Raw genomic sequence first — 70,871 nt, forward strand, 5'->3', positions numbered from 1 at the left:
CTGCGTTAAGCTAATGATGCAGTTATGTTTCCACAGTAGACAATCAAAGCTTCATTGGTTCACAGAGCTGCACTCACTTGGTAGGAGAATTGAAATAACATAGCACAACCCGGAGTTGGTGACTGGTCAAGACTGAGAACCTTTGATGATAAAGAACAATGTACACATTTTGAATATGTATTTTGAATATCGTAGTGAGAACTGCCCACAGAATAGGGGTAAAGTGACCAGAAAGTGCTAAACGAATCTCGCAAATAAGTAATTATGAGAGAAAAAATGCTTTTCTGCTGACAGGCAAGTGGAGCTCTTCAGGCATGATCTGGCATTGCTCTGTGCCTTTGTTTCTCTCGTTCTTCATCTGGCCTAGTTGGCTCCACGCTCTCTGGGGCAGTGGTGTCCCCCCCTGGTGTGTTTGTTCAGTGCTCACTGCAGTGGATCCCAGGCTTCATTTCAGGCTTAGGGGGTTACTGTTATTAGAACTAGTCATCATCTTGGGCTTCGAGTTAATAGTTTTCTAGTTTATCTCTCAGTTAATAATTGTAAGCTAAAGAAAGTTTCATATTTGCATTCATTTCTGCATACATAGCAGTGAAGTTAAATTTAGTCCTGCTTTTTAAAAAAAAGGCAGAAAATCCTATGTAAGCATACAAATCAGGCTGTTTTTTGAAGCTCAGTAAACATAAAGGAAGCAGCATTTTAATCAAAATGAAGAACTGCATCCTAATCACATCTCAGCACATGTATTTTTCATAAGTACATTTTCTGCAAAGCAAATACCGTATAAGGGATTGCTGTTACACAGTTTCTGGTCTCCTTAGCTTTTTCATCACAAACTAGACTATTGCTGCATAAACTAATGATAATGTGATCTGTATTTTTTTTAAATTTATGTGGAAAATAGTCTAGTAAAATAGAACATTTTGCATTTTTGGTATTATTTTCCCTTGTCATTTTTCAACAGATCTTTTCTGTTCAGCTTAGTGGTGTGCCTTTGGAACAAGTCCTGGTTTGTACCTTTAGTTACTAAAACCATGCTGATTTCTGAGGATGAGCTAGCGCTATGTGACAGATAAAAGGAGAAAGGAGAGAAAACAAAGCTTTTTATCTCTGGTGCTGCACAGGGTAATTAGGGAAGGTAAGTCGTGCTTTGACATAGACTCTCTCCATCGAACTAGGCAGTAGCCATGTGTGAGCAGAGGGCAGGACTGATCTAAAGCTTCCATTTGACATGCTGTGGTGGGAAACCTTAAAAGGCAAAAAGGGACAATTGTCAGAGACGTTCTAAAAACCTCTGGGAAAGCCTGGCCAGTAAATGCATTCACACCATGGAATACAGGCTGTCCTGCCTTACATGGTGTGCTGGCAGGCCATGACATGACCTCCTACAGCTTCTGATCTTTTAGAAATGGGTAATAGTCTTGACATCTGTTCTTTCCAATTTTCCTTGCATCCTAAAAAGAAATGGGAATAGGCTGTAATGCCTGTTTTTAAGGTATGTCTTTGAGAAAATCTGCAGTTCCCTTCATGCACAGGCTTGTTTGAAATACACACACCTCAGGTGATTTTACTTCCAAGGAACATCTTACAGGCAGCAGCCAATTTTCTTAGCAGCGCTAAGAAATGGATGTTCTTGCTACCAGTCTCTTAACATTTCTGCTGTTTGTCTGCTTTTTCCAACTGAAAATTAGCCATCAGTATTTGTTTCTGCCTGAAGCCTTCTTAAAACATTTGCTATGAGTAGATGCTTACTGGTATTGAAAAGAAGAGAAATGAAATATTTTTCATCTGTTTTGTTGTCAGGTGAGAACACACCAGATACAGGGCTACTACAACATTTCAAGAAACTGTAAGAGATCCTGAGGGAGACAGCGTGTATTTGCTTGAGGTCTAATGCTCATTACTTAGCGGCTGGGTAGATTTTTGAGAGAATAATAAACTTCCTAAAAATGAGGCTGGGCCCTCTCAGGTTAGCGAAGTCAGGTCAGAGTCACTGGGCAGTTCAGGTACAAAATAGTTGCAAGCTAGGAAGTGGGGGTTAAAGAGTAGCTCTCTCTGTTGGAGGAGTGGTGCTTTTCCACAGGGGCTGGCAGTTGGGGCACTGAGGAGGTGGCAGAGGGTGTTCCTGTGCTCTTCTGGGGCTGCTGGACGGGACACGAGGCTGCATCTTTCGGCACTGGGCTGTGGTGCGCCTTCAGCTGCGGGTCGCTGCCCGGCCGTGTCCTTGGAGTGGTTCTGCTTTGTGTGGCACAGATCCACCCCGAGGCGAAGACAGAGGATTGCTTTACAGCCCCGTGATTCCTTTCAGTATTTGCGGGCAGGGACTCTTGTAGAATCAGCTTTGGGAGAATTTGTGGTCTACATTATAATCTGTGCTGTGGCTCTGCTGGCGGGACCCCTGGAAGATACCAGACTACTGTAAAAGTTACAACTGGACTTAAAAATGGAAAAGAGAAGTAAGGAGTTACTAATGATACATGTAGAAAGTCAGTATTCATTTACCTAATTGCCCTTTGTCATAACAATTATTATCTGGTAAAATAGATCCCATGCTACCCTGTGTAGCTGAATTTTATCCTTTAAATTAAGTATATGGGGAACCTGTCAAGCATATTTGGAGTAGCTGAAAAATGAACTGATTCTGATTTAGTTGTTGTTTTCCCAAGTTATTTTTAAAACTCCATTTCTTATTCACTGAGTGTCTGATAACATTTCTTCGCATGCAAAAGGCAACGCTGTATACTGTTCTTGGTGTCCTGAAATCTGCAGTTACAAGTTCAGTTACCTTGGAATATTATTGCATTCAAAATTAGCTATCAGACCAGAAGATGTCCACTTCCCACCCACTCAATAAGACTAGCTGGGTGGACTACAAAACACTGTAAAAACAATAGTGATCTTGCATTTATTGACTCTTTCCTACATTACTTTAGTTGTTTTTAGTAAGTGGCTGTTAAGTTGATCACCTGTTTATGTATTAAGGAGTCTGAAGTAGTATGTGATGAATGAGGGCAACTTGAAATGGGGCAAATCAAGTACCTCTATAATTGAACCGACACAAGGCCAAACCGCCCAATTTACTAGACTAGAGAAATCCTGGGTTTTCTACCAAGCTACTAGAAGGAGCTTTGGCTGCCGTTTTGATTGCTGAATAGAGAAGCTGAGAGAGAAATAAGCAGTGCTAAGTGTGTGGCTGGCAGTCACACATCAGCCAAGTCCTTGTGCTGGCATTGACTAGCCCTCAGAATACCTGACTTTGCATTTTGACTCCAACAAATTAAATTACCTTAATAGGATTCTGCCACTTTTTCTGAAAAAAAAAAAACAACCAACCAACCAACAAACCAAAACCAAACCCAAAACCCAAACAAACCAACCCAAAATCCCCAAAAAGCTTTCAGGAAGTAAGTCCTTGAAATTGCCAGCTCTGAGTTACCAAAAGGCTGGGTATGGATTGAAACGTGAAATCCGGTGCTCTAAGAGATTCATTAAACTTTTCAGCACGCTGCAGTGTCTTACATTAGGCAGATGATCTAGTGCTTTCTCAGTGTCTTAAATCTCACTAGGTTGTATTATAATAAATTAAAAAACTAAAAAGCGTGACCAGAACACTAGAGTGAAACCAGAAGAAGTTACAGTAATTAACTGTTTTTCCTCATTGTAATGCAGTTGTGTGATTCTTTGCTCTCATCTTGTGTTGCTCTCTTGCTGAGGTTTTCGTTCTCTTTCTTATGTGAATGGATTTGTCCAAAACTTTCTTTATAAACTTTTACTTTACAGACTTTTTACCTGTAGGTAACACGCTGTTTCATTCTTAAAACAGTCTGAGACGTAACCCCATCGCTGCACAAAGAAAGAAATTTCCGACATAGGGCATGACGTAGCAGTGAAGGTACCTGCTTACAGAACACCGTGTCAGGAACCTGAAACGTGCCATACTCGCCTGAGAAAGATAGTCACTGTGGGTGCTTTCATCTTCCTCTACTTGTTCAAAGCTTTCAGCCTTGTTTCTTGCTTCAGCAGTGAATGGCTGATTGCAGTTGTGTTTCTCTCCTCTGCCCTCAAATGTTTTTCCTTGAAAGTATTCTTCCAGTTGTCACTCACATTGCCGACAGAATTTGTTCCTCTTTGGACACCTCATGGATGAACAAGTATTTTCAGTTTGATAAAAAATTGAAAGCTCTAAATTCCAGCTAACACTTTTGTTGTTGCTTCACATTCCTTTGATTTTTTTGTTGATGTCATGTTGACTGCAATTAAAGAGTATTTCCCCCTCTTTTACCTTTCTCACAAAAAAATTACTGCCTGGTGTAGATGAGAGGACTGTAATATTTCAAAGCTTTCAGCGGATACACCTACCTCCTCGTGTGAAACACAGTGAAGCTGTCTGAGGCTGGGAACTGTGTGTGGCTCCAGCCTTTGCCCAATGGAAGAAGAATTTAGAAAAGGCGCTTAGGTCTTGGGGTACGCTGCATTACACAGGTGGACCCTCTAGTTATTCCTGGGCTTTTAAAGACAACTCCTGTCATTTTTGTTTCAAGTTCTGCATTAATGCATTGCAATTAAATAAGACTACCAAAATTTTCTGGAGTTTAACTAATGATGGATTAATGTCCTTTTGCCAATTTGGCATCAAAATAACACTGTAAATCAGAGAAATATCTGAGTAAGCTTCCAATCTGCAGTCATAAGTCTCTGCAATAAGCTTGGTCTTATCCTCTTAACTCAATCATGCTTCTATGAAACCTGACTATCTTGAATATTTTTCTTGTTTATCCACGTTAGAAAATCATGTTTACAAATATAAATCTTGTATCTTTTCTTGAAGTTTCTTTAAGTATGAGGATTAGGAAAACCTGGTTCCTTTTTGTGGAATAGCTAATTTTTGATATGGTTGTCATAGAGTTTAATTTCATCAGTAGGAGAGAACTGTATTCCTCATCCCTGATGCACATATGCGAAAGGTAGTCTCAACCCTGCAATCTGTACTGAAATTACTAACCTGGTTTATTTAGAAAAAAGAATTCAATAGGGATAACAGCATGGTCCCTGAATCCAGGGTTGTAGAATAAGGCTATAAATAATTTTACCCAATTTCTTTCTAGAATTTTATGTAGTGCATTATGTTGGATTGTAGTATTGTAATATTTTGCTATGTTGATCTAATTGAAGGGGAATGCTGCCATTTACTGACCAAAGGTAACTGCGGGGTCTCTGTGCAGTGAGTGTGTTTAAATTATGGTAACGTTGTTCAGTGCTATGAAATATAGGTTGTGGTGAATTGGAATATAGGTTGTGGTGAATTGGAATGTGGCAAACAGGGAAAGAGAAGGGAAGGTAAACAGAATACAGAGAGGCAGAGAAAGAACAGAAAAAAAGTAACAGGAAATAAAAAACAAAAGCAAATAAGAGAATGAGATGTGTGGGAAAATGAAATGGAGGAGTGAGACCAAAAGTCATTCAGAAGTGAGTAACGGAAAATCTATGAGAAAACCGCTGTAAAAAGATGAAAGTAAGAAAGTGGAAAGAAACAGGATTTTTTCTTCTTCCTGTTTCCCTTTGCTGTTACCATCCCTATCTTCTAAAGGTTCCTCTTACTACGTTATGCTGTTTTCTGTTTATTTTTTCTCTATCGTCCTTCTATATTGTCTTCTAAGAATGCTCAAAGCCATGTTTGATCAAGGCAGATAGCTGACAGCAGCTTTTTCACTGCACAGTTGAGCTGGGAGAACAGCTGATATTTAGGCCTTTTTTATTCTTGTTCAAAGACTGTTTATATTCATAACAGAAATAGAAAAAGCTAGCATTGTCTGTCAGTCAAATCATGAAGAAATAGAATCCTCAGTCTTTCACTGGAAAAAAAAAAGTTAATGCAGATTTTATTCCTTATGTTGCCAACTTTGATGTAAAACAGAAAGGGGTTTAGTTGCAAGTATGTGTAGGAGAATTGGTACTGCCTGGTCTGTTTCCTTGGGCAGTGTAGTGCTTGCATTCAGCTCTTACCAATCCCAGCCACTACCTGTATGATGTTAGAAACCAGACTGGAGCAGCGAGATCCCCTCTGGTGCCTTCTAGACCAGAAGAATCCTGTGAAAGCAGGGAATGAGCTATCTGACTTAGGGAAAAGACCTCTAGTTTTGAGGCTTGAAAGAAAAACAAAACAAAACAAAACAAACCTCAAAAAAGGGCATCCTTGTTTTCTGACTGTCACACGTTTCCTGGGCTGCATCAGGAGTGTCACAGCAGGTTGAGGGAAGGGATCCTTCCCCTCTGGTCCCCAGTACCAGAGACATGGACATACTGGGGACAGTCCAGTGGAGGGCTGCTGCAGAGAGCTGGGACTGTTCAGCCTGGAACAGAGAAGGCTCGGGGGGATCTTACCAGTGCGTATAAACCCTGGCAGGAGGGTGCATCAGGGATGGAGCCAGGCTCTCCCCAGCGGTGCCCAGGGATGGGACGAGAGGTGATGGGCACACACTGACACAGGAGGGTCCCGCTGAACATCAGGAACACTTTGTCACTGACAGCGTGACCATATGTTGGCTCAGGTTGCCCAGGGAGGTGGTGGAGTCTCCCTCTCGGAGATACTCAGAAGCCATGAGGGGATGGTGCAGGGCATCAGGCTCTGGGTGGCTGTTGTGGTTTATACCCACTGGCAGCCCAACACCACGCAGCCACTCGATCACCCTCCCCTGCCCAGGGATGGGAAGAGAACTGGGCAGGTAAAGGTAACCTACAAGTCGTAGGTTGAGAGAAAAACTATTTAATAATTGAAATAAAATAAAAATAATAGTAATAATAGAACATACAAACGAGTAATGCTTAATGTGGTTGCTCCCAACCTGCCAACTGATGCCCAGCCTGTTCCCAGCTCGTGATCCCAGAGAAGGGAAAATCCCAAAACCTCAGTCCTGGAAGTGAAAGAATGGGCTTCCCATCCCGCCCTCATCTGCACCCAGAGCACAGCGCTGTATGATCTGGAATATTCCCCGGGCCAACTTGGGTCCGGTGCTCTGGCCATGCTCCCTCCCAGCTTCTTGTGCACTTGCACACGGGCAGGACACAGGGAGTTGAAGAGTCTCAGCAACAACTAAAAACATTCTTCTCATACCAAATCCCATACTGAATCCGAACCGCAGCGCTATTGTGGCCACTAAGAAGAAAAATTAGCTCTGTCCCAGGACAGTGACCCTGCTTGAGCAGGGGGCTTGGACCAGATGGAGCCCAGAGATCCCCTCCAGCCTCAACCAGCCTGTGATGCCAGGGGATGGATATGGCATCTGCTGTGGCTTTAGGTAAAGGTGTTAAATATCTTACTGATCATTCACATTAAAACTTAATTAAGAAACAGATGATGAGCCTAACCTTGAGTCAGTTCTCATGTTAATTGCAGTGTATTTTGTTTCTGTTTCAGTCCAAAAAACCTTGTTGTGTTCTTACTGAAGAGGCAGGCACAGATGAGCAGACAGTGAAAGCCATTGTTTTTCCTGGTTAGAGCTGGGTGAGTGTTTGCATATAGGCAATTGAATTTTTTGTTGTTCCTTCAGAATTATTTTAGCAAACCAAAATTAACAGTGAAATGGATATGAAGAAAGCAAACTGCTGTCAATATGTAAGAGGAGTCTTTAAGCAATTTCTCACATGGCACTAACCCTCAGGCTGGGATATTTATAATATATCAACCAAACCTCAACATTTAAGGCATAATTGACTGGAAATCAATCTGTGGGAAACTGCGTGGCTCAAGGGACTTTTTAGATGGATATATCCCTTTTAAATTCTGTGTACTCACATGAGAGTTTTCCCAGGTTGCCTTACAGTCAATATTATGACTTTATCTTGAATGTTTTCTTACTTTAAGGAAATTAATTAGAGCAACCTAAATTTAATGTATTCTGAATAAATAATTGTATTGAAGTGACTATGGTTTTGAACAAATACTTTTTTCCCTGTTATTACTGTTTTTAAATATTTGTACTCATCTAATTGTTAGGCTTCTGGTAAATGACTTCACCAAAGATGGGGTATGTAAAATAATTCTTGGAAAAAATCTTGGTATTAATTAAGCATTGAAGTATTACGATAATGCTGTGCTGAATCTATGATGGTATGATACTGTGCTATATATTTACAAACAGGTAGGAAAAATACACCATTTGATTTCTTTCATCTCAAAAATGTGAGTTATGTTATAAAGTAGGCTAACGGCAACAAACCACAGACTGTACAGCCGTAAGAACTTGACTGCTTAGAGCTTATGAACCAATACTGGATTTTCAGTAGTATCAGATTAAGTGCCTGGTGGTGTTGAAAAGAATAATCTTTCTGCCTACAGTCTGAAAAAATCTGTGATTTATTCTAAGCAAAATAGAGTACTCAAATATGTAGAAGGTATGGGTTTATGGATTGGTGTTTAATAATTATTTTTCTCATGGTGGTTAAAACACTTTTTAAAATGACTAATGGACATGCTATCTATACTGCATGGAGGCTTACTGCTTGTCTTGGCAGGATCTTCTGTCTTAATACCTTCAGGTAAAAAGGTAGCAAAGGTCTAGTGGTGAGAAATAAAGAACCGTTCCCAGAAAGACTGTTGGCAGGTGCCTTTCTGGGATTTGCAGGGCACAAGCCCTTGGCCCCTCTTTGCCAACCAGATAATGCTCACATGAGACCACACTGGGCATTGAGCGTACCTGGAGGAATAGGTGTTCTCTCTCTCACACCTGGAGATAATATGCAAGAATCTTACTGCATTTTGTGTCACATATGAAAAGAAAAACCAGAATCTTTAGGTACATAAATAATACATACAGTCCAGAAACATACTGAAGTTGAGACATCTGCCATAAACTGGGATGTTAATCTGAGAATTCGTGACATGACAGAGAACATGAGTGAACAAGAGATGAGATTTCTTTAAAAAGAAATGGACAGCTCTCCAGAGATTAGATTTGATATCTGAAAACTCTTGATAATCATTTAACACCAGGGAAGAAATGAGAGACTGTAACAGCTTAGGTCGCCAAATGTATAAAAAAACCTATTTCTGTAATACGAGGTAATGTAAGTGTTTATGGCATGATTGAGTGAAAATCAATCTTGTGAGTCTAGGTGGTTCGAGGGTCTTTTTGAGTTGAAAGTGATGCTGATTAGTCCTGATGATACAGATGGTCACAGTTATCTTCTGGTGCATGTTCATTTATTACCTATATAAAATGAGTAGGAAATGAAAGACCCAGCTCAATACCTGGTAGAGAGCTTGATATCTCTGTTCTGAAAAGCACTGTCAGTCCCGATGGTGCCTTCGGGAGGAAGAGCAAAGATGTGACTAAATGCTGATGCTAACTATCTCTCCACCTGCTCTCAGGTGCGGACCCTCAACGGTCCCCTCTCCTGATCTCAGCAGTGGTGAGATCTGTCACTGGGGAGGGTCGGGAAAGGGAAGGTTAAAAGTCAAGGTTTCTTCTGCCGTTGGCAGAATAGCAAACTAGGATGTTTTCCATAGCACACTAATTGTGTTGGGAACGACAGAAAATCAGGTGCTGTTATTGCAGGCAACTGCCACCCTTGGACACCCTCGCAATGCTGGAAGAGCCTCTGCTCGGCTGCCCTTGGGGTCGCAGGAGAGAAACCTGGGCTTCAGGGCCTTTGGGCTGGTGGAGCTTAGTACCAGCTGGGCTGGGAGTGATACCTGCTGGCCTCCTGCATTCCTGTAGTCTTGAAGTATCAGCCTTATGCTAATGACTCTGCTCTGGTTTTTAGTGGTCGCATACCCTCAGCGATGTGTAGATGCTTATCGGCTTCTCTAGTGCCTCAGGGCAAGGACTTTCTGTAGGACACCAGGAATGGACCCAAATCATTGAGCACTTCTGAGATGAAAAGTAGTATTCACCAAAAAAGGTTCTATTGCACACCTTGAAGTGCTTTGCATCCCTATTAATTTCCTATTTTCTTTCATAGTAATAGGAAGAGTTGTAGTGCTTTTTCTCCTCCCAATGTATCTAGACATTCTTGCAGAAATTGAATTTGATGGAGTTACCAGAATGTAAGAACCTGATCCATGCTTTCTGTGATATGTTTTTTACTATAGAGTGATAAATAAAATCAGTTATTTTATGGACTTTACTGAGCAAATCTCCCATGTTTCACTGAGACGTACACCATTTGTGTTCATGTGTAAATTGAAACACACAGAGGAATGTAGAGCATAGCAGAGAGAAGTACTTTTAGCTTGTAATTGCAATCATGAATGTGTTTAATTGTTCTATTAAAATTATCCACTGATAGTTTAAAAATTTCTGTGAATGCAAGACTGAGTGTGGAGGGAATTGAGGTGATTTATTCCTGTGTTGTTATTAAATAAATCAACCAGGAATCTGCTCACTTTACACCTGATGAATGTGCTGTGCACTGTGCTGTGGGCTTAGCTAACCGCACCTGTTTTCACTGGGAGAGGATGACTCATTTATACTGAGATTTGACTTTTCCAAGCTAATCGCAAATGTCTGTTCACTCAAAAAATACATGGGTCTTGCATTTTTAGTCGGTGTTCCCTGGCTCTTTTGAGTGTCGTACGGTACAAAAAGTGTTGGTGCTAGCTGAAAGCTCGAGGCACTGCTGTGTACTCCGGTGCCCGGGCACCAAGGCAAAGCCATCAGGATTGGGAGTGTCTAAATGAGAGGCCATCACTTAAACTCCTGTGGAGGCCAGTTGCGTGGGTCATGCACAGGGGTCTTGAGAATTTGGTCACCTCTGGTGTCTAAATGCCTCTTTTAGCCCCTTGTGCCTGGTGCTTCCCCAGTGAGCCAGGGAAACGGAACACAGTGCCCAGCTTTTGCAGGAACTTAATGGGAGGTATTTCAGACTTCTGCCGCATTCAGAACAGCCCCGCTGGGACTTCTGGGCTTGGGTTATGTCTGTCCTCTCCAGCATAGTTCAGGGAATCGAGCTGGCATCAGCTCAGCCTGCTGCAGTGTTTTCCCTCCTATTGCCAGATCAGTTGCACCAAAACACACTGGGCTGACTGCAAGCCAGGGCAGGGGCAGTGTCGTTTTCCCAGCTGTGGTGGGCAAACCGGGAGCAATAGTAAGGAAAACTCAGCCTTGCACTGTGAATATGTAGTTAAGTTTTTCATCTGCCCCAGAGATAAGATAAACATATGAATTGAAAAGATGCGGTGTTCAAAAATAATCTAACATTCTTCTCAAGCATTTTTTCTTTTCTCTGCATTTCTCTTGATTTCTGAGAGGAGTGATGCATGGTTTCCATCTAACCTGAGGAAGTAAGATTTTGATGGCAAGGCTCTCCGTAGTATCTTAGCATCTTGCTGACACACTATGTCCAGTTTATGCTGGCACTAAGCCTGGATTCTGCAGTCACTTTATCACAATCCGAGTCTCAAAAACTGCAGATCAGGGAGGCTGGACCTGCTGCTGTGTTTGAAAGGCTGTTTTCCAAGTGCAATTTTATCCTCTTTGGGAGGTTTTTGTTCACAGTCTCGTTAAAGTATTCATGAGTTCTCTCTCTTGACTGGAGTCTTCAAGAAAATGCTTGATGCCCAGTGGCGTAGCTCTGCACTTCCCTTCTTGCTGAATCTTTTATTATTCCACGTTTCTAATCTGATAATTTTTTATTTCTGTAAATTAGCAGTTTTAATTACCGTTACTGGGAAAGATCAAACTGCAGTATCAAAGAAGAAAGCTTTATTATGTGTGCTGAAAATTCTGGGAAATATTTATACCTTTGCTGTCTTGTTTTTCTTGGAATTACAATATCTGTAATTTGGTAGTAAACATGGAGTCTTAAAAGCCTGCTGGGCTTTCCTGGCTCATATTTCACCAGAGTTGATAAACAAAACCTCCCTGCTTCAGCGTGTGCAGAACTGAGCCAAAAAAGGAATTACGACAAAGAAGGTGGAATTTCCAAAACTAAGATTTAATTTGTTTTCATTTATTCGCTTTCTAACTTGTATAAACAAAAGTATTTTACTTTGAGCAAGACAGAGAAATGAGAGCAGCTCCTCACTAATGCCATCTTCTGGAGGATACTGCAGAAGTGTGCTGTTGTGTATTCTGGATGGTGTGGTTTAGCTACACAAGTAAGTTGTACATTTGAGTAAGGAGGTGGTCTCTTACCTGAGACTGCACTGAAAATCCTCACGATGAACCTTCCAAGACTTGTGTGCACATACTCTGCAGCATGGAATAGAACCAGGAGTTGTTAGGATTTCTCATATGTGAGATGTAACATGTGCCTAGGGCTTATTGTAACTGGGGCTGACCTTTGTGCTGGACTGAAACATTTGTCAGAAAACTTGCTTAATTACTGCCAGTTTACACTTAGGAAAACAGTTTGCAGAATCAGCCTATAACTTGGAACATGCATTTGGAAATATCTGCTCCTCCTTTTACAATGCAAAAGGTTATTTAATAAGTATATGGATTTGGGGTATAGTTTTATTGCCTGTATGATGTCGTTGTCTTTGCCAAACTGAATTCTATATAGACTGTTAAAATTTGCTTCAGTTATTGAAAATGTAAATTACTAAAATAGATTTCAAGGCTGAATGAAAACATCCATGTAACCTGTAGTTTTGTGAACTGGTGAAATGATCCTGTAGTTTAGTCAGACTAAAGCTTCTGAAGCTCCTTCAGTGTTCTTTATCTTGTACCCATTATTCCGTAGTGATACCCAGGACTTCACAATTTGTTTATGGTGCTATCATTCATCATTTGGGTCTATTGCTGTGTTACAAACTTTAATCTAAGGTGTACTGTTCCCAAAACTACATAAGAGATGCAGGATCCTCTTACCTTTTTTCCTGTATTTTTTGTAGAACTTTATTTTAAAGTCACTCAGATACCGTTTAAAATACCACATTGGCTATGAAAGCTACCTAATAGTTCTTCGGTGTCATCTCCTACTAAGTTTGTTAATGGTCATACTGAAGTAGGCTGAGTAGATGAGCTTCATTCACGTGTTCACATTGTTTCAGCTAGTGGAGTCTGGTGAAGACAGCAGGATTACTGTGCTAAAGTAAGTAAGTTGCTTGTGGCCTTACAAATGAAGAGGATCTCAAGAAATGTATTTGTGCCTCAGAGATAAGAATGTGAATTTTTGCACATTTGAAAACTCTGAACTGTTAGGCAGTTCTCCCTGCCTCGTTCATTGCAAGTATTGTGAGCAACAAGACTAACACGGTCTGACTGGTGGTGCCTACTGTCAGTGTCTTTTGCAAAAGAAGAAGGATCTGTTGGGATTTTGTAGATACCTCTGCTGTCATGAATTTTCACGAGGATTCGTGAATGCCATTTAGCATATTCTCTCATGGCCCACACTTTCTGCAGGTAGTGTGGGATTTTAAATGACCCCCTTGTTTCATACATTTGGAGGATGCTTTATGTGTGCTATACATTGATTTGGTGAATACACTGGTGGCCTTGATTTCCTGTGTCACTGGGATTATGAGCTTCCAGGGAAGCAAGGAGAGTGGCTGCTTGTCTTGTATTCCCTCCTTTCATTTCCAATGGGACACAGTCGTGCTTGCCACCTACAAGTGAGCTCTGCGAGTAGGGCCCCATGCTGGCACCAACGCGTCAGGTCTTGCAGCGGGAAGGGCTCTTAGAGCTGGGCCACGCGAGGGTTGGAAGTGTCAGAGCAGGTAACTGTCTTGTCCCTCACTGCTCTTGGGTTCCTGCGCATGGCTTGCTTACTTAAACATCTTCTTAAATCATTACCCAGGCCACTGAAGTACTCCTTGTAGCTATTAATTGCCCTCCTGCATTCCACAGAGAGTCTCTCAATCCCCGTGGGAGCTCAAAGGCTTTGAAAATCCCTGTAAAAACATGAAATATCAAAACAAGGGGTTCTGTTTGCTCACTTGGATGGGCATTTTCAGGAACCCAGGTGTCACGAGGAGTTTGGTTTGATTTTGTCCTGCTTTAGGGAGCTGGGGAGCCTGTCTTTGCTCCTCATGAGTAACCTGGTGGAGATACTTGAAAATTCCTACATGAGCAGCAAGAGCATGTTTTGCCTTATGGTTCTGTGTTCACACTGTGTCTCTGAGAACCCTGTCTCATTCATTAACAGCCATCTATACCCTGTGGGGTTTGTGCCTTCAACTTGCTATACCAACAGGTCCAAAGAGCTTTTTCCCCATGTTTTATTAACAAAGGGAGGAAAACAAATAGGGAAAGAGAAAACTAATACCTAACAAAAATTTAGTTTTATTGACTGCTAGAGAAAATGTGGCATATTTGGCAAATAATATGTTTCAACAGGCAACAAGCATAAGTATTTGTCACCTACCCTGTCAGGCTGAGGTGTATATACATATATAGCATTCCGTGTTAGAACATACAAGCCCGAGTCAGTAGTTAATGCCAGTCTTTTTTAAAATTCTCAGGATGAATTGGGGAGTAAGTGAGACCTTTCTTGCCTTGCTGACTGAGGCAGGGAAAAGTCACTTTCTGTACGATGGGCAGGGTCTAGCGAAAATGGACCCTTGCCCTAGTAGCTACAGAATTCAAATTAGTAAAAAGAGGAAATTCATGACATCATGGCTCCATGTGCTCTGTTGTGGTTCAAAACTTTGCCTTAATTAATTATCAGAAAAGGAGGAGGAAGGAGATGGTGAAGAGTAGAGGAGAGGAGGAGATGGAGCAGGGTGTGTTCCAGGCTAGTCCAGGTTGTGGTCATCAGAGCACTTTCCTGACAGGTGCATAGCCCAGGTTCTGCCTTTTTCATACATTTTATTATTATTGTGTAGGAAAATAGTATAAAGCAACTTGTGGGATAGCTATTAACAGGTATCCAGTGAATACTTCGGTAATAATATAAATATAAATTTAATCTTGGTTACTAAAGAAACATGTTTTATATGTATGTGAAAAATACCTCAACACCCTGCTTTTATTATAAGGTGCTAGATGTCACATCTTCCCTGTTACTTACCTAACCATAAAAGTTAATGAGTAAATGTGTAAACTGTAAGTAGGGCTTTGCAGGTGTGTGACAAATTTTGGATATTAGTCCATATTTGTTTAGATACACAAATGAGGACTTCAGATTTTACATTTACTTGAAAACATTTGTGAGTGTGTTTGGTGTTTATTCAGTTAAATTGGGAAAGTTAAAGGCTTACCCCTTTTTAATTCTACAGTTCAACATTTGAATAGTTTTGTATGTGAAATTTGAAATGATCTCTTTAATTTCACTGAGATATTGTGGCCCGTCTGCAGGGCTGTTTCACTGGCTTGGGCTGTTTGTACCTGATAATGACAAGTCACTTTGCCACTTAGACACCATTCAATTAGTGCAATTAAAGTAAAAGTAACTTTCTCAGAACACTGTTCGGAGTCTCCACTATGAATTTGCCAACTGATACAGCCTATTGAGTTGGAAAGGACAGAGGAGTATTTAAGTCTTCTTTAATCACATCATTTTACCTAGCTAAGTAGAGATAATGAACTTCTTATCCTTGGTCTCTCTGCCTTACATCTCTCCTTAAAGCAAAACTTATATTAACAAGTTTCTGCAAGCTGGAAGGACTTAAACTGTGCTGTTAAATTAGGAGGTAAAGGTGATGATGTAGGAGGAAATCTGGGGTGATGTGATTTTGTGGAGGATTTAATTCTCAGGGAAACATTGGCCCTTTTAAAATGTCTATCATACACCTGAGAAATTGAAAAGGTTAGTAATTTAATGACTTAGTGTTTTTCCAACATCAAGAGAAATTAATTATCAGCTGAGAAGTTCAAAAGACTAACCCTGAACTCCTTTGCTGCTGATGTCAATAGAAAATGGCAAAACCTTCCCTTCCTTGCATCCAGAGATAGTGTAACGGAGGCTGCATTCATCCCTTGTGACTACTTTCACCTCTAGGTAGCTCCAAAGTAAAATAGCTCACTGACAATCACACTAGAGTTTTCTCCGGGCATATTTTGCTTTTTTAGACATCCCTATAAACTTACTTTTTCATAAGCAGGTCCATTGTTGAAAATTCTGTAGGAAAGGCTGGCTTGAAGAGTGGACACCATTGTTAAAGCATCGATAGAAAGTTTTCAAAAAGATTATGAAAAGCAATTTAATTGCTTTGAAAAATGTGGTATGAGAGAAAGTTCTCTGTCTTTCTGCAAACTCTAGCTGCAGGAAGATGTCTGACAGACCTTCACCCAAAGCTGACTGAAATCAGTGGGAATCTAAGAGGCTTTGGCCTCATTCTCCTGTTGGCATGAATTGGTACACAAGTCCAAATTCATTTCTGACTTTTTATAAATGTGACTGGAGCTATCATAGATAACTATTTCAGTCTGTATTTTAGTGTTGTCACTTAAAACAGTTTGCAAGAAAGAAAAGGGGAATATTTGTGTTACACTGAGCTAGTTTTTTTAAGTCATGCTATATAAACAACATCACAAAATATAAAAACAAAAACAGTAAAGAGGAGGAAATACAAGTTATATCCATAGCAATGGAAGTAGCTTCAGGTGGAACTTGCAATAACTTCTCAGTGAGGAGAAATCATCTCTGAATACAAGGACACGCACAACTTGCACTGGCTCCAGTGGGGCAAGGAACAAGCTTTGAGCCCGTCTCTGCTTGTCACTTACAACTTCTGTCAGACTGACTAAACGTTTCCATGAGCTCAGGTCTGCTGCTGACTCACTCTGCTGTAACTGTTACGTGTCACTGGAAGCAGCACAGATCATCTGGGAATCCGTGCTGACAACTCTTGTTTTGAAAGTTGCATCTGGTTTGCATAATAGATTTAGTTTCTTTGCTGGTGATCAGTTCATTTAAATTATTCAGTATTACTGCTTTTAAAATGAAACATGAGTTTGTTTGTCAAAAAGGTATGGAGGTATTCCGTGACTGCTTCTACCAAAATCACAACCTCAGCCAGAATATTTTTTTCAAGCATACAGCTTAGGTCACTTAAAGTCCAGTTCAGTGGGGCAGGGCACAGCGGGGCGGAGAGCTTTGCCTTGTGCTCGTAGGTGCTTCTGTTCTGGAATCGAGAGCGCCGTCGATTGTCTGGCCCATGGCGAGACACCGTGCCAGCCCTTTCCAGAGCAGGCGTGCAGCTGGCTCCCGAACGCTGTGCATCTGCAGCACCAATCCATTGTGATTTTTGATACTCTTCAGCAACACCCCCAGTGGGGTGAAGGTTGCCCATCAAAGCCGTGTGACCAAGGGCCTTTAAAGGCAGTTGTAGTTCTGGGTTTTGCTTTCTAGGCCTGCAGAAAGCTGACTGTATAAAGCACGTGAGCCTATATCTGTCCTTTGTCAGTATTGTGTTAAATTTGTCATAATCCTCTTCGAAATTATTTTGAGGTTCATGAAGATTTGATTTTTTTTTCCCTTCTGAAATGCAATATTCATATTGAGGTAAAAAAAGAAGACGATTTTTCTTACTCTGTTCCAAGACTGAACACAGAAAGTATCAGACATCTGACAATAGAGATGATTTTATGGCAGCTCTGGCATGATTTTTCAGCTCCCGTGTATTAATATAGCTTGATCTAACTTTAAATAACTAATGGAGTTATGCATAGGGTGAAACAGTTCTGAATGACCTTCTACTTCTCATTGTCTTTATGCAGAAGGCACCTCTGAAACTGGGGGGGGAAATTCCCACTATCTCAAAATTGGGCATCTTCTCCTTTTCTATACATTTATTTTCTCTGATTCCACTATGCCAAAACATATTCTTCCTTGATTTTACAAAATGACACCTTTAGGTGTTCTTTTAGGTCACACTACAGAAGCTTTCTGCACCTGTGTTGGAAACTCATCCTCTGGTTAGAAATGACCTCAGCAGCTCAGCAGCAGTTGGCAAAAATAAGAGTTTGTTATGATAACTAGGTAATGATTAATGTATTTACAGAAGACCAATGTGTTTGTTTGTCTTCTTGTCAGTGTAACATAGGCTGTTACACTACTAATTCAGCCCTTACTTGTATGAAAAATAACATTATTGAGAACCACTAGGTCCCCATTACATAAATTATATTGAACCAACTGGAGAGGGAGATGTGGTTTGGGAGGAACGTATGGTTTTTTGTTAAATAATGCATTTTCTTAAGCTCAGCTAGTAAAGGTTTGTTATCAGTGTGCATCTTCGTTTATTTAGTTTGTGCAAATATATGAGATGATACCAAACATCAGATTATACTGCATGGTTTAAAAGGGGACATCTTCTGTGTGACTGGAATTTTGAGCTAATAGTTACAGGTAAAGGCACTCAGGCAATTCCCAGCACCTCCAAAGCAAACTGTTGATGCTGTTGCTGCCCTGGGGATAGGTTCAGCCAAATGTTGGAATATTAAAATTGGTGGTAGTTTTGATGGTCTTAAGGGAATATTCCTGAGGAGTGAAAGTAACACAACATAGCTTTGGGGTTTAAGCACAAATCCAGGCTGGGTGAGGAGTGGATTGAGAGCAGCCCTTGAGGAGAAGGACTTGGGGGGCTTGAGGGATGGAAAACTGCCTGTGAGGCAGCAACGTGCACTCGCAGCCCAGCAAGGCCCCGTGTGCTGGGCTGCACCCCGAGCAGGGTGGGCACAGGGCCAGGGGGGGATTCTCCCCTCTGCTCCGCTCTGGGAGACCCCCCTGCAGGGCTGGGTCCAGCTCGGGGGCACCAACAGCAGAAGGACACGGACCTGCTGGAGCGGGGCCAGAGGAGGCCACGGAGATGCTGGGGGGGCTGGAGCCCCCCTGTGAGGACAGGCTGGGAGAGTTGGGGGGTTCAGCTGGAGGAGCTGTGGCTGCCCCCTCCCTGGAAGGGTTCAAGGGCAGGTTGGACGGGGCTTTGGGCAACCTGGGCTGGTGGAAGGTGGCCCTGCCCGGGGCAGGGGCGTGGCACTGGATGGGCTCTAAGTCCCTTCCCACCCAAACCATCCTGTGATTCTGTGATCAACTGTTTGCATTTTAGCAAAGGTTTTGTACAACTCATGGGGGAAGAACAATAGTGTCTATTACCCAGAGTATTGGTGCTGTGCAGAAACACTGGAGCTAGAGCTGGGTAACCAGCAGAGCAAGGTGTAACTGTCTCGGCAGAGTGCGGAATAGTGTTGCTGCCTTGCTTCATGTACCTGAGGGAGCTGACAGAGAGAAAGCCCAAACATCTCTTCACGCTGCATTGCCTCATGATCTGGTGAACTTTGGTCTTGCGCAATGTTTTTTATAAATACTTTGCAGACAAAAATCCAATTACTGAAAAGTGAAGTTTGTTTAGAAGAATCTGAAACTAAAAAGCATTATAATCTGAAGTAAACATTTTCTTTCTCAAACATGTACCCACCTAGTGAGAGATATTTGGAAAGCACAGGTGATTTATTTTGTAATCTGCAGTATTCCTTCCTTGCTCTTCTTCAGATTTGATGAAAACACTGTCCTTTTGATGAGGTCATTAAAAAAGAATTCTTCTATAAGAAGAAAGATTTCATTTTGTATTCCAGTATCCTCTTTCACTACCTTTTTCACCCTTCCCAACACAAACCCAGTCATCCTTTACATCAGCAAAGCTAATAGACCTTTTTACTGTCACTCAAAATTAATTAGCAGCCCTTTCTTTATTCAGTACTCTAAAAACACATGCACATTTGGTTACCCTTTGGGGAAGAAGTTAGAGGATGTGGCTACGTTATGAAGTGTGATTTTTAGGGACTCCAGAACACAGCTATCGCAGAAAGCAGTGGCTGGAGCCAGCACGTGTATTCTCAGCCCATATGACTTTTCATATCTTCTCAACTTTATTAAAGCCTTGGAAAAGAAACATTTATTGGGTTTTTTTAAGCTGTCTTGTAGAATATCTGAAATCCACTGATTTACTTTATCTCCTGTATTTCTTTTATAGAGTCAGTTGTAGGTTTTTTCAGCTTTACCCCAGACTCTTTTTTTTCCCTATTTTTCCAAACTTTCCCAACACTTCAAGTCAGAATAGAAGTCTTCCTAAGGAAGCCCTGGGAAAATCATTAAGCCCATAGCAGCCTTCCCTAACTGGTGAGCAAAAGAAACCTCTTCGTTCTCCTTGCGGCTGGCGAATGGCTGGTGTCTTCCTGCAGAGCGGCTCCTCCTCTGGGCAGGAGCAGCACGTTTCTGCTGCTCTGCTTATTTGGAGAAGAACTACTAGTGAGCTGCACAAAAATCATCTCTTCCCTTAAAGTAAAGTTACATAGTCTTTGTAACATGTTCAGAATAGACAGGATTGCCTTTTTTTGTAGAAGAAAAGATGTTTTCTTTGTTTTTACATGCAGTAAGCTCTGCCCTATGTGTTGTCCACATTCCTTGGCTATCATTTATGTAGCATTTATATTTGACGTTTCAGGGTAAAGCAACATTTAAAACACTGGCCTCCTTGCAAAAATATTTGGTGAATAATAGTATATTTTCAAGAAACAGGTCAGTGCTAGAAAGCTGATAGTTCTGGCAGTATAGGTAAAAGCAATGATAACTGGCAGATAAAAGTTCCGAGTCCTCTAGAGGCAGAGTTTGGTTCCAGAGCTTTCAATCTTTGCTCATTAAAACTTGATTTCATCCTAACTCCTGGAGCTGATTTTCCTGATCTGCTCATTCTGCCTTCTGTGAAGGTGAGGGGGAAAGAAGATGATGAGGAAGTAACGATGGAAAGAGAAATGAAGGACTAAGACAACCACTGCGGAGCTCTTCAGACTGTGCAGCAGGCAGAGAAATGTGCAAACACTATTACAAATGGCTCTTGCAGTCATTAATTTTATTACTATTGGAGAAAGTTCTATGTATACAGCTGATTTTCCTGCTGCTTCCAGATGGGGTCATAGCTGGGTCACTCAAAGGCATATGCCGCCTTCTTTTTTTAAAAATTTCCTTCAGAAAGGGGTAGTTGTTTCTGCCCAGCTGTTTGGATTCCCAGTTAACTGTCAGTGCAGTTCTCCACAGCCATGGGGCATTACTGCTGCCCAGCTCCTGCTAGACCACACAACGTTTGCTTTTTCTCCAAGACGCTCCATACATTTTGCAGTGTCTAAAATAGGAGTGATTACCGAGCACAATGTTACATTTACTGGATTTATTCAGTGATTAGGTATGATTGCGCTAATACAGCTGCATTACGGGTGTTCTCCTGCTAGTAGAGCTGCGCAGAAAAATTAAAAGCATTCATATCATGCTGTTCCATGAATTATATTCATAGCCTGCTGTGCTCTCTATTAGAAAGCAAACAGTTACTGTGAGGAGCTGTACTGAAGAATTGCCTCCCTGCTAGCTGTCTGTCTCCTCCTATCAATTTGGTGAGCCAGTGGCTGCTCAATAAAAGTGACATTGTGAAGTGTCTTGTCTCGAGAGAGCAATTACGCCACACCTAGCAGAATGTCTTACTCTCCATGCTGTCTAGAATTGAGCTTCTCTCCACTTTGGTAGCTGCGCATTTTGCTCCCATCTCTGCCTTGCCATCCACTAGAGAAACAGCACCTTCCTGACGAGAAGCGTCCCCTTCTCCTCCTTGAATACACTGCCTACTTAATAGCTCTTCCCTTTCAGCATTGCCATCCTGGAATGATTATTTTATAATTGCTTGTTTCTCTTCTAGTTGGTCCCACTTTGGGCATTTCCCAAATAACAGCACATAATGGTCTCTGGTAGTGTGTGCACAGTGCAGCCCGCACGGATTCATTCTCATCTCAGCCATTTTGTTTCCTGCCAGCCTCACCGAGGCGCCGGCACTGTTTCCCTTCCCCACTGGTGTGGGGTCTGCAGGCTCCTGAAAGTCCTGGGGAGAGATGCACACCGTGATCAGACCTCACCCAGGGAACACTTTGGGGCTTACTCATTTCTACTTCCATTTGTCTCTTGCTAATTCTGCAATTCTCCAAAAATGTTCAGTTCATTGAAGTCTCAATTTACTGTCTGTGTTTACAGCACAGAAGCAAAACCCTAAAGTTGGGGAGCTCTGGCAGCAGGCACTGCGTGGGACTGGCCTGGCTGCACAGAGAGGTGCTACCTTGTGGAGGGATGGGATGGGACTGGGACGGGACGTGCCGTGCCACCACGAGTAACGATAACCCAGGGGTTTTGAAAGGAGCATCTGCACAGCAGGGTTCTCTTTGGCTTGAGTTAGAGCTGGGGCAGTCTAGCCCATAATGAGCACATAAGTTAAATCATATCTTTAGGTTTAATGGAATTACTCCTGATTTACATTGCTCCGGTTGCTCCAGAGCAGTAAGCACCCTTTTCCTACAGCACAGCAATACAGCTGCGGCAGAAGTGGATTAAGTATAAGAGTAACTGTCTTTTATTAGAAGCCATCATTGATTTAATTCATCTGAGGCAAATAACTAGATGAAATAATTAGCTGCAGTTTAACCATCTTGTATCTGAATGTGATGTCTGACTCCAGTAGACCAAAAATGATCATTTAGTTTGGTATCTCCTAAAAATCTATTAAAAAAATTCTAGAAAAAAATAAACCATCTACTTTCACATGCTGTTGAGGAAAAAATTACAAAGACATTTACAGAATTTTCTACATATACGTTTATGCCTGGCACAGAGGTTATATCACCTTCTGAAATGAAATATTTGTACAGCTGCTGTAATAACCTTGCCTCTCTTGAGTGACAAAAGGAAGCAAAACCAGAAGTCAAAGCTTAGCTTAGTGCAAGTATGAAAATAAAATGTGACTCATACACTAAATAGGATAAAATTTTAATACCCTATTTGGTGGTTGTATTTCATGAATGGTGACTATTTGATTCTCTTTACAAGCATTTCTGAATTGTTACATACAGTGTGTCTCTTACAAATCCTTTCATAGACTCTCAAGTAGTGCTGACTCTTCCTTTAGAGAGACATTGTTGTGCAGTGTTGTTTGAAATGAGGCCAGAGAGGAGATTTCCATGCCTAATGCATTTTCTCTTTGTGATCATCCCTTAGCAAAGACAATTCACACCAGGATAAAGAATATATACCTGTACTGCAAAGGACAGTATGTGTATTAGGAACCTCCTGTAATTCGGGAGGCTTAATGCAGAGAAGAGAGGGAATAGGTAATAAGGATCTTCATCTACAAATTCATGCCTGCCTTGACACAGTCCAAACCAAGGACACAGCAGCAGACAGAGGTGTCTTTTTCTTTCTCTTGGTTTTGGCAAGAGCATTGTCCGTGACTTTTTGGCAGCGCTGTATTACTCATTCTAGCACCGTTTCTTCAGAAAATTTGGGAGAAGAGGGGTTGTGATGACACTGTCTACCTCTGCTCCATTACCTGTCCTTGCCACCTCGGACCTTGTTAAGTCTGTTCACAAAATTCAGAGAAATTTGAAAGTGAAATTACAATTGCAAAGGTAGTGTTCCTGTAATTTTTGAAAGGCTCAAATATAAACTCATCTTTTAGAAGAGATCAGAGGATGTAATTCAGGTTCATTTGCCCCAGCCACAAGAGAATTTTTGGAGCTTAGACCTTACTGGGGTGTGCAAGTCCACTCCCTGGAGGCACAGCTGTGTGGAAAATCATGCTTCTCTTTGTAGAGTTGCTTGTTTCTTACTACAGCTGAATTTTATCTTTAGTTTTAAGACGAAACTGGTCTTTCTGTACATGTTTTGTTGTAACTTATCAGTCATGTTAAAGAAAGATAAATAAGAAGGAAAACTGCTTGAATTCATCACTCCCAAGACCTTCAGTTTATAACTGTGAAATGACCAGAGGAAAGAACATTTCACCATATTGTAAGTTATGGTAAAAGCTGCCACAGCGAATGACAAGGTGCAGTTCCTATAATAAAATACATTCTGTGGGAAGGTAAACTGAAGTGAGCAATACGTTATCTGCCTTGAATGGGTATGGTGATAAATAAAAGTGATTTTCTTCTTAAAAACACTAACAAGCATTTCATTCCAAATACAAATGGAAGGCACAGAGTGGACTGCTCTTACCAAAGTGTCAAAAAAGCTGCAGAGAGGCCCAGAGGCTGTGTATGCAAGGTCAGTAAAGTACATGAAGGGAATTGTACCGAGGGAACTTTCAGAAAATTTGTGGTTGATATCTGCTGTCAGGACTATTGGATATCCAGAGCAGGCATAATGACTCAGGATACAGGAGGAATATTTTCCAAAGTAGAGAAAATAAATTATCCAAGCATCATTCAAATTGTTTCTAAACACTCAGCGGTAGTGTGGCAAGAGCAAATGAAGATGACACAGGCAATGGAAACTGGGAATTTAAGAATGAAAGTAACTGATCATGTATCAGGAAGCACTAAGACATGCCAGAGTGAGTGGAGCTGGTTTCCTGCAGTTTAGCATCCAGATTAATTGAAATTTCAGCTGAAGCTTTCTTTATGGTTGGAGTATTTATAAAGCCTCTGCTTTGTGTTCACTAGTTTCTAGTGAAGAGGGAACTCTGCTGCAGCCTGCCGTGATCAGTCTTCTCTGATCAGCTGCTCATTTTCGTAAAAATTGTGCGAACTTAATAGCTTTGACACTGTCAGACTGAGATGAAAATGATCATTTTGTCAAAAGGAATTGAGGGATGGGGAGTGAAAGAGAGAGACATGTGTACACATATACCCGCACACAGACAGCGTGGTCATGTGTCTCCTGAGGAAGCCAGGCTAAAAAATAAAGTTCCAAACAAGGGTGAATGTTGCTTCTTTGTCTTCTTATCTCTTGACTGTACTTCTGACCAGGCTCACACTGTTAATCTTGAAATTTAGAATGCCGAGCTTAATTTAAAGTTGACTTGCAGGGGCAGAGGTGACTGTGATTTGTAAATAGAAGGAAATGAGCCCTGGCCTTTAGCTGGCACAGCACAGATTAACAATCAATAGTCCAGCAGGAGAGATAAATCACAAAAGCCAAGTCAAATCCTGTACAGTTAAAGGCCAGATGGATGGTCCTGATCCAGGACTGTGCCTTGTGTGGAAGGCAGGGTAGATGCTCCTCTTTTGCAAATTCCTGACATGAGGGTTGGCAGTTGGTCCTAATAAATACTGCAGAGCCCTCAACAGAGAGGCAGCTGCCGTGTGAAAGGGAGAGCGGAGAGGCAGAGGCTCCTGCTCAGGCTGCGTAGGAGGAGCGTGGCTTTACGACAGGTCCTGCACGGGGCGCCTGGGATTGACTGGAAGACCCAGCTTGTTGTGGGGCATAAGCATTCCCAGCGCCACGCAGGGCAGCTTGGAAATCGGAAGGGAAGGAGGGGTTGCTCGTACGTTGTCATTGCCCTTAGCTCTGACCTGGGTATTGTGGGCTCTCGTCACACGATGCAGCCGCGTGTTCTCTTCCACCACCTGTCCCGCCTGGGCTCCTGGGCACCTGAGAACCTCTGCCCTGGGCCCTGGGGACCCGCTGCCCTGGGCCCTGGCAGGAGGGAGCACACCCGAGTGCTCCAGTGCGTGGCTTGTGCATTTCAGAGTGGGTAGAGTTGAGCGAGGATCAGGTTGTTAATAACAAGATTTTTAACTGAGTGGATTTGTAATGTTACCCAGACAAGCAAGTAATTGCAGCAGCCTTACAATATTGCCCTTAATCAGAAACTGTTCGTCCTGCATCCCCATTGTATATTTGAACTCGATCTGGTGCCAAAAAGAAAAGAGAGGCAGAGTCCTCTGAGAATCATGGCATGGTTTGGGTTGGAAGGGACTTTAAAGCTCATCCAGTTCCCACTCTCCTGCCAGGGGCAGGGACACCTTCCATTAGCCCAGGCTGCTCAGAGAGGGTTGCATCAAACCTCTCTGCCCACTTATCATCAGAGTGTTGGGAATTTTGTCAGCTGATAAGTTTCACTGGTATTGCGCTTTCTTAAAACATTCACAACGTGCGGAAACGCGCTAGGCTGTGATTCCATCCGTGTATTCAGCTGGAGCAGAGAGTCGGCGTTTGATGTGGCTCAGATTTGAATCCTGCGGGGAATGAAAGTTTTATAAACCCCAGACTGAGTTGAGATACCGTGTAGGCAGGCAGCACCTGGCTAACGTGCGTGGCCATGAATGCCATGCATGTCGGGTTGTCACTCTGTAACTATACGGGTAGTGTCCGTGTGAGTGTGTGCACACACACAGGCACACTTGCGGTGGGAGCAGGAATACAAAAAGACAGAGCAGACACACCCCTTCTGCTGCTTCGTCTTCATAAAAGGCTCCTGCAGCTTTTCCCCTCGCTAAGCTTGGAGTACAGAAGCGCGAAAGAATAAAAGCAGCACTCTAGCTCGTGATGCACAGCCCTGGAGCTGCCGTGGGCTTTACGGGAATGACATTTTCGGCTGACATCAGATCTGAGTATTTGCATTGGATTTCAGTGGCAGCATCGGAGGTGTGGCTTAGCAGGGACACTGTTTCAGTCTTCTGATCCAGCGAAGAGGCAGCTCTGTCTGAGAAGATACTCGCTCCCCTCGTCTCTGCTATCCTGCTTGCATCTGACTCCTCCCTCCTGCAGCTCAGAACAGCGCAGGGTGAATCCAACAGCCTCTCATTTCTACTATGTTTCTCCCTGAGCTACTAGAGCTTGAACATACCTGATATTCTGCCTTCGTTTCACCTGAACTCGTGAGTAAGGCACGTTGCCTGATATCTGTCAAAAGTGAATGGCGTGTTATTACCTGAAGAGCCTGAATGAACCATTTTCCAATGCTGAAAGGATTATGAAGACTTGCATTTTTTTCAGCACCTTTGATACTTCATTGTTGCCTGATTTCTCAAGAGCATGAGTTGTTCTGGTTATCAAGGGTACTTTCACCTGATTATTTCTTCATCAGATGCCAAAAAAGAGAGTCCAGGAAAACAAAGAAACTTGTGATGTGGAGCTAACAGTTCTGGTTTCAGCTAGTGAAAACTTGCAGAGTCAGTGAGAGGGCAAAAAAAATTGCCAAGGACAATGTCGGTAATGCCTAGTAATTTGTCACTCAATGGGACGAGCTTCATCGCTGAAAATCATAACATTATGGATAAGCCTAGTGAGCAGAGAACTTTGAATGTCTTTCTGTTCTGCCTGACTTTCATCATAGCATTCACAGCACTTCTGGGCAGCATTTATTCACTCGTTTCCCTGCTGAAAATGCAAACCAAAACCTCGGTTTCAATGATTGTGACCTCTTTGTCAATAGATGATTTGATCAGCATTGTGCCAGTGATTATCTTCATGCTCACCCAGTGGTCAAGTGATGTCCTCCCCCAGCCTCTGTGCACCACCTCAGCACTTATATATTTATTCCAGGGCATTTCTAGCAACCTGAAGGGGTGTCTTATAGTTTCCTTCAACTTCTACACCATCAACAAAATCGGGACAATGAGCTGCAGCACTTCCAGGCGACGAGTGAGCGTGGTATGGGCCATCCTTACCATCTGGATTGTCAGTTTGCTGATCTGTGTTTTGCCTCTCTGTGGTTGGGGCAAGTACATCCCCACCTCCTGGGGCTGCTTCCCAGACTGTGCCAGTTCCTACATCTTGTTTTTATTTGTTGTCTACTCACTGTGCTTTTGCCTCCTCACAGTGCTGTCTGTTCCTCTAACTTACCAGCTGTTGTGCTCAGATGAGCAACAGCTACTGCACATTGATTACCAGGAAATCTCTCGAGGCTACATCACCCCTGGGACACCTGCAGGCTGCAGTGCTGCTACCCCATCTCTGTCACCGCTGGACCCTGTGGATCAAACCCTGAAGCATTTCCAAAACACGTGTGCAAGCTCGGAGGCAGTTTTTAGGGAAGGGGGGGCTGAGAGCGGTGCACTCGAGCCCCGCTGCACAGACAGCACACAGAGCAGGAGCTTCACCGTGGGCTTTGCTCAGAAACGATTCTCGCTGATTCTTGCGCTGACAAAAGTCATTCTCTGGCTTCCAATGATGGTAACTTGTCAGATTGCTTTACTTTCTAATGTTTACTTACATTTAAATGGGATGTGAGTCAGTGTGCTTTGTATTGAAAGAGATGAACAGTAGCCATTGGGATTGTTCTTTATAGTATAGTTTGTGCCAGCAAGTCCTTTTAACCAGGGCTGTGTCACTCCATGGATTTAACTGGCTGTCAGGGGGGTTGGCAGGGCCTGATTCATCAGTACTCCATCATCACCTCATCTGTATCCCCTGAATACAGGGACGAATTAGGGCCACCCTTTTGTAGACAGGCATTTCTTCAGCTTTATGGGCTCTGGGTCGCACTGAGCTAGCTCTCCTGCCCCTCCACACAGCTGTGAGTCATGTCCTTTGCCAGACTGGTTAAAAAAATGGGAGTTTATTAGAAAAAAACGAGTTTTGCTTGCATCTTTGTAATCTCTGTAGCCCTGGGGGAGGGGGGAGGAGTGCTGTCCGTGTGTGTGTACTGGAGTATTTGGGAACAGATACATTCCTGTGTAATTGGAAAGGGGTCTGCTGAGAACAGGGACCACGGGGCTGGGGCAGTGTTACCCCTGGCCCGGGGGGTCCGTAGGCTCAGCTCCTGATCTTCTCTCCAGGGCCAGAGCGTGGCCGGGGGGGTGTGAGCTCTCCCCTGTTCCCCAGCAGGACCTGGGCTTCCTCGGTACCGTGCGGGAGGGACTGAGCTAACAGGCTCTTCTAAGTTGGTTGGATTGTGAGTTGTTTAATAGTGCTCAAGCATCTGTCTTTAGCTTAAGCGAGGGTTTTTCTGAGAAAAGGACAATGAGAGTCTCTGTCAGTGTGTTTTCTCCTCTCTCTGTTAGAAACAAAATTGTTTGGCTCAGCAAACATTCATGACAACCTGTGTCTTTTAGTTGTGTGATATTCAGAGTGAGATGTTCTGTTTATTCCTGGAAGTATCTCGAGTGCCTGAAGCAATTTACTTTTCAAAATGCTCTGCTTTTCAGATACAAATGGTTGTCCAGCACATCACTGGTTATCAGAGCCTGTCCTTTGAGACACTTAGCTTCCTGCTGACTTTGCTGGCTGCCACAGTCACCCCAGTATTTGTCCTGTCAGAACACTGGATCCACCTGCCCTGTGGCTGCATCATTAATTGCAGGAGGAATTCCTATACAGTGTCTTCAGAAAAACTCAAAAGTAAGTACGGAAGGGTGACACGCAGCTGGAATGTATCGTAGTAAAGAGGATAGGACAGCGGTGTCAGTAACAGTACTTTGTACTCCTTGAAATCGTTTACCTGCATTACGTAAACATTATTCAGAACAATATATGAGGCTTACAACATTAATGTGAGAGCTGGATGGAAACAGTGGATGCTGGGGCAGAGAAGTTTGATTTTTCCCAGGTCACTGTCGGATCTTTTAGCAGAAGCCGACAGACTCTGGATCCTAGTTTTGCTCTCCTCTCCCACCCTGGTAAAGATGTACCTACCAAAATCTGACTTCTACTACTCAAATACATGGACCATGCAAAACATGTTGTATGTCATGGAGGGAAAAACCATGCTAATCGCGAGCAAATGATAAGAAGGAGAGGAGCTATTGTTTGTACAGCTGCACAGTAGCTACTAACCAGAAATCACAGCAGCACCCAATAAGCAAGTAGCCAAGGACGTGATTTATGGGAGGGGCCTGTATCTCAGTGTGCTCATGCTGCTTCTTGAAAGCTGAGGAACTCCTACACAGTTTCTGCCTAAAAATATTTCCCCGCATTTTTACAAAGTTTACCTTGGTGTAACAGAGGATGCCACACCTCAATTGGTAACCTTCTTGGAACCTTCTGAAGCCCTGTTCTCCTCTGGGCCTCCCTGTACAACCAGCTGGAGGAATCCCTGCACATGCTGACTGCCACAGCCTGTCTCCTGCAGTTACATGACTTTTGTTCTTTTCATAAAAATCTTGATCATGTGGTAATAGTCAAGAGAAACAGAAGACAGATAGAGCTATCCCTTCATGAAGTTATCTCTAGTGAAAAACACATCTAGGATTCTGCAAACATGAACAGCATTGTCATGTTTGTGGCTAAAAGACTGCACGATGCCTTCCTATAGACTTCCTGGCCACAGTGGCTTAGGAAGAACGTCAGTCCCCAGTGGTCAGGTATCTGCACGGAGGGGTTGCGTTTTGAATTGCAAAGGAAAGGTGTTTTTGTGAGAGAAGTGATTTTTATGAAAATGTTTTATTGATGCTTATTATACCTACTAATGTAGCTTCAGTATCTTTATTAGTGAAATTTACATTCATTACACACAAATTATGCATATATTTTTATGCATGTTTGCTTTCTGGGACAACTGAAAAGGTATGGACTTAAAAAAATTCAGTTGTTCAACAGTAAGTAATTATGGAAAGTTTGAAGGCTAGAAATCTGCCACAGGATATTAAATACATCTGTATAAATACATCTGTATCTCTTAGATCTCTGTTAACATATAATAAATATGTTCTAGTAAAAACATCAGTAAGGAAGCCTACAAGGAGGGAAGATAGAGCAATAGCTGATTTTTTGATTTGCGATCATAATTATTATCAAGAGTAACTTTAACAGAAAAATAATTTCAATTTCCTATTTATAATGCTGCAGTTATATTTGTGTATAAAAATGATTTAGTCATTAATCTCTCAGAAGTGAGAGTTGCAGTCCTAGAGTTTGATACAGTTGCTCCTGTACAAAAATTTCATTGTGTAAATACTTCAAATATCTTTTTTAACCGTAGAATTCTGTTTTTCTTGCTTGACTATTGAAGGTTAGTTATAGATTCTCAGACATGTTTTGTCATTTTGTGCGATTTTTCACCATGAGGAATGTAGCTGAAAGAGGCTGTGAAAAAAAAAAAAAAAGAGTATTACAAAATTTAAATACTTTCTTCTCAAGTGTATCCCATACAACATCATATATCATGTGGTTTTTGAAAATGGCAGCTAATCTGCCAGTTTCTGGGAATCCATTAACTCTGGAATGTGTGAAGTTCTGAACGCATTAAGGCGGCAGCACAAGAACTACCTGAGAAGGCTTTCCTCTCAACAATTCATTCTTTTTGTGGATTGGGAATTGTCTCTTCTGTCCGTAGTTAAATCATTTATTCCATGTTTTAGCATGTCCTTTTCCTTGTGTACGTGACCTCATTTTTCTTCTCGGGTTTGACCCTCTTAACACGATGTTTCTTCCCTTTCTGCTTAGCCAAACGCAGGGGGTTCGAGTTCAACCTGTCGTTCCAGCAAGGGTATGGAATCTACAGAATATCCCACGAAACCCACCACCACCCCGACGGCGACGGGAAATCCGCCTCCTGCCACCACCTGTTGAGCTGCGACCGCGGGCACCCCCCGGGCCGCGGGCACCCCCCGGGCCCCGGGCGCGGGCAGGCGCCGTTCAGCACCACGGCCCCGCCGGACAGCTCCCGCGGCGCCCCGGGGGCGGCCGGGCCCGGGGGGGGGCCCAGCCCCGCGTCCCCCGGCCCCCCCGGCCCCCCCGGCCCCCAGACACCGGCGCCCGTGGCGGGGGAAGAGGCCGGGCAGTTTCTCGAGGGCGTGGAGAGGAGGTTGTCTCACGAGGAAAGCCATAAACCCGAGCTGGCGGACTGGGAGTGGTGCAGGAGCAAATCCGAGAGGACCCCTCGGCAGGTAACGCGTCAATCTGCCCTCATTTTTCTCTGATAACAAGAATTACCCTATCGAAAAATAAGATTATTTTGTGTTTACGTTGAAATTGCTATTAGTCCTATTGGCAGTGTAGTTACTTGTGGTGAAAATCACACTTGGCATCGTATACTTTAGCAACCACACACCTATCTGCAGATTCTGATCCTGCAATAATTTCCCACTTCTCTTCTTAATCATGTGCGTTTAATTATTATTATTATTCTGTGTGCACCTGCATGATCTGTACACAGTAAGAATTCAGTTTGAATTCTGTTAATTTCATCTTAATGAATAAGAGTTTTCTCTCCAAAAGACTCCAAAAGATTACATTTTCAAGAGTATTTCCAAGCATCTGGTGACTTTTTGTGCCATGCTCACATTTTGGGTAGAGGAAAAAAAAAGAGAAGTGTGAAACTATGAATGGTAAGTCCACGGAGAAATGCAGGTTTTGGTTCAGACACAAAGATTCCTATTAGATTCAAACAGAAAAGGTTCAAAATAGTATATTGTTCATCCCTTTCCTTTAGGTTGTGGACAGTCACTGGGGAGAAGGTCTGAGAAGTGTATTTGTTCTCAGGAGCTCTGGGGGAAAAGTGAAGGTGGAGTCTTAATATGTTAGTGCTTTGATTGAAAGACTTGGTAAAGGCAGCTGTAACCTCAGCTGGTGTAGCTCCTCGCACAGAGGTTCCCATGCTGCGCTCTCACTTTTGCTGTGCACTGTACTGGACCCAGCAGAGCTTTTCACAGCCTGAGAGCAGGGGAATATCAAAAACTATAGGCTTTAAGGACATACCATCTCAAATTAATAGAGAGCACTCCCGTCTTGCCGTGTGACCCTTTCACCTGAAGGGTTGTCCTGTTGAACGTGCCAGCACTGCTGCAGAAGTTGGGGTTTGCTTTCAGTTGTTGGATGGCAGGTCTGTTCCGAGCCCAGTGTCCTAGTTTGCCTCTTCCTTGCCGTGCTGGTAGGGCATATCAAGAACAGTCAGATCACTGATTTCCTCAGCTTGGAGGTGTTCTGGCTCTGCCATGACAAACCTGTCGTTCATGCCCATGCTGGGAGAGTCTCCGCTGACTTCTGACTAGAGTTGGGTTCAAGACTGAGGAGCTGTGAGAGAGAATTGTCCCAAACTGCCGTTTGTAGAATGGCAGACTGAAACGGCCTGGCTAGAGGACAGCTGTTACCTCAGGGAAGAACGTGGGCTTAAAGGAGAACTGCTTTACTTTTCTTTTCTATAGTCAGTGTTTAAGGGGCGAAGTATCACAACAACTGCTGCAGGTTGAATGCTTTCATGAAAGAAGGGGAAGATTTTTAGCCATTCCTTGTCAACTGTGGGCCATGAGTGTGAGGATTTTCTGTCTTCTAAAAATTCATGATTATGAACCAAAGGCTGATCACTGGCATGAGGCACCAGAGAGCCCGCACTGTGATAGCTGTAGTGGAGGTAGAAATGAGCAGCTGTTGCTCATTCCCATGGAATTCACATCCTGCTTTCATCACGTACTGGGCTCTAAAAAGCAGAGTGGCCCAAGGAGCAAAAAGAGGTAATTCTGCTCCTTGTGTGCACACCTTTCCTGTGCTGTGGCTCCAGTACACAATTTTGGTCTGTGTATATAGTGGTCTTCTGGCAGCATAGATGTATACCCATTTTCCAGATAAACCAGGGCAGTTCTGTGTAGATATAAGCACAGTTTTCATGTTTTATATGTGACACAGTCACAGGTTCATATTGCTGCTGTAAATTGACTCAGACAACTGAAAATGTCAGTTCTGCGTGCTCACCTTTGGAAGTTTCCCTTGGTGGAATCTGAAAGGAGCCACTATTGACTTTCGATTTATTATGCATGAGCAACCAGGAAACACATGCAAAAGGACTAAACCAAAGAGCATTGAAATATTTTAAAAAAAATTTTATTACTCTTTGAGTAATAAATAGTAATACTATTGGAGGTTGAGTTTTCATTTTATTTGATTAAATTGCAGGAGCTTTTGTCATGTGTGGCAAAATTACTGCTTCTCTTCTGCTGTGTTTGTGCAGTGAGTTCATATTGGCCATAGGAAAAGCACATCTTCAGTTTTTCTCTAGGATAGTGACAGTGAAAGAAAAAGAGAGTGTGTGTCTGTCTTCTGAGGAATAATCAAAAACCTCATTGAAAACTTAAACATTCAGGAGGGTGATTTTATGTTTGGGGGAAGCAGTTCCTCTGCCACTGTCCTTCAGCGGTCACACAAACTAAAGTATCCGTTGCCTGTTAAAGGGGTTTAAATGTCTCCACTGAAACAAGCAGAAGTCGTTTCCAGGAGATGTAGTTGCATGTTTATGCCCTGTTCAAGGACAGCAGCAGATGGTCAATAATTTTCCTGGAAGGCTTAGTTTTTCCTAAGCCATCCTGCCAGTGTTTGGAAAAGAAAACTTGAATTAAGGAAGTTGAATTTTAAGGTCCAAGTGGGAGAGAAGGACTTGACCTTGCCTGGGCTGTGAGAACCCTGCCCTGGAGCACGTGCTCTCTGGGCTAGGTGAGGCTGTCCTGCTTTTGTAGCATTTCCTGCAGAACTTCCTTCAGTTAATCTTTCCAGCGTGTCACTTTGGTGAACTCCACGTCAGTACAGTCTCTCCTTGTTTATTTGGATTCTGATACCTGCAGATACTAGAACCCCAGTCCTGCTGCCCGCCACAACCCCGAGGGGATGCAGGAGGCAGGAATTCGGGGCACAGTGAGGTCAGAAGCCAAAGCTGGTCTGCCTGACCGAGTGTTAACTGAACTCAGAGGTTTGAGTGTGCACTGTGGGATCCAGGTGTGACAGTCGGTGGGAGCGAGGTAAGAGCCTGTGCAGGGTCCATAAGAGAGGAGCTGCAGAAGGCTTGGAGTTGGAGGGGAGCTCTGGAAGTCACCTAATACCCCCTCCTGCTCCAAGCAGGGCTGACTCCAAAGCCAGATCAACTTGCCCTTGACTCTTGGCACATACCTAGGTAAGATGGAGAAGATGTATTTTATATCTAAATAAAGGAATTCCCACCTCCCTCTGGTAAGCACAAGTTTATCATTCGAGTCAAAGTAGGAACTAGTTTGATATTTCAAATTTGACTGGTCATCCCTTTCATGAAAAAGCAAATGTTCACTCTGTTGCAGTGTGCAGGGATGAGTTTCGGTGATTGTGGGCAAAGGTAAATGATGACTCAACCTGGTTTTAATCTACTAGTTCTTGCTAACCCCTTGTGTGCCATGTATAGTTTGGTTAATAAAGTCAGTATATCACTAGGTGCATCATTAACTGTGCCTCTCCTTGCAGTAGTTTCCAGAGTTCCTTTTCCCATCTCCTGTCGCTGCCATTTAAAATTGCTAGACCTGTGACTTCCATTACAGCAGGTACGAGCATCTCTTTGTGAAGCAGCTGGTAACAGCCGCATGTGGATGGCTGGATTTGCCCTGGGGCTTTCTGTGTCACTTTTGGACATACTTCACTACTTGCATTACAAGGAATCCCAATTCATCCTCTTGTGACATTTTCCAAGTTATAACCCAGTGTGCAGTTGCCAGGCATTAAGGCTCCTATGGTCGAAAAGTTCAAGGTTTCTGAGTTCCAGATCTTGCTGTTTCTGACATTCAGTGTGAGTTTCCAGAGCTTCACAGTGCTGACATTTGCTTTGCTGCTGAAAAAGGGCAGAATATGAAACTCCAGCAAGCATTGTAAAAATAACTTAAATGCTTTTAATGTTGGATGAAAGATCAATTTGAGGCAAACTTTAAATAAGTTGAAAGCCATCCCTTTTATTTATCCCATCTGGAAGTCCCTAAGCATCTAAGAAAAGTCACTTTTTCCTCATCACTCTCCATTTCTCACCTTTGTTAATTAAGGAGTCTTTACCTAGCATTTTTTGGCCATATACTTCTGCTTAATTTGTTAATTAAGCTAGCCAGCTGGGGAGAAGGGGCCAAACCTTACAAAGAAATGGATGATTATCCTAACAGGATAAAAGTTCCTCATCTTCAGTACTTTCAGACTATAAATGCTTGATCACAGAAATAAATATAGATGTTCTTACTAGAGTACTTGCAGCTTTCCTTTCAATAAGCAGAACTTGTAAACAGTAGGAGGAAGAATAGCAATTACACATGGATTTTCTGGTAAGTGATGTGGTAGATGTGTCCTTACATGCTGAATTTCTACACAGCAAAGGGCATAGACACTTGGCATGAGAACTTGAGAAAAACATAATCTCAGTCCTCTGAATGTACTTGTTGAAAAATGGTCAGTGAGTTTTCTTACAGAAAATTAGAATGCATTTTTCTCACATTAAAATTCTCTATCATTTCTGTTGTATCACCTGATTTGGAAGCTTTTGAAATCAAGAGCTCCCTTGAGAGGCCTGAGAACATCCAGACTGGGGTGCTTCATTTCTCTCATGGGTCCCCCCTTCTGCTGTTGTGCCTCTGTGCTCCTTTGTGTTCATGGAGAGGATCTTTTACTCACACAACCAAACAGTTTGCAGTTCTGCAGGAAAACGGAGAGCACTGCAGTAATCAAATCTAGAAAATACCACGCTGATTGAAGTTACAGCTGGGAGAGCTACTGTCAACTTCAGCCAGGTATTGAAGAAATCATTGTGAGAGTTGCTGCTGCTGAACGAGTAACAGGATGTGTGTTGCTGGAGCTGACGGGTGTCCCATGTGGGGTTAAACCTGCTTTGCCAAGTGCAATAAACCAGAACGTTTTGGTCTGGGCCAAAAAGGTGCAGTAGTCTCACCCTGATCTCCAAACAGCAGCTAGCCAGGCACACTGATTTGGCACAGAGGAGAAGTATGTCTTACCAGCAGGACACGTAAACTCTACGGATAGTCCTGGTGCTTCCAGCAGTGCATCAGCAATGATTTTGCTGTGCAGATGAAGCGCCAAGTACTTGCCTCAATCTTTGGCATTTTCTTGTACCACATGGGTCAGCAGAAACAAGCTGGGTGTCACCAGCTTGCTAAGGGCCTGTTGTCATGCCTTTTGATTAATCCTTCTCATAGCCACTTTGCAGATTGGACAGGAGAGGAGAGAGAAAAGGGAGATGAGATGTAGTGAGCAAATACAAGCAGGCTTGAACAAGCACAGTTTCGTGACAGAGTAATTGCCCAGAGTTTCTCAGAGAAAGCTCAGGAGGAAAAGCAGCGCTGTACTGGAGAGCAGCCCAATCTGAGCGTGCTGTGGTCCAGGAGCAAACCGGCACACATCCTGCACAGGGTGCCTGTGGCAGCAGTTTTATCCTGTACAAGGTCACCTACTACTTCAGCCCTTCACGTGGCCCAAATCAGGCCACAAGCTGGCTTGTGGGGCTCTTGGCACAAGTGGCGGTGACAAGCAGCAGAGCGGGCTGAGCTCCGTGTGTGTGGAGGGACGGGTGTGAGGGGAAAGGAGAGGCAAGGAGGGCTTCTCCCACGAGAGAGAGCACATCCACGCTCCTGTCTGGTTTGAGGGACCTGTCTGAAACACACAGACGTGTCCCTCTGTTATTTAAAAAACCATGAAATCATTAAAAGGTAAACTGTTAACTTGAAATAGGTTCTGCTTTCTCTGTACACCCTGTCGTTTAGTGTTGCTTATGTAAGGAGGCATAATTTGGATGCATACACATCCCTGTAAAGCCACGGCCAATTCCAGAGTTCATAGCAGTGGGTGAGACTTTGCTGGCACTGATTTATAAAATTGACATTGTTTATGAAATCTCTGTGAGTGTGCAGGCATGTTGGTTTGCATTAAGCTGATTGGTTAGTTTTGCTATTTTTTTAGGTGCCTGTAGTGATTTGGAGGTAGAAGTACTTCAGTCTGGTAACGTTAACGTGATGCTGCTCCCCAGGCGACGCAGTGCAGCTGTTCGCGCGGGGCGCGTGGTCGGCACGTCGCTTCCCAGGGGACAGAGGGCTTGCACCGCCTCTCCGTCACCTTGCAGGTTGTGTTACCAGAGAACTGGTCACCAGATCTTGCAGCTGTTAGTTTTGTGCTCCTGTTTACTGAGAACTGGGGTAAAAACAGAGAAAAGCAGGACGGGAAAGAGAAAGTTCAGTCACGCGGGTGAATGTAGTGTAGAGTGAAAGGACTTTGTCTGCTCTGACAAAAAACACTCTCTAAAGCCACTGAAATAGTGCTGGCCAAATGCAATACATTTCAAGAAAGATCCATCTTCTTTTTTTAGCTCTCATTTTTGAGGAGTGGCTAATTTACTATATACCATAATTTATTTATTTTTTTAGCACTCACAAATTTTTTCCAGTTCCTCACCCAGTCTTGTGCTATTAGCCAGTTCTAGTGACTGTACAGCAGCTGCTCTTCAAGCTTTCAACAGACCACAAAAAAAATTTACTGCAAGAGCAGGGTATGAAGCATTCTGATTTTCATTTCCAGAAACATCCATACATGCAGACTGTGTTTTCCCTTCTGCTTACCAACAAAACCTCTAATTGTTTTGCAAGACATCTGTTACAAGCTCTGCCTGTACTGGCAGTACTTTAAAGTTCTCCACAGTTTTTTGCAGGCAGCCATCAACAAGAATTGACCTAATCTCATGGAAATTAGTTGGTCCTTTGCCTGATCATAGATGCTGCTGTTCTCACTGTGAGTCGATCCTAGTTCTGGTCTTTAAAAGAATTGGGTGACATTAGGAGTTGATGTAGTGGGTGGAGTTCCACAGGCAGCTCCTCTACCCCTGTGGCTTTATGATGCTGACACTCTACTGGTTTCTTCTGAAACCCAGATGCGTGTCATACAAACACCGTGAGGTACTAAAACTGGAGGTCTGGGCTCGTGGAACTGCAGTGTCTCTAATACCTTCCCTCTGCCAGGGAGGAAGATGATGTGTGAGGCAGCAGGCTCTGCAGTGCCCGGTTCTGCTCATCTCCTGGCTCCCGTGCTGGGAGGGCCCAGGGGAAGGAGCCCCGGGCTGGACTGGAGATGGGAGTCCGCTGGCTCAACCACTACCAAATCCTCTTGAGAACATGGAGGGAGAGTGGAATTTAGCTCTGTCCTGCACATCACCTCGGTAAACTCTACTGAGCTTCCCACACGTCACGTTGGGGCAAAATACACTTATAGCCCGGCGGTGCTGTGAGCTGCCGCTGGCTGCAGTCTCTGGTCACAGCACAGCTGTAATAGCCAGCAAAACTGAAGTTTGATGTGGCTCTGAGTGACTGCAGATCCTGCTACTTGCCTGGTTAGAGACAGTTTTGTCTTCACTTTCTGGAAGGAGCCCAACCAATGCCACAAAAAGCCAGTAGAGATGCAGTGTTGGCTTGTTCTTTTTTTTTTTTACCGTACGGGCTGGCAGTCCACTGGGTGGAGTAGGAAGAAATGTCTGATGGGTGAGGCTGAGCCTGAGGGAGACTTTGGGAGTTTCCCTGCCAGGACTTCAGTGCTGGAGCTGAAGAGAAGCTGAGCTGGGGTGGGTGGGGTTGGTAGAGCCTTGCTGTGCTGTAGGAGAGAGGACATGGCAAAAGGAGGTGTTGGGAAGGGAAGATAGAGCTGCTGTCTGAGGCTACTGCAGTAAATCCACCCTTGGGACTCCTTTTATAGATGCCTTTATCCATACTATATCACAGTCCTACAGAAATGCAACAATTTCCTTGGCTTGTGCCTGGCCTTCTAGTTTTGTTTTCATAGCCAGAGCCTGATAGATCGCTCCGCTGTAGAAGTACTGCAAAGGGCAGTACATGTGTTTCAGCAGAATAAAACTTGGCTGCAGCTGAAGGGGGACATCACAACGTGCCTCCCGGTGACTCAGAAGGAGCAACATGGCATAATAAGTGTAGAGCACATTAATGAGGGCATATATTTCCTTAATACTTGTTTACATATTATAAGGCTTTGGCCTGACGTACCTTCCAGCATGGCAGTATATGACGAGGTGAAAAATGTCACCTATTCCACTGCTCCCCTCGAGCTCCTTCCTACCATGTCATGTCCAATTTTTTTGTTCTTTCTTTAGCACTTTCCAGTAAATTTGCTCAGCCCTTTCACCTAAAAGCTGTGGGTTTGCCTCTGTTTCAACCCAGGGAAAATGAGTGCAAAAATAAAGCTTCCATAAATCTTGTCTCGCTGCAAAGCTAGCGCATGGCAGTGGCTGTGCTGATGAAACGGAGGCAGAGGTGGGAATACTGAGTGCAGTGCTGGGTACTAAATCACAGTGTTTACAGGCAAAAGATATCCTCTTGGGCTGCATCCTGAGGGTAGGGACAGAGTTGTGGTTTTGCCATTAACACTAATGGAAGTCAAGAGGCTGAACTGCACACCGTGCCCTGGTAATGTGCCCCCCCAAGAAAGCCATCTTGTACCTTTCCTCCCCGCTCTGCTTCTGTAGCAGGAGGTGTTCAGAGGTGTTCAGTGGTTATACTCATGATGCTGATGGGTGTAGGTGCTATTCTCTCAGTTCCAAAGAAATGTTAAATTTCCTACTTTGCTACTCCCAGACTTACAGCATGTGTTGTGCAGATTGGCCCAGTGTGCATATCATTTCTTAATAGTTTAAAAAAAAAACCTCTGAGGCAGAGGACTTGCTGAAATTTTACTGGGTTTTGTGTGATGATTTCCATCTCGCTTGAAGGCAGTTTGCACTGCTCAGTAAGGGTAAGGATCCAGCCAGAGGCTTTGCATCTCTGATGCAAAATTAACCCAGTAAGGAACTAGGGCTGCCGGTCCCCTCTCAGTGGTAGGTCAGGCACAGCTGGAAATAGTTCTGGTGTGACCAAAGCACTCAGCTGCTCTGTGGTCACTGACCACCTTCACCCCCCCCCCCCCAGGGGTGCGAGTTGCAGGCTGACCTGACTGCATGTCGGCGAGAGGGCTCTGAGATCCGGGTAGTGTTAAAAAGTTCAGCTCTCCCCAGGAAACTACCCGCCTACCTCACGTCACAAGCTGGGCTTGGCTTTGGGAGTGGGAAGGCCAGAAGGAGATGTGGATAGGTTACCTTTAGCAACCCAAACTTTATCAAAATGGGGGGAAAAAAACCAACCACGTTTTACTAAAGTTTGTAAATAGCAAGGTTAGTCAACGGTGGGTCAGATCCAAAGCACCCCAAGTTCAAACCTGCCAGCTTTTAGTGAGGTCAGTACTCCGTTAGGTTAGTGGGGCTTTGTCACAGTTTGCATAATACATTCATGTGAAAAACTGCTGGTATTTCCTATGTCTGATGTCAGCAACCACTGCGGTACGTCAGGGGACGGTAACTCTTGGCAGGCCTGGGGGTTTCAGTGCTGCCTGCTGAGAGGAGGGCTGGTCACACCCGCTGGCCCCCGCTGCTCACTCCCCTGAAGTGATTCAGGGCCACGAGGGATAAGAAGTCTCTCCCTGTGTTACTTTTTCCCCCCCTCTGAGCAACAAGTGATACTTGCAGAAGGCTGCCCATTTTAATTTGTATTGTGAAAGCAGTACTTTTTAGTCTGTTATTTTCAGACCTTAAATAAGCAGTGAGAAAGCTATCAATGACTTTGATTTAGCTTTTTGAAGAGTGGAGTGCCAGACAATGTGCGTGATGCCTTTGATTTCCTGTTGAAGCTGTGTGCCCAGGGGAAGATGGCACTGCCTTGGAGTGATAGTAATGATGCCGTAGCTGGTTGTCTCCTCATCATATGTTCTGCGAGTAAAGAGTTGCTCTGTCAGAGAGATTTGTCTGGAATAAAAGTGGCATGAAAGGCAAATGAGGCAGCAGGTTTTATTTAATACCTATACAGGCTAGCTGTAATTGAGAGGGAGAGGAAAAATGGTGCTTGGCATTTCTAACTCTTGCTCAGCTGCATTTTTGAAAGATACCTTTAACGTCTGAGAATATACCAGTGTATTTCCCCTTCCTAAAGAGATTGAGTGTAAATATGTCATGTATTTTTTTGCCTATACTTAAGTGCCTTCAGGCAACAGAAATCTCCCAGGCTTGCAATATGTTTTAGGCTTTCTGATTATTTTTTTTCTTTGACTTGATACCTCATCTATGGGTTGCCTCAAGCAAACTCTTTCAAGAGACTCTGTATAGAACCTATTTATGTGCCCTGCAAAGAGGGAGAGCGGGAGGCTGTGTAAATTAGTTCACTTAGGAGGAGTCAGCCCTGTGTCTCTGTATGTCTGCAGTCTGGAGTTTTTTCAGCAGCGATAAATACGCAGGATCTTTCTCACTCCAGGAAAGCTGTGAACATTCCAGTAAACACCAGGCACAGCACAGAAGCTGAGTTACGAATGGACCTGAAGACAATATTTGCTTTCTGCTGGCCTGTACAAGTGTACCCACGCTAACCTGCTGGGTCTCTTCCTGCAGCAGTGTGCCCTCGGGTCGAAAATCAATGGAGCGTTTCACCATCACCTTCTAACTTTGCTCCAAGTGGGACAAAGTGGTGCGGTCCTTGGGATGGGGCTGACTCTCTGCTTGCAGTTGAGCTGCCATTGGCACTCTGCTGAACTTCATGCACAGGAGAAATAACGAGAGCAGAAACATTTCCCTGGGAGGGCAAGGCTGAATATAGTCTTCGCTCATGCTGGCAACCCTGAGAAGCCGCGAGCTTCCTATGGCTGCTGTTGATTCGGTCTGGTTCAGATAAATAAGCAACAGCTTGCAGACCTGTTGCTTAAATATTTGTTTTTTATGAATGCTAGTATGCACGCACACACCGAACTAGAAAAGAGAAATTAAAAACTGGACTGTTGAGAGGTAATGAGGATAAATGAGCCTTGTGGAGCTGACCAGTGACACTGTACGTCAGAGTCTCTTACAGGAATCAATCATGCAAAGAGCTGCCACTGATTCGCATCAGTGTTCCTTTTCGGAGAGAACAGACAATGCTACAAACAAAATCAATATCACACTGACCAAGGGATCCTTGTACACTGGCCCTAATGCCACTTAATGGAACAGGAGTTACAAAAGCAGTGCAATTTAGACACCTTCCAATAAAGCCATTACATTCCAGGCTGCTATGTTCTCCATTCTTTAAAGGCTTGTGCTGTTCTTCCACATTTTTCTTCATTATATTTCCCTAGTAAGCAAAAAGACCATTTCAGTGTAACTTTACAATACCCGTAGCTCAGCAGAAAGCCTGTTAGTATGATGCTTGCAAATGAACTCAGAAGTTTTTTCCAGGACTGGTGGTACACACGTGAAATAAACTTCACCAGGTCTGGTGAAAAGGATAAGACCCAGTTCTGCAGCTGTTACAAAACAGAGACTGAACGTCAGCAGATCATCCCCTGCGCAGAGAGTGACTGCTTCCTGGTGATGGAGAGAGCTGGACCAGACATCCCATGCCCTGATTTCGGTACCCACCACATGCCGCCCAACAGAGCCCTTCTCTCTTGTGCAATACTGACCTCCTTCTGGCAGTTAGTAACGCAATCAGCCCTGTCAGTCGAGACTGTAAGAAGTCATTTTTAAACATTCATGGCTGGAAGGCTTTGGCAGATACATATAACTATGCAAAAGGCACATTCTTTAGAGTGCAGTATGTAGATTGCAGAGTTGCACCTTTCTAAAGCAGATTTGAGTTCTGTGGGCACTAACACAGCTTTAATTGTGGCCCAGTTGACAAAACCCCTAGGACTTGAGACTCACTGCGCAGTGGAGATGTGGGGATGGAGGTGGTTGCCTCAGGACACTGTTGGCCTCGTTCTGCTTTTAAAACCTCAGGTAGCTTCTCCACCTACTTCTGTCTGAATGTAGGTGTGCACACAGGCCATGCCTTCAGCCTCCAAGTGCACGGGCAGGTGTTGCCCACATTCACTGACCCACATGAGGAAGCCACACAAGATAGTAATACAAGATTCAGAATTAATTTGCCCAGGTAGCCACAGTTCTGGCACTTTTATACTGCAAAGCACATGACTTCTCAGTTTATGTGTTCATCCAGTCTCCCCAGATCCATGCAAATAATTCAAACTAACACTGAATTTTAATTCTGCACACTCTTTTTTACCTGAAAGTGCAAATAAATTATTGGAAATGACCATATCTCACACTGTGTTGTGAGAACAAATGCCCAGACTTACATAAGGACCAAGTCTGTACTTGTTCTAAAAATCTTGTTAAAATAATGAACATACAAATCAAAACAGACACATGTGTTTTCCCAGTTATTTTTGAAAGATCAGTACAGATGTGAGACAGGTGTCCTGAAGGTAGGAAGTTTGGTGAAAGCCAGACATACCAGCAGATCCCATCAGGCAGGCCTGTCTCCATATTGAAGAGAGTTGTTTCTTGTAAAATCAGCTCTTCTGGCTGTGAAGACTATTTAAACGTAGTAGATCTGGAACAGAAAATCTTTACGTGGAAAATACAGGTTGTTTGTAATAATTTCAGCATAAGGACAGCAGCGATTAGAGATGACAGAGAAACCAGAGCTTGTGGCAGATGACGCCTGTGAGGCCCAGCAGCAAGGAGAGCCCCGGACTCCTCTGGGGGGCTTAAAGCTAGGAGCCCTCTGAGCCTCTGCCCGAGCAGCTCCCCTCTGCAGGGGCACTGACGGTGCCGCGGGCATCGTTTGGGAATGTTGAAGGGGCCTTCTGTTGAGCTCACTTCAGCCCCAGACAACTGACTACAGAAGTTCTGGTACGTAGATGCAAGTATTCTTACCTTGGATGCCTCTGCTGCACTTTTCTTTTGCTAATTTGCTCCAAATAAAGGTCTGTTCACGTCAGGCAGGCCAATGACAAACACTGGCTTTCAGGTCATCTGAGGTGAGGTTGTCTATTCTTGTCATACCCTATTAGATCTAAATTTACTGCAGTCAGCCTCTCAAAGGGAAAATCATTGCAGTAATTAATTTTGCTGCAGCTAATTTTTATTTTTAGGGAAGTGGAAGACTAACCCTCTATTTTAAAATAAACAGAAAACACATTGTCTCTGGAAAGAAACATCAAGATCCTTACTGGAAATATTCTAAAAATAGAACTTTTCAGCTAGAGCTGTATTCCACCACTAATTAGGAATGCAAACTCATTAGAGCTTTATTTAGCTTGCTGATATTTCTGTTTGGGAAGGCAGCATGGCCCAATGGGAGTGGTGAGGGACTGGGGTGCAGCAGACCCTGCTGTCTGCTCTGGGCTCCCACTGTGCCCATCCGCAGGCCTGGGAGAGTCGCTCTCCGATCCGGGAGTTACACCAGAGCTCTCCTGCCTTTTCCAGAGACAGGATACACACTCTAATAGGATCTCCACTTCACTGTAACGCTGATGTTACCCCTATCTTATTGTACCAGAGCCTGTGATTCATGACATTTGAAAATTAGGAATCGTGAGGGGAGTCTACAGACTGCCTTGTGCTCGAGTCCATTGCCCAGGCACAGCCTGTAGGAGCAGTTCAGGTGCTTTGGGGTGTCCCACTTGGCCTCCAGCTGCTGCTTCAGGAGGCTGAGGGTCTCCCATTAGTCCTCTGTTACAACAGAAAGTTTTTTGCAGATATTCTGAATCCTCTATGGCATCTCTGATGGCGCTAGACAACCACTAGTTCAAACTCTAAAGGTCTGAGTACTCAGCCTTCTTGCATAGTGAGGGAGGGTAGCTCCTAATTTAGGTGCACTGGAGCATCTTCCAAACAGATTTTCTTCTTCCCCTTGATCATGTAGGAATTCCAGGCTCTTGGGCATTTCCTTTCTATCTCCAGTTAACCTGTTTTTTTTCTCCGCTGACCTTTACCATATTGCAACAGCAATTTCTTGCCTTTAAAATCAAATTGAGCTGTGAGCTACGTGAGCCACTGTTCAGATCACGTGGCTCTGAACAGTTGATCTTTGATTTCAGTTGCTAACTAGTGTTTCCCTAGGTAAGGATCCACTTCTGGAGCAGTCAGCTTTGTTCTCGGGAGATGAAGTATAATTGATAAGAAGTATTAATTGATAAACGTGTTTGGGGAATGGAGCTGTTCGTGCTTTCCTTCCCCTGCTGTGCAGTCATCCACTCCCTGAAACAAAAAATTGCCAGGAAATCCTGGGAAGTGTGTGCTTATCCAGTGGTCTCTGTAGGCACTAAACAATGGAGAACTGGGACCACTGAGTTTAAGATCCTTTCAACAGGATGAATCCAGTTACACTTAATATAAAATGCAAAAAACATGTAGAAATGTTTGGTAATTGAAATATTAATATGTTAACCTTGGAGAATTTTCTAGGCTTCCTCTAGCAGAATAAATTCTTGATCACTTGTAAACGAGAGTTTGAAATTATTTTGAGCATCACATGTAAATCTCTCAGAAGCAGCCTGCCCAGCTGATTGCAGTCGTACAGTGCTGACTTTTCTATAAGCGCCCAGCTCTGCAAATTGCGGATCAACTCCTGCAGGCACTGAAGGGAAGCAGAGGGAATGCTCTGCACCCTTGGGAAGCACTTACCAGCATGTGGAACGAGGCTCTGCTTTGGCAAGTGATGAAATTAAAATTTTCTTCGAGTATACTTGCAGCTTGATACCCCTTTATTAATATTTCATGTAAGTATAACTCTTTCGTGGCAAACCAGATAGAAAAGGGTGTTTTGCTTTGGTTTCTGCCAGTTTGCAAGTAACAGATTCTGTAAAAGCTGCCTTCCCCTTTCCTTCCCTCCCCCCTCAAAAAAGCCATAGGTATCAAAAACTTATTTTCTCTGAGGGGAAGGCTGTGGAGTTTCTAGGTTCCATAAATGGCCTTAGTAGGGTCATTTCAAACGGTAAGTCAGGTGGCTCTTGGTGGGCCCTTTTCACTGCTTTGAGCATTTGCAAACTGAAACCTTTCTGCCGGGGCCTGTTGCCCAGCTGCTGTGGGCTTGGTTACGTCCTCTGCAGAGGCTGACGCCTCCCCTGGGGAACCCAGCTCAAACTCTGCTCCGGCAGCGGGAGCCCGGTCTTAAACCACAGCGATTGTGAGGAGGGTTTGCTTTGTAGCAACAGCAACTGCTGTCTGTCTTCTGTGAAATATGGAAGGTGGATAATTTAATTCAATAATGAAAGGATTTGCTTTATCAATTATGCAGAGATTTCTCTGTTCGGAATGCATCAGCACTCCTTAAGGAACAAGTACATTTGTGATTTATTTCATTGTAGTTTTTTGTCTTTGCTTGTTAAAAATGCATGTGCTGGTACATGCAGTTCTCCAGTGAAATCCCTGTCCCAGATTCTAACAGACAGAATAGCCTCCAGCCGTCTCGGCAGGAGCTGCACAGGGGTATGCCCTGTGGTACGACGACGTGATGGGAAGAAACATTCTCCACAAAAAGTAAAACCAGGCAAGGGAAGGGCCAGGTCCCGTTGGCAGGAGCTCGTGGCAAACACCACGGAGTTAGAGATCCCGCAGAGTGATGGAATGCACGTGAATATATATTAAGCCACTTGGAAAATTATCAACTTGCTGTTTCTGTGATGCAAACCTGCAGAAAACAGTCCCCTGGAGGGATAGCTCAGATTTAGTGCTAGACTGCAACTTTTATGAGATCCAGCAGATATTTTGTGGTACTCGGTTATAAACTGGCCTCATCAGAAAGATAACAATTCTGGCTTATGGAATGTTTCGATTGGGGGATGCCATGATTTTTTTAATTGAAACGTTCGGGCATTTCCAAATTGAAACCTTTCAATCCTACCAGAAATTAAGAAATTAATTGTAAAAAGGGAAATATTTTATATAACTATATGCGTGTGTACAGTGAATAAATGAATACTTGTGTGTATCTGTGCGTGTGTGCACGCAGAGAAAAAGTATCTGTAAGTGGATATAAGAACCAGAACAGAATTAATTTTAAATGTGCTGTGTTCAAGCAGATAAGTGTCTGATCTTTCCTTCACCTCTCCTAGTTGAGAGTGAGTAAGGTCTCGGAAAGACAAGTCTTCACAGGCTCAGAATTGTTGATAGCAAGGCTTCCTCGTCCTGTGCAGTTGCCATGGATGCCAAAGTGGTGTGGGATGCATGGGAGTCAGGAGGAGTGCACGTCAGCTGTGGGGTGTCTTTGTGGTAGTACTACAAATCCTGGTATAACTCATTCTGATAAAGCAAACACCGTACTGGAGTTGTAGAAAAAAATCTACGTATTTTTTAGGGATAATGATAATTATATATGTGTATTTAATACGCTGCAAAACTGCTGAGACACAAAAGCTGCAAAATGGCACTTGGGTTGAAAAGATAAGGGTTTATTTTCTTTCACAAAGCTCTTTACCCTTATGGTAGCACCTGATTCCTGCACGCATTGTCAAGGTAGCATCAAAACATTTCTGAAAACGATCCAAGAAGCAAGTGGCTGTAAGTTTTCTGTACCTTCTTAAAAACATCTGTGTAGAAGTGTTTTAAAAAGAGAACACGTAGTATAAATTGTGTGGGTGGAGTTAATTTGTTTATTTCCTTTAGAAATGAGATTTTCTTTTAAGTACAGGAATACAAAGCGTGTGGGCAAAAGAGTGTGGGAAGAGCCCGGCGGGGCAGTACCCTTCCAGAAAGCATTTTGGGCCCAGGCTGTGGAGAGTGAGATGGCAGATGTTCAGAAACAGCACAGTGGACCTCTTTCTCTTTTCATGGAAGGAAAAATGAATCATAACCCTTCTACAACTGTGGATGCTCTTGTTCATGCTGAAATAACGCAGAGATGAGGTACAGGAACCTGGATGAATGAACTGAAGGCCACTGTTAAGCATTACTCAAATTGTTTCCTCTTCCTACTGCCTTGGAATTAAATTGCATTGTAAGGCTTAAAATCATAAAGCTGAACTGTAGGTAACAATGGGAGTGGAAGATAAAATACTTCACAAGATATACCAGTATAATCCAGTTTGCTAGTAGGTTCCTGTTTATTGCCATGCATGTGCCATAAGGGGCAAAAATGGATATTTAATAATGATATCAAGGACAAGATAAGGGTCGCACTCTGTTCTCATTAATAGCAATTTATACTGAAAGGAATTCCAGCAATAATCTCTTTTACGTGGCTACACGTAAAACCAGATATTCTTCCCTCTTCTGGACTAAGTTTTTATTCACAGCATTTTTCTGTTGGGCTGCTTAACTATAGAGTGAAGCTTGCAAAGCAAGCTCGAGGTGGGCGACCCAGGAGGGAGCCTGCAGTGCCCTGGGCACTGCCACCGACCTGAGGGGCCAGATGCAGTTCTCTGTTACTTGCCCCTTTCTGTGCAGAGCCCTTGCAGGTACTCGGCTGCAGAGGGACGTCCCCGTCGGTGGCCGTGGTGCCTCTCTCCAGTGTGCAGCACAGAAGTCTTCCTGGGGCTGTGGCACTTTGGGGCCAGCCAAGGCAGTGCTAGTTCCCCTCTGCACTTGGCAGTGAATTTGCAGTTCAGTGGCTCAGATCTCTCCTTGGGCTTTACTCCCGCCTTCCCCTATCATGTAAATCCAGGGTTTGATTTAATTTTCAAAAAACTCTGCTTAGTAAATTCTGTAGTGTCATGTAAATGCTGCTTACTCTTTTCCAGTAATTAGCTGGATTTTTTTAAACTTTGAGCGTTTTGCATTGCTGATGAATGGGTTTGTTCACACACGTGTGCTTTGTCACAGCTTGCAGGTAACAGTCGAGTTTCCTTGCAGCTCGGTTGCTGCACTGAGGGAGGTTAAGCTGCGATTTGAAAGCTGCTCCCTGCAAGGGCTGTGGTTACTAGGCAGGTGCCTCTCACCGTCATGAGTGTGGGCCGTTATGATGCACAGTTTGCCAAGAGACAAATGGATTCTCTACTTGTAGAAACAGGTGAAGGTGTCTGAAGGATATTTCTGCTGGACTTGTTCTAGTGGAAAACGGCGTAGTTTACTGCCTTCCTGATTAGTGACTGGGAAGTGGTATAGAAGACTTGGAATATCCTCTTCACTTCTAAAGGTAAATAGAGGTTTCTCGACAGAAAACAGACTTTCAGAAGGAGTCATTAAATCTGTGGTCACTGGAATATTTCTCATTCTCCAGAACTGGAGTATTCATTCCAGGGAGTGAGGATTGCTTATTCACCCTCCAGGTGCCTCAGACATATCCTCCATCTTCTTGATGCTCAGTCTGACAAATCTGCAGTGTTTTATTAAGTAGAATGTAACCTTGCACTGAAGTAATCAGTTCTTATTTAACTTTTTTTTTCTCCATACTCTTTAAGAGGTCCTCCTGTATAATCTTAAGTGCTGGTCTAGACTGTTCTTAAGACCCTGAGCTTGATTAACAGCCAGAAATGCAGATACTCTTAACTGACCCTGCAAAGGACTTTGTGTTGATTGCAGAAACTAGAGAGGGGGCTGGAAATGGAGCTGCAGGACTTGTATCCAACAGAAACACCATTCTAAATCTGTGTTACCAAAATCATTAGGTACCCAGGCTCTATCGTTGCAATACCAAGACGCTGACCTTGTGCCTCCGTGCTGCCCAGAACTGTAGGCTTTGCCCACTTGGTCTTACCCAGAGCTGGGTTTGTTGCTCAGTCCTTTAGTGGCCTTAGTAAGCACCTGGGATGGAGGACAAGTGGACAAGAGCTTCCTCAAGTTGCAAAAACGGTTATTGTCACATCTCTCCTTTCCTGGAGGAGTGATCCTAATTACTAATTAACACAGGAAATGTAAGTGCCAACACCTAGCCATGCTTGAAAAAAACAGCCCCCTCGTCATTGCTTTGGAACAAAGGCTGGGGGTGCTTGCCCTTAGGAGAGCAGCACCCGAGGGAGCCCCCGTTCCTGCCATGGCTCTGTGCTCGGGCAGTGGCCAGGAGCTGGCAGCTCACATTCACCCATCTCACACCTTCGCTGGCTCGATGACACAGCACGACGGCTGCCTCTCTAACTGCACCTTGGAAGAACACTGGAGGACCATTTTTCTCAGACAAATCTATTAAGGAGACCAATACAACTTTAATTTCCTTCCAGCAGGGCAAGCCAGCTCCTAGGGTTTTGTCAGGCAAATTCCTTTGTCAAAGGACCACATTAAGTCACAGTCTGGCAAGATTCTTCTACACAATGAAACCTGATTTCCTTTTCATGTGCTTTAGTGAAGATGAGGTAATGTGGCACTATGATTTAGCTGTGTGGTTATAAAGCTGTGCCTAATTCAGTGAGTCTCCTCACAACAGCTTCATTTCATAATCAGTAAATAATTGCCCTTCCCAGCTCCCTGTGAGCAATCTCACCTTTCCAGTTGGTATCCTAAACCTCTCTGGCTTTACTCAACTTTCTGAGTTTTACTAGAAAGGAAACATTAAACAGAGCTTGTCCAAGTGGAAGGGGTCCTGTCAGTGCTGAAATAACACCAGCACTTCTCCATACTGCCAGTTATTAGACCTGGTCTTTCTGTCACTCCTCCTTTCCTTCCTCTCCTCTATTCACACAGTTTGCACAAGACAAATCAGTACCCAGGAGGAAAATACTGGAGCTTCTTCTTCCAAGGCTGAGCTCAGGGCATCCCCTGTAACTTGCCCAGGAAAGACTGGCCCAGGGTTTCTGCAGTTTGTCTCTTGGTTGCAGATAGATTAATCACAGCACAACAAAAGAGGCATATCCTGCTCTCCTAGACAGCTGCCTCCCTCTTCAGCTTAGCCCTCGCTTGCATGGACAGGAAGAACGTGAGTGCGAGGCAGACTCCTTAAATGCCTCAGACTTACACATCCTGAGAAATCAACTCTGTCATTTTTTCACCTCATGCATTGATTGCTGTAATGCTGTTTCTTATTCTCAAATCATCCAGAAAGCTACATGCTACTAAGGAGGGTCTCTGTGCATGTGTCTGTGTGTGTATAGAGGAAGGACAGGGGAGGGTGAGGTTTGGGCTAGTGATTTGCAGTGGGAGGTGGGGAGGAGTGATGGGGAGGTGGGAGTGGTGCTGTAAATCCTTATTATAGATTTCCCACTGATACCGTTGAATGAACATTATTTCCACTATAAAAATAAAATGCACAAAAAAGTTCCTTGAATAATATCTGGCAAGTTGTTTTGGAAAGTTCAGCTAGGTAGCTAAGCCATCTAACTTTAGGCCCCTAATTCAGTTAAGACTAATTAAGACAGGGTGCCCAAGGGAGACAGATGTTGTCAGAACAGGCTCTTGGTTTTGAACAGTCCCTTGGTGTCATTTCTCTCGTTTTGGTCACTGAGAAGCTTTAGGAGATCCCTATCTTGATCTGATTTAAGCAGAGCGAAAACGCTTTCAGAGGTTCCTGTGAGTACGAGCTGGAGAGGTGCCTGCTACTGCTGGCTGTCCTGTGGGCTGGCTGCAAGGGAACGTTAAGCGTAGACTCCTCTAATAAAGTGTGTGTGTCCCTAAGCTGTGGCTGAGTCACAGTCACTTGGGACTTCACTTTTTATACTGAAGTGTATAATTATAAAACTTGTTTTTCTACTCTTTAAAGTCATAAATACCAGGTTTCTAAAATACCGTAAGGAAAGTTCTACAAAAGTAAAATAAGTTAACAAAGCATAATTGGCTTATTTATACTGGATTCTAACTTGAAAAACTGGCATTAGATAATGGTCATTCTTTCTCTTTTCAGCGATCAGGTGGGGCCTTAGCTATCCCTCTGTGTGCCTTTCAAGGAACTGTATCTCTTCAGGCGCCCACGGGGAAAACGCTCTCTTTATCCACATACGAGGTAAGCACTGAAGGGCAAAAGATAACACCCACGTCAAAGAAAATTGAAGTGTATCGATCTAAAAGTGTTGGTCACGAGCCAAACCCAGAGGAGTCTCCTAATACCTTTGCTGACACAAGCGTTAAAATTCACCTAGAGGTACTTGAAATTTGTGACAATGAGGAGGCCCTGGACACTGTGTCAATCATCAGTAATATCAGCCAGTCCTCCACGCAGGTAAGGTCTCCATCCTTACGTTACTCACGGAAAGAAAACAGGTTTGTCTCATGTGATTTAGGGGAAACTGCCTCCTACTCCCTCTTCATACCGTCAAACAATCCTGACAGCGATATCAACATATCAATTCCAGACACTGTGGAAGCTCACCGGCAGAACAGTAAAAAGCAGCATATGGAAAGAGGTGGCTATCAGGAAGAAATACAAATGTTGAATAAAGCATACAGAAAGCGGGAAGAAGATGGTAACAGCAATTAAAAGGCATTTCATCTAGACATTTAAACTGGTTTGACAGACATTGCTCCTCTTGACTCAAGTTACCCGAGCAAATAAAATGTCAACTGGTTTTTCCTAACATAGAAATGAATTTTATTTGGGTACACTGTTAAATAGATTAAAACTTTTAATGATATATGGATGGGATAACAAATACTTAAGTGCTTTATAGCTTTGCATTAGTGAATTTCAAGTTATTTATATACTTATTTATTTGAGGGACACATGTGTCTAGAAGGAATCCTAAATGAAGTCCCAAAACCCAGCTTTGGCTGCTTGTTGACACTGGGTGTCTGTCTGTGGGAGCCTGTGGAAAATGAGGGAGCAGCTCCACAGGTGGGAAGCTATAACAGTTTTGGCTGACCTGCAATTGTGCTCTCACTGATGTGCCAGACTTGAAACATTTACCTGAAAAAATGTAGCCCAAACCTAAGACTAGCTCATTTAGCTGACTAGATAGAGGATTAAAAGAGGTTTAATTTTCTACTGCTCTATACATGATTCATATGTAATACATATGTAAGTGGCATTTGTACAGACCTTTGAATATGGGTGTCTGAAATGTAAGCATGCACATTTTGTAAATACAACACTGTGAAACGTAGGAGTGTTCTCATGGTTGACATTTCTTTGATCAAATGTGACAAATGTTGATTCATTTTATGCCAGTTACTCTGGAGTCCCCTTTTTTTGCCTCCATGATCTCTTACCAAGTTAAGAAGTTTCCCAACGTGACAGAATATTTGCAACTCAGTCCAGATAAAGGCAGCATTTGAAATGTTTGAGGAGCTAGGATGTCAAGATCAATTTGAATAGTTCTTCATGTCTGAGTTGTCCCTAAGCAGGGAATAGTTTCACAGTGTCATGTTCCTCCTCAAGGCCCATATGAAGTTAATACATTTCTCAACACAACCACGAGAGCGGGTGTACTTGCATGTAGTTGCAGGAGTCGCAGTGGCTCGCAGCAAGAACACTGCTGTTTTTTCTGTTATGTGTGTTCTGTCAGTACCCTGTCATCACTCTGCTTTGGATGGACCCTCATGCTTTAGCTCTGAGTCAGGAGCTGGGGGTTACAACTGATTTGTGACTCCTTAGGAGAGGGGAAGGGAGCTATGCAGGGTGGTCACACTTCGGGGCTGAGCTTAGACATTGACCTCAAGAGAGTGGTCTCGTTACTTAAACCAGGTCCCACCCTGTATCATCCCCAGGAGGAGCCTGTCGATCTACTGATTTATAAGGAACCTAGAACTAAGTCTAAAGTCAACCTAAAACCAGTGAATACTCGAATTTGTGTTAAATTCAGACAAGCCAAGGCAGAAACAGCGAATGGAGTCCTCAAGTCTTACATTAAGTATGCTGCATATGCTTTGAATGCTAGTGCTCTTCTTCTGAGGGCTTGTCGTTTGTTTCAGTTAAACAGAGGGAAATATGCTCTCAGGACTTTCAGCAGTTTGATTAAAAGTCACACTGCTTCTTTAAGGAATAGTTTAATTTCCAGTGGTATGTGTGACAACATGATCATTTAGTGTCTGCTGTCACCCTGTTTTCCACTCAGCAGGAACATGCAAGGGAAAATAATCACAACCCTGTTCAGGATTCCTTTAGGGGTTATGAACAGACAGAGCAAAAGGCCCAAATACTGTGTTTGCATTCAGCAGTTGGTGTGGAGGCCCAAAAACAAGCAGAGGACTTGCCTTCTCATTTCACCACCATCAATCAGGCCTGCCATTGCAATCAGTGGGGCCGGGCTGGTGTGACAGTCATGTAGCACTGAAGAAAATCAGGGTCGAAGACTGCAGGTTGTTGTGACAGAGATGGATCACTCTGCAAGTTGTGCTTTCCGCGTGCTGCCTTTCCAAGGTGAAAACAAGGGCTCTCGTAAGATTGCCTCAAGGCTCTTAGTTCCACTCAGATGCTGTGTTATATTTCAGATTTAACAAGAAACTACAGCAGAAGAAACAATCAGTGGTAAGTCTATTGAATAAATCTGTATCCCTATACACAGAGCAGAGACTCATTCTGCTGTCTCCAAGTATGCTGCTCTTCTTTGTGTTCTGTAGAAGGAACACAGAAAATATCTGTATAGCAACAGACACACTTGATCCAGGTAAAGGTAGCAAAGTTGTGATGGAGGATGCAGTCCATCACAGCTTTAGTTTGGTCAGGTGTTCTGTTTTCCCTGGAAGTGAGTTGGACTGTTAGCAAGATTACGTGCTGATGTGGTAATCTCTGATGGAGATATTTCCAAAGGGTTCAAATTTGGAGGCATTAAAATTCTGCATAGTTCTGACCCAGAGCTTGACCTGATTGTAGAGTGTTGTCTTGCTGCTCAAATAAAACAGAGATTTTATTTAATGAATCTGTAAATTTGATTATGTGCAAATGTCTGATTATTTTATTTTTTTGCTCTAAGTGACTCACATCATTAAACAATTTAAAGTGTCTGAAAACCCAAGTTGTAATTACTGAGTAGATACCAGCTCCTTGCACAATGCACGGGAAAACTTGCTGTTTGAGAAAATTTGCTTCTGGTTTGTTTATTCACGTAAGTGTTAAGGTGTCTTCATTTATCATTTGGACATAGTTTTTAAAACAGTTCTTTTATAGGAGCTTTTAAGGAAAAAATTTTTCTTCCTCCTCTGTTGTTTTTCCTCTGTCTGACCTTTTAATGTATTTCAGCAACAGCTTGACATTTGGGGGCAGAGTGTTTGTCAATGCCTATTTGAAGGTGAGTTGAAAGAGACCTCATCTCTGCTCAGACACCACAGCTACTGACTGGAAAAAATCCCTTGGAAAATGTGACTTGAATCGGCGCCCCGGCCCGCCGTGCTCTCAGGACATGGGTTGTTGAATAATGCAAAGGATAGAAAACAAGAAACTGGGTAATAATTTTTGAGATCGTCTTCGGTAAGCAGTATATCCAGTGGGTCAGAGTTCCTTTTGGTGGCACTCATGTACACTGGGAATAACATTACATTAACAGAGTTACAGAAAAATAAATCTGTAACATGCGGGGCCAGGCCTAAGAATCCCAAATGCCTCAAAGGATTGTGCTTCTTGAAATAAAAGATAGAAACAGGTGCTGAATGTAAATTTTCTGTACTAATCTTGGTAGAAAATATATCTTGCAGTTTCAAATTACATTCATTTCATAACAAATAATAAATGTTACTTATACATTATTTTACCTTTATAGATTTGGGGTTGATGCATAGATTCTGCAACATGATTTCACTTCCTGGTATGTGTCACTATATTGACTTCCAGGATGAGGGTTTGAGTGTTATGTTCCTTTCTCTTAATGAATTTTTCAGATTTAGATGTCTTGGAGCAGAATAAATTCTGCTTTTCTAGACTCCAGCATCAGCTCCTGTAAGAATTACAATACCCATGACTGTATACTCCTGTACGTTGTACACTATGTTTTATAAAACAAACAAATTGTAAAGACATTCAGTCCCTGTAGAAACAGTCTTTACTCCTAGAGACAGCTCTGGTGGCTGCAGTACTACTGGTGTGCAGCAGCAAGATTTACTCACTGGATTGAGAGCTGTGAGGTGGGATCCTCTTCCGTCGTGTCTCCCCCTTCTCAGTGTTTACCTGACAGGTCTCGTGTTTCCTCACTAGGGATCTGGCTTCAAGGAATCTGACTTCAAAGCCCTGAGAGGAGAACACTTTGAGCCTCCTGCTGCCTAGAGACTGTTGTGTACAGAAGCGTTACCTCACACCGTGACAGCGTGCTCCTGAAGGGGCTAAAACCTGAAAGTGAACAGTGGTTAAAAGCAGTTGAAAAGGCCCAGCAATATGCAAACCTCTGAGATCATTTCAATATATCTTTCCATACATATTAGAAAATTATATGAATAGTTGCATTTTTACTATCTTGCCAACATCTAAATCTACAAATCTACTAAAGATAACGGAATTTGTAATGTTTCCTTTAGAATGTGTGATTTTTTTCACAGTGTTAAAGAGACATGGCTGAAATGCAGGAGCTACACACATGCATCTGGAAGTTCCCTCTTGCACTAAAGTCCCATTTATTGCAAATGTGTGCACTGCCTAGGTGTCCAGATACACCATCATGGAGAGATACTGGATCAAGCAGAATAAATCTGATAAGTCACCTGAGTGATTCAAGGTAACCCCAGAACATTTTTCTCCAGTAGTTTTAGGGAGATAGAGCAGACAAACCCAGATTTCTGGCAGCTTGCTCAGGCATGCAGGACCGACCACGAGACGCAGCGGCGTGTCGAGGACAAGTGGCACCTGAGCGTGGGCACGGACACTGCTGAGGGGACAGAGCGAAGCCCTGGCCGTGTACGTGTGGTCACCAGGGGCCTTTTCATTCCCTGGTTTCAGGTTAGCATCAGGCACCTCTCCATCCCAGCATACAGAAAATACAGAGTAAATACAGAACTGGAGATAGTAATTGCCCTGGTTTATGGTCACCTACGGGCTAGAGAAGGCCTGGCAGGCAAGCTCACCTGCATGTGAGGAATGTCGTGCCACTGATGGGAAGGTTCATACCTGAGCAGCAGGAGGTGTTCCCATCTAGTGTCCTCCCCCCTCCACCCTTTCGGAAGGATTTGTGCCATTCTCCCTTGTTTGGCCTGTAGAGGGATGCCAGGGATATATTTCAATAGGGGATCTTTTAACATTTCTTAGATTTCTGAAAATTTATTTTGTGCTAATTTTCTTTGGCTCATTTTTACTCCCTAGTTGGTTGTCGCTGTGAGACACTTGAAGAACGCTGTGAGAGGACTTAGTTTATGTAGGATGGCAAATGCAAGAAGCCATGGAGTGTGCTTCCCTAGCCTGTGTAAGCCATAGATGCAGAATGAGAAGTAGTAGGGAAGAAATATATTTCCTATTAAATTTCTCATTTCTCTCCCATGCTCCTTCCTGTAATTTGCCTTTCAGATGATTTTCCTCAGTATCCTCCAGTCCTTGTACTGCCTGTTCTTGGTCCTTTCCTTTTCCCTCTTTTCTCTGGGTAACCTCTCCCACAGTTCAGCTACTCACTGTGCTGATGACTCAAGAGATGTTTCTCTCTATTCCTTACTTGTCTCTATTCAAACTAAAACCCAAGCTTCTCTCAGATTTCCTTGTACCTGAAATGGAGTGTAACTAAAAAACAGCCACATGATGTTTCTTGCACAGCCCCTCTGTGCAGGCCCGTGCCGTGGTGCCGTGCGGTGTCGGCACTCTCTGGGCGAGTCGGGTCTGTGCAGGACGCTGCGGCGCACGGCGGGTCGCGTCCCCAGCGCCCTGCAGTGTCCTTGGAGGGACGGCCCCGTCAGCCACCTGCCACCATCACCGAGATGGGCTCCGGTGCCTGCCCGGCCCTTCAGGTCCCTCACCTCTGGAGTCTTTGAGTGAAAGGCTACAGAAATAGCTCTGGCAAGGCATTGGGATTGTGGTCTGCATGTTCTAAGGGCATGGAAATTAGCGTGGAAAAGGGTAAGCCTAGCAGCAAGACAAGTGGCTGCTTGAATGCATAAAACATCTTGTGAGGGGAAAAGAAAAAAAGAACATAGAGATCTTTACCTCGAGCACTTGTTATTTCTTTACATAATCAACTGCTGGGAGTTGTTGGACTAAGTGTAGGTAAACTGTAGGCAGAGAAAAAAAAAGAGAAAATTATTTCCTTTGAAAGCAGCAGTCCTTTACCCAACAGAAGTTTTAAAATCCGTGCGTAACACGGTATTTCAGAGAGCTGAACGCTAGTCATTTTTAAACTAACGTAAATCATACCAACAAAGAAGAAAAGGTGAAAGAATAATGAGAATGAAGAAGGATTTGTCGCTGCACAATGGTATTCAGTGAAACAAAAAGAACATTAATTGTTGAAAAAGTAATAATTCTGTGAATAGCCTTGTCCAAGTTAAAAGGAGTGTTAAACTCCAGAGAACTCGGACAAGGTGTACACACACAGCAGCAGGCAGCCAGCAGGGCCAGAACCGGTTGCTACTTAAATCAGTTATTGTCTTTCTAAAGGAAAGGCGGGAACCTCAGGCGCAGCGGTGGGGACCAACGTTTGGCGTTCCCTTCAAATCTCTGCAGCCCCGGGAAGGGAAGCCACGGTTCGATGTGGAAAGGGAAGCGGGAGGAGCCGTCCCCGCACGAGGAGCTTCGGGCCGCGCTGCGGTGAGCCCCTCGCTCTCCCGAACCGCGTCGCGCCTCGCCCCGGGGCTGGGGCGGCGGCGGCGGGACGCGAACCCGCGGCCGCGGGCGGCGGGGCGGAAGTGGGCGGGGCCGGAAGCGATGCGGAGGCGGGGCCGGAAGCGATGCGGCGGACGAGGCGGGCGCGGGCGGCCGGTGCCGGGCGGCCATGAGCTACGAGCACCGCCGGGACTGGGGCCGCGGCCGCGGCGGCGATGGCGGCTCCTCCTCCCCCGCCGCCGCCTCCTCCGCGGGGGGACACGGGGGCCGCGGCGGCGGGCGCGGGCGCCACCCCAGCCACCTCAAGGGCCGCGAGATCGGGCTGTGGTACGCGCGGAAGCAGGGCCAGAAGAGCAAGGAGACCGACCGGCAGCAGGTGGGGGGCGGCCGCGGGCCCTGCCCCGCCGGGACTCCTCGGGGCCGGGGCCCTCCGCGGGGCCAGGAGCCTCTCCGGGGCCGGGAGCAGCCTGCGCGCTGCCCTGCCCCCGCCGCCGGCCGTGGGGAGAGGGGCCGCGGGGCGCCGGGCCGCGGGGCGGCCTCTGGCCTGGTCGAGCCCTTTAATTTCGGGCGCGGCAGCAGCCGGGGTGGCCAGAAGAGGCCGGACTCTCCGCGCCCCGCCAGCCCCGGCCCGCTCCCCTCCGCACTGCCCGTTTCGCCGGGCCGCGAGGGCCGCGGCGCCTTATCTCAGAGATGGGGACGGTTCTTAAACGTTCTGTGATTGTGTCTGTGCGGGGAAATGACTCGTAAGGAGCGACTCAGAAGTTTCTGGTCGTGCCAAAGAGTCTCGCTGATTTGATATTTAAGTGTTAATGTCATCTCTCTAGATACGCTGAGTGCATATTGATAAAAATGGATTTTTTTTTTTTTATTATTAGAGAGCTGTTGTGCGTATGGATGAACGCAGGGAAGAGCAGATTGTGCAGCTGTTGAATACTGTCCAAACTAAAAATGAAAAAGAACAAGAAGCCATGTCCTGGTGGTCTGGGGATGAAGAAGGGTAAAGAGAAACTATTAATAATGCTTTTGTTTAAGTTAAACAGACTTCCCACAAACTGGCAGGAAGAGAGATCAGAAAATATCTGCATTTAGCAAGTGAATGAGGTCGACGCATACACTCAGGTTTTTCCACCTGTGGTGTCATACTGAACCGGTTGTAACCGCTGCTGTAAAACTCTGCCAGGTTATTGTTGAGTTCGGAGCATTAAAATCATAAAATCCTGTAACTGATCTCCACGCCTACTGGAGAAGATACGTGGAATTTTTACGCTCCCCTCGCCTCTGGAATTACTCTTCCAGAGTGGCATTTGCCTTTGGTTTTCAGTTATTGTCCAGTCTTAGAATGTTTTCTTGGCCTCTGTGAAATAGGGTCCATTCTTGACACTGAAAGGGTTTTAAATAATAGCAGCAAGATGGGCAGCCGCATGTGTCACTCCAGGCCCACTGAAATGGGGTGTTGGGGTCTCTGAATGATCCGGCTCCAGGGCAGTGGTTGTGATGGTGGGTGATGCAGTAATTCTCTGGAGATGTTCTGTTGGTTACTTTTATCTGATACAGAAGAACATGTTACACTTATAGATACTGATGTAAAATTTTTGATGGCTGGTAATTTGCACACTTTAATTTGCCCACTGGTTGATGCTCAGGCAACTCGTGAGTGTCATGTCTCAAAACCAGATAGAGGGTTTGCCTGGATCAGTTCAGTGAACTCTTCACGGTGGCCGAGCACATCTTGGATAATCTTTGAAGTTTCTGTTCCCTGCACTTATTTCAGACCTCCAGAACAGCCTGCAAAAGTGAAACCAGATGCTGAAAAAGCTCCTGTAAGACAGAGACCAGTATTGGAAAAAACATTTCTTGATCGGGATGTGGAATATCTCTTTGAAAAAAATGAGCAGGATACTGATTTAGATGAGCAACTTAAAGAAGACTTAAGAAAGAAGAAATCTGATCCTAGATATATGGAAATGCAGGTGCTTTTCTATGTGTTAAGTATAAAGCTTTTGTTTGTGGTGTTTGTTTTGGGGTTTTTTTAATTAAACTAACCTGAAAACATGACTTCTTGCAATTTATTTACTAAGAGGTTGTCATGATGGTGCTTTGGCTAAAAATTGTCTTTTGAATATGCAAAACGCATATCTGTTGGTAGGACGGCAATTAAAAACCAGGCTTTCAGTGACAATTTCTGATTGCATAAAATCTCCAATTTTAAGCTTATGCATTGGTTGGATGGGTGGCGTTTTCTGTCTGTTGTTTAATGAATTGCATCCCTCCGTTTATGTCTAAAACTGACAGCACAAAAATGGGCTCTGAAGGAATTGCTTCTTAAAGTAGTTTATGTTGTTCTTGTAGCCATACATACATTTGTCAGATAAAACAGTTTTACCATGAACAGGCGGTTCTCCCTTTGATTCAAGGCCCTGCTCTTGCAGTTTGTGTGTGTGTACCTCTTCGTGTGCTGAACTGTTGGGTTTAAATAATTTTGTAAAATGTAATGAAACTGAAAATGTGCATGGGATTAAATTTATTTCTAGTGGGCCTGTGTTTATATAACTATTAGCCAAACAGTGTGGCCCATTATTTCAGTTTACCCTCCATCACGGATGAAATCTGGTGCATTACTTCAGTGTTGAAAAGAGGTTTAAAGATATGCGCTGTTGTTTTCTTTTTCCCCAGAGATTCCGAGAGAAACTCCCTTCATATGGGATGAGACAGGTAAATGTGTATTTGATTTGAAAGAATAATGAGTTTGTGTTGTAAAATAGAAGAAAACAGTTGTGGGACTAACAGGAAACCTTTGTTGCCTTTTATGAAGGCGCGTGGCTGAAGTTACTCTGGGGCCATATATGGTTGTATTGGTGGGCAGCAGCAGTGGTTGGGGCAGCATTATTCATGGAAATGGTATTGAATGGGAGATACATTTAAGTGCTTCTTTTTAAAAGTGTAGGTCTTCTCTTTCTCTGCCAGTTAAACTTCTAGAACATTCCTAGTTACTTGGATTTTGTAATTCACCACTGTAAATTGTCATGCTTGCTTTTTTCTTATATATATAAACCTGTGGCCATTTGCTGAACATTTACCCAATTTAGAATGGAATATAATGCTGATTTAAACCTTTTTTTAATCACAGACTTAACAGCTGCACTGCTGGCTCTTACTGCCATTAGTTTCCCAGTAAAGTATAATGGCAGTGATAGGAAGGGTTATTAGTGTATTAACTGATGTTAATTCTTCATTTGGTGTTGCCTGTATGAAAGAGAAATTGGATATTCTGTTATGTTTTCTTTTGCAGGTTCAGTGAATGATTAGGGAGCTTCCTTTCTAAAGCTAATGTATTTGTCATAGCAGGTTCCTTCCTGTTAGTATAACTATTTTAAAAAACAAGCACTGCCCTTTACAATCCTTTGGATTGGGAGTGGAGGCTGGGAGCGTAAGAAATCTGTTCCTGTCAGCATAAAAAAATGTTAAAATATTACACTGCAAATCCTCAGTTAGTGCAGCCTTGGAGTCCAACAGGGAAAAGGCTTGTTTTCAGTCACCAGAGATATACAGAAGGCAAGTAGGAGGGAAAGTGTGTTCTAGGCTTTTATTTTAGTTCTTTTATGTTGTTTTCATACAGGATCTTAAGTATTTAAAACTACTATTCAGATTTTATATGCTTTAAACTTTACACATGTGAAGTGTAAATGTGCAGAAATTACTTCTGTGTGGTTTAAGCTAAACTTTCTTTTAAAATTATTATTAGGAGAAGCAGATGAGTATCTGTTTCTTTATTTGCTGTGACACTTTCTTCTAAGTGCACTGCACAGTAGTGGACAATTGTCAATCCTTCTAAAATCTATTTTGAACAATAATACAATAAATGTTTTCTCTTTGTTTGGAACCAGGAGCTTGTAAACCTTATAAACAATAATCGAGTAACTGTGATAAGCGGTGAAACTGGTTGTGGGAAGACAACGCAAGTGACACAGTTCATCCTGGATGATTACATAGAGCGAGGGAAGGGGTCTACGTGCAGGATTGTTTGTACCCAGCCCAGGAGGATCAGTGCTATCTCTGTAAGTGCCACTTTGACAAACTGAGTAACTTATTTCTTGTGATTATTTTTTTCCCAATAAATCTGAGGAAAAATTACTGCCTTACATGGAATCATTGAATGAAAATATACTTCTTGCTGGGCCTAGGATCCACGGGCAGGCTTATGAACTGAGCGTACAGTTTGCTAGATTATTTGAAGTCAAGATTCCAAACAACCAGATAGGCACGGCACACCTCTAAAGGAAACTGCTCTGCCATCACATCTGCTCCTACTAAATTTAAAGCTCAACAGAAGCTTTCAGCCTGCAGGGGACAGTAAAGGTGGCTTTTTTGTGAGTTCCTTTCCAGTCGTCTTAGATTCTATTGCAAATAGTTTTGTTGGTATACACTAATTTGATATTTTGTAAGTTTTGGTCTTTAATAGACCTTCCCTGAATTTAATCATGGTTTATATCTGTGATTTTAATGGATTTGGGCAGTGCAAATGTGAATTAAGGTAAACGCTAATGTGGTGTCAGGCCCTTTAGAGGTGTATTAATGAGCCAGAAAGCATTTGGCTTTTAAGTGCACAGTAATTACTCTTCTTGATAGTTAAGTGTCAAACAGTTATAGAACCTTACTTCCCGTGAGGAAAAGCTTGCCCGTCTGAAAGGGTGAGTGTTTTGCTAATGCCTAAATGGTTGTCTTCCTTTAAAATATTTCCTGGGTTACTGACGGGAAACACTGTTGTCAGTGGAGGTGAAAAAACGATTTTTCAGGGTGTTTCTTTGTTGTTTATCATCTTGGTTCTAAGTTTTTCCTGCTGGTGAGTAGCTACATCATAGAACAGCCTTGTGGGATTTTTTGGAAAGTTTTCCTTAATGCACCATTTTGATTTTATTTTTTTAAGGTGGCTGAGAGAGTTGCTGCTGAAAGGGCAGAAGCATGTGGTAATGGCAAGAGTACAGGATATCAAATTCGTCTACAGAGGTAAGAGAGGTTCCCTTTGCAGTTTTTGTGCATTCACGGGCAGTAGTATCTATTGTTACAGAGGCAAGAAAATGTGAAAAGTAGTTCTTAACATAGATGGCTGCTTTCATTCTGCTATTTTTTCCAAGAGGCGTTCATGTGAGTATCTGGTACAGGGAAGAAGGTTTTTGAAATTTAGCAAAAAGTTCTAATATTATTATTATTATATTTTTTGCAGTGTGTAACAGTGGCTAGCACCAAGTGTACTTTCTCTAGTAGGTCCTTTTTTCAGCTCTTCTGAAAGGTTCTGCTATAGATAGAACTAAAACAGATGTTCCTAATCCATGCATTTCAAGGAAAAATGGGAATGCTAAAGGATAGAATGCTGTAAGCCATATTTCTGTGGAAAACTATGTATTTGCTACACTTGAGTAATCCCACTGCACTCAGGTAATAGGTGCATTGACAAGATTTGTGGACCTAGTGCCATAGAGCAAAGGTGTTACATTTGGAGTCATCTGAAATTTTAAAAAATACTTGAAATGTTACCAGCAAATTATGGACTCTGTTATCACTGAAGAAAAACTGCTGGTGAGAGATGATAGCTTAGTCCCTTCCTCATCTAAATTTGAGTTTATAGAATCTCATTTATATTTTTCTTTACTATTTAATCAAGAATGTTATACTGCTCTATATGTATTTAGCTGTGGTCTATGCTGAGCTTAGATAGCTGCAAGAATTTAGGGTCAGCAGATAAATGTGCAAGTGGTGGAAAACGATGTCTGCAGTTCATTCCTCATCAACAAAAATACTGCAACTGTGGCCTGATGCCTTGTTCCTCCAGTTGAACTGGAAGTGAGCAAGTTGGAGAACGAAGCTTACTTCATAATGTCTGTAATGGCTGTCTGCATTTTGATTTTAAGCTTTGAAAGCACTTTGTAAAATACAGAAGAGAACTGAGGAATTCTTAATCTATCTCTTTCAGTCGGTTACCAAGGAGACAAGGTTCAATTTTATACTGTACCACAGGAATTGTCCTACAGTGGCTCCAGTCAGATAAGTAAGTTTTATTATTTAATAAGAAACAGGATACAATTATGAAATGACTTGACTACTGAGCTGTTTCTAACAGTCTCAGCTCTGGGTTTTTTAATTTTGCTCAAAACAAATGTTTAACTTCCTGATCCTCTGTTTTAGGCACTTGTCCAGCATTAGTCACGTAGTCCTTGATGAAATTCATGAAAGAAATCTTCAGTCAGATGTTTTAATGAGCATTATTAAAGACCTTTTGAATATTCGTTTGGATCTGAAAGTAATACTAATGAGTGCTACTTTAAATGCAGAAAAGTTTTCGGATTATTTTGGTAGGTGAAATACACTTCTTGCGAATTTTCCTCTTAAGCAATTTAGGCTTCTACAGTATAATACAGTTCTTAAATTTTAGGATTGATTTTCATCAAAAGAGGTAATGACTTTAATTCTACAAATAGCTGCCAGCTGCTGGAGATGCTGATTCCCTTAGTTTTATCTCATCATGTGCATGTGTTGCTTCTGTATTTACTTTTCAGACAAATTGTGGAAACAGTATCTCCAGAGTGTTTTCATATTAAATATTTACTAATATTTACCATATTATAGAAGTCTTGGTGTCAGTGGGCAACCAGATTGAAGCCTTTAGCTCTTCAGTCTTCCAGCTTTATCCTGTAGCTGGAACCAGATGAACATGCTGGAGAACAATATACTGCTTGCTACCTATGCTTCTTGTTGTTTCGCAGTTATTTGGAATTGAATTTGATGTCTTCCTTGAGAATTATCAAAATAGACAGAAAAACCCTATAGACTTGGCAACTCTGTTGCAGGAAGAGTGAAGAATGTTTATTTCCTCTTATTTCATTATGGTGTTTTATTTGCTGTTTAAAAACTGAGCCATGCCTTCCTCGACAGATAATTGCCCGATGATTCACATACCTGGGTTCACTTTCCCTGTGGTGGAGTATCTTCTTGAAGATGTAATTGAGAAGTTGAGGTAAGTGTATTTTCTGGACACCATTATGGAGAGTATATTGGGGGTTTTTGCTTAGTATGTCTTTCCAAATAGTATCTTGGTATAAACCTGTGGAAGAATTAGCCATGTCTTTCAATGGAAATCCTTCCAAGGGAAGTGCAGTAGCTCTTACAGTAATTAAAAATGGCACCCAGCTACCTGAAAGTGTTGGCTTGAGGAGGAAAAAAAAACCCTTGTCTGTCTTCCGATACGGTGAATTTTCAGGGTACTAAACCGGACTAGTCTTTGTTCAGAGCTGGTTTTTTTTCCTTTTCGTGTTTACTAGAGATAGTACCAGTTTTTATAAGTAAGATTTCATTCAGAAGAGAAACTTAAGAATCTTATTTACATGGAACAGCTAAAGCGTGGCATATTTTCCGTAGGTTGAAAAAGTACTGTGCAGCTGGCTTGAGTTTCAAAGTTTAATGACGTTTGTTACTTAAATTGAAAGGTATACTCCAGAAAGCACAGACCGTCGACCACGGTGGAAGAAAGGCTTCATGCAAGGGCATGTAAGCAGACCAGAAAAAGAAGAAAAAGAGGAAATCTACAGGGAACGGTGGCCAGACTATTTGAGGCAGCTGCGGGGCAGGTTGTTCTCAAGTTGGTCTTTTGTGTTAAGTTTTTGGACGCTTGTTAACTGAGAAACATAAATTAGTGCTGTATTCTGTTACTGTGCTTTTATTAATGATGTGATAGTCCCTGCTGTGGAAAACAGTAACGGTGGAAGTGCCAGTACACTTGACTGGCAACCACTGAAGTGCTTTACAGTCATCACAGAGCACTCACTTCCTTTGCATCTGCAAACTCTAAGAGAACTCAGAGTTGTCGAGTCACTTGCTATTGAAAAAAACACACCACACTCTTTTTCTCAGAATATTTTATTATTCTTCTAGAGCAGTTTTAAACCAAGCTGGACAATTTTGCCTCTTGAGCACCTAGTAGAGATTGTCCACTTAAAACCATTCTTTTGATTGCCAGTATTTGACTATGCTGGTAATCTGGATAAGATGGTTAATTGGATAGCCTGGCTGATTTATTTCAGAACAGCATCTTCCTGTTTTTCTCCTGTCTTATTTGTCATCTGCATTTTGGGACTGACTATATATCCAGCTTGGTAACAATAATGGTAGTTGACTGAGTTTTATCTCCCTTTTCTAAGGGAAAAGTCCTCAGTGCTGTGTCTGCTGTAGCCCATGCTTTGCTCATCCCATTTGTACCCCTCCTTCCCTTTCCCACCACCTCTTTTGTACCAGTTGGCAGTTCTTCCACAGTGGGAGCTTTGACGTCAGAGGGCTGGGTGCCTCCTGCACCGCTGAGAGCCAGCTAATTGGAAGGGTCAGCTCAGTTTGTTTAGGTCCTACCTAATCCCTGAGGAGCAGAGAGCTCACATGGGTGTGCCAAGTGCAGTTCAGTCCTAACATGGTCATTCTTAAGCTTGCTGTTGTAAACTGGCACTGATCACACTAAACTAAGTCTCGAGAGTGTGCTGGAGGTGCAGTCATTGAACAGACAAAGGGGTTGGTCGGTCCTGGGTTACACAGGTGCGTGACTGCAGAGCCTCACAGCAGAGACGTGAGCACGTGATGTGTGTGTTGACAAGTTACTAATCACACGCTGTCAATGCCTGTAGGTATTCAGCAGGTACTATAGACGCCTTGGAAATGATGGACGATGACAAGGTCGACCTTGACCTTATAGCAGCACTTATCAGACACATCGTTTTGGAAGAAGAGGTATGCTTCTCTTTCCTATCATCACCTTTTAATGGCTGAGTTGTTGTCAGTGGCTGTTGCCACTAGTTGGTTAAGCTGATAGTTTTTTTGGCTTTTACAGATATAAAGAAGAAGAATTTTTTTTTTTTCTCTTCTGAGAAGTAATCTAACAGCTTTAAATACCTAATTACTATTTAAGCCCTGAATTTAGAATGTGCTTAGTTACAGCGTTTATTGAAATGATGGCACAGAATCCATATTAAAGGGGAGCCCACATCCAGGCATTTTCTTGAATAGGGGTTGGGGGTGTTAGTGAGAGCTACATACATAAGAAACTTGGAAAACTTACAGTTACAGTGATATGCTCATTTATGTCCCTTCTGAGCAAGGGGAAAAAGAGAGCCTAGATTCTTTTACTGTCTCATTAATAAAATGGGATAGATACCTGAGGGTTTGGGTGCCATTTTGATTCAGATCGCTGCATTTTTTTTTCTTCTAGATGAGCTTTTAAATAGGCTTTCAAATTAATTATACACCTTAGTTATTCGATGGAAAGTACTAGAATTGCAAATTAAACTTTTAGTTCTTTCTGTGACACTGTGTGTGTCGAAGGTAGTATTCTTTGTAGCCTGTAGTAAAAGTTGCATTTTGTGACAACAGCTGTAGAAGACTGTCTGAAAACCACTTTAGTCTATGACTAAACCTCTGTTCTTATTTCCTCAGCAGTGGGAGGGAGGGGGCAAGAGCCATATGTAGAGTTGATGTTCACTGCCCCTGCACGGGGCAGTTGGCTTTAATGGTTTTTCTGCCTGACATCTAAATATGACTTAGATGCTCTGAAGGCTGAATGTTTGTACAGCCTAACAAAAGTCTAGTCACATTTACCAAACACACAGCTAGGAGCTTTCGGTTTGTCAAGATGAGTAGTCAATACAGATGTGTTATCTCCAAATGTGCTTCACCTTGTTATTTAGTAATAATGTTAGCAGAATGTTAATGTCAGAAGGATCCTGTGCCTGAAGCAGTGATGAATGTGACGTAAGAGTAACGTCTGTTACCATAGGTAAAGTGTTTGTAGGTTGTCATAACCTGAAGTTATATATTTGTGTTCAAAAACATCTGTGGAAGAGCTGACACCTTGGCTGATTCCTTAAAGACAATTGTGATTATTAAAAATATCAACTAATTTAATATATCAGTTGATCGATCATTTAAGCTGTGGATGATAATGATGAGCTGCTGTTTCTTATTTTGTTCTTCCTGTGTTGAAAATTATACACTAGTTCCTGTTTTATTTGCAGCTCAAATTCTTGTAGTGTTGACTTGACTGTTTAAAACACAACAGGGGAAAAGTGTTTAAAATCAAGTTTTATTTAGATAAACACATGTAGCTAACTCTTTTACAAAAAACAGTCTTAAATGTTGTTCCAAATTTGAGTCAATGGGGCTTCAAGTATCACATATCCAACACGCAGGCGTTAGCGTGCCAGTAGCTGGTTGTTTGCATAGCGTGTGATTTGCTCTAACCTCTTTTCCCTTCACTCCTTCTTTTACATTTAGGATGGTGCAATTCTCGTGTTTCTTCCAGGCTGGGACAACATTAGCACTTTGCATGACCTCTTGATGTCACAAGTCATGTTTAAGTCAGGTAAAACCAAAATTCTACATGGGAATTGTAGCAGTAGCATTCATGGCAAACTCCTAATTTTTGCATGCGATGGCTGCTATTGCACTGGATTTATTTTTTTTTTCTTGTATCTCAAAGTGATCGCGGTGTGTTCAGCATTTTTTGCATTTCTATGGTACCTTCTGTCTGCTAACAGTAATAACTTATTTTCCTCAGTGTAGAAGTGAACAATCTGAAAAAGAATCTTGACCTGCACCTTTTCCCTTTTGACCTTTCTTGTAGCTATGATAACTTCCATCCGAAACTAAACTCCTTCATTCTGTGTTCATTTCCTCTTTCCTTGATTCTTCAGCAGCTTCTGTCTACTGCTTTGCTGATAGTTCTTTTAAATCTGTTTATTCCTAGAAGCTTTTTTAATGGGATGCTAAAATACTCTCTGCCTATCTGGTACACTTTAATTTGTCCTGTTTGCATAACTTGTATTTTCATCTAACTTGTCTAACTGCTCTTGGCTATTCAAACAGTTGTTTTACAGTTCATGTCGTGTGCATTCTGGAGATAAAGAACTTCAGTTTATTGAAAGATTGAGGAGAGTGTCAGTTTAATAAACCTGAGCAATTATTAAATAATTTCAGAATTTAAAAATGGAATATGATTTACTGTATATAACTTCATATATTTTCTTAAACTTGTCAAGTTGTCATAGCATAATAAAAAAAATTCCTTTATACCTTTTTACTTTAGAATTTGTCATTATGATACATATACCTGTGAATTCAGAATAAGAAAGAGCAGACTTAGTTGCACCGTATCTTCTCTATTCCACATAGTTGATTTTTCCTGTAAAATTAAAGTTTCTGTGCTTACACAGTATCTTTTACTGATTTTTTAATTTTCAGATAGGTTTATTATCATACCTTTACATTCATTGATGCCTACTGTTAACCAGACTCAGGTATGCTTTTCTTTTATTGTAATATTTCACAATTACAAAAAAAAAGTATTATTAAGCATATGTTTGGTTTTGGCAAACATATAAATGGGCCGTGGATAATTACAGGTTTTTAAGAAGACCCCACCAGGAGTAAGGAAAATCGTGATTGCTACCAACATTGCAGAGACTAGGTAAATGGCTAGCTATACAGAGCGGGGGAAACAAACACAAAAAAAAGCTATACGTTTAACAAACTAAAAGAAAGTGATGATTTAAAGTATAAACCTGTTTAATGTTTCCAAAAATACGTTTGTTTGTACCATTCATTTATAACACTATCTTTAGAAATGTTCATAGACTAAACAGGACTCTTCCTTCAATTGTTTTAAACAGTTAAAGCATGGATGTCACTGTAATGACTCGCCTTTGTTGTACATGATAAATCTGAGCTGCCTGTCCTCTCTGCACACTTCATAACCTCACGTGGTGACCTTTGCCAGACCTGGGAGGATAAATCAAGCTCTTTCTTGAACTGCTTAGTAACATAATTCTTGAGTAAATTCCAAACACAGATTATTTTTTGTTGGCTCACAGTTTGGCAGGGGTTAGAGAGGCTTAAACCCCTTTCAAATCCTAGGTCAAGCTGGCAAAGATGAAGAGTTGCAGGTTTTTTTCCTCTTGTTTTAAACAGCATTACAATAGATGACGTCGTGTTCGTTATAGACGGTGGAAAAATAAAAGAGACTCACTTTGACACACAGAACAACATTAGCACAATGGCAGCAGAGTGGGTTAGTAAAGCTAATGCCAAGCAGAGGAAAGGTCGAGCAGGAAGGTAAGAATAAAGGGGATTGCTGGAAAAGTTTTGTGTTGTCAAATTTCTGTCAGTCTTGAAGTGCTTGTGTGCTGAAGATCC

General features: G+C 43.0%; 2 protein-coding genes across 4 annotated transcripts in view; both read left to right on the forward strand.

The window, feature by feature from the left end:
* The first annotated feature begins 26,127 nt into the window (after positions 1 to 26,127).
* On the forward strand, positions 26,128 to 54,889 carry GPR149 (G protein-coupled receptor 149). The gene is made up of 4 exons (XM_074912029.1): positions 26,128 to 27,810; positions 28,785 to 28,977; positions 31,021 to 31,463; positions 51,897 to 54,889. Exons 1-4 carry the CDS (start codon positions 26,842 to 26,844, stop codon positions 52,467 to 52,469), a joined length of 2,178 nt encoding a protein of 725 aa, XP_074768130.1. The 5' UTR covers positions 26,128 to 26,841; the 3' UTR covers positions 52,470 to 54,889.
* Positions 54,890 to 58,786: 3,897 nt separating this feature from the next.
* The window catches only part of DHX36 (DEAH-box helicase 36), a 20,485-nt gene continuing 8,400 nt past the window's right edge, over positions 58,787 to 70,871 (forward strand). Inside the window, exons 1-15 of one of the 3 annotated variants that reach the window (XM_074912137.1) lie at positions 58,787 to 59,028; positions 59,528 to 59,649; positions 60,376 to 60,622; positions 61,326 to 61,364; positions 62,537 to 62,707; positions 63,577 to 63,656; positions 64,621 to 64,695; positions 64,833 to 64,999; positions 65,580 to 65,661; positions 66,131 to 66,271; positions 67,313 to 67,415; positions 68,955 to 69,042; positions 69,921 to 69,976; positions 70,082 to 70,146; positions 70,647 to 70,790. In XM_074912137.1, coding sequence (XP_074768238.1) covers positions 58,822 to 59,028; positions 59,528 to 59,649; positions 60,376 to 60,622; positions 61,326 to 61,364; positions 62,537 to 62,707; positions 63,577 to 63,656; positions 64,621 to 64,695; positions 64,833 to 64,999; positions 65,580 to 65,661; positions 66,131 to 66,271; positions 67,313 to 67,415; positions 68,955 to 69,042; positions 69,921 to 69,976; positions 70,082 to 70,146; positions 70,647 to 70,790 — 1,787 coding nt within the window. In that variant the 5' untranslated portion in view covers positions 58,787 to 58,821. The remainder of the gene's footprint in view (positions 59,029 to 59,527; positions 59,650 to 60,375; positions 60,623 to 61,325; positions 61,365 to 62,536; positions 62,708 to 63,576; positions 63,657 to 64,620; positions 64,696 to 64,832; positions 65,000 to 65,579; positions 65,662 to 66,130; positions 66,272 to 67,312; positions 67,416 to 68,954; positions 69,043 to 69,920; positions 69,977 to 70,081; positions 70,147 to 70,646; positions 70,791 to 70,871) is intronic. The other 2 variants (XM_074912139.1, XM_074912138.1) reach the window with 2 other exon arrangements.

Source organism: Athene noctua, chromosome 8, assembly GCF_965140245.1.
Source record: "Athene noctua chromosome 8, bAthNoc1.hap1.1, whole genome shotgun sequence".
In the NCBI taxonomy this organism is placed as follows: Eukaryota; Metazoa; Chordata; class Aves; order Strigiformes; family Strigidae; genus Athene; species Athene noctua.

Coding starts and splice junctions, on each gene's coding strand:
- GPR149 (XM_074912029.1), top strand. CDS start 26,842: ATGTCGGTAATGCCTAGTAATTTGTCACTCAATGGGACGAGCTTCATC. Junction 27,811..28,784: donor TTCTCTGGCTTCCAATGATG/GTAACTTGTCAG, acceptor TCTGCTTTTCAG/ATACAAATGGTTGTCCAGCA. Junction 28,978..31,020: donor GTCTTCAGAAAAACTCAAAA/GTAAGTACGGAA, acceptor CTTTCTGCTTAG/CCAAACGCAGGGGGTTCGAG.